Below are 67,107 nucleotides of genomic sequence, written 5' to 3'. Positions count from 1 at the left end.
CAGAGAGCAGTGAGGAGCCCAGGAGCTGGGGAATGGGGAGCTGCAGGTGAAGCAATGGGATTTCGTTCATTTGGGAGAGAAGGTGCATCACCGTGATGTGACTTTTCGTGCAGGCTAAGGAGTGAACGCAAGGGGAGTGCCTTTCTCTTTAATAAATAGCGAAACTGCTCATGCCTTTACTTGAAAACGTAGCTGTGTTTGATGAGCCAGCGCAGCCTCCCGTAGGCAGCCGGATTTCCCAGGGCTGGGTACAGCCAAGGGCAAGTGATCACTGGGGCAGGGCATGTCTGCAGGCTCCGAGGCTTTGTGCTGGGAGAAGCAGGAAGAAATGGCAGGGAAGGAGGGCACCGGCGCCCACAGCAGCGTCAGAACAAGCTGGGAATGTGGCTCAGTGCAAGAGCAAGATCCCAGCTGGGTTCAGCACCTTCTCCACCAGCACGTGGGAGCACGCTGGAGAAGTGCCACCCGCCTGCCTGTCTCCTCCAGGCTGGAGCGGTCCCCTCGGGCTCTTTGCCTAGCCCAGGCTGTGGGATGTAATTGCTTGTTTGGGAAAATTTTGGGGAATTGGAGCTGTAATTGCCCGAAGCATCTGCTGCCCTTTAAGATCAGGTTGGAGCCCAGGCCATGCCACCTTGGCATATGTGTCTGTGCTCCATTGACAAGGATTTATTGCACAACCTCTCATGTAGCTGCCACCAGGAAATTCCCCAGCATAGCAATAGTAGAAAAACATGTTGTTATAATACTGCAGTGTCATTCAGCTGATCAAATGAATAACAAACCCGTGTGGGAGCTGAGGGTGATTTTTATTCCATAATCTTTCCAAAGCAGGATTGTTATTAGAGGCTTCTATTTTTAAGTACTTTTCTCAAGCATCTCCCATGAATTTTACATTCCTTGTGCCTGCTGTTCAGTCCCTCTTCCAGCAAACCCCTCCATCTTTTCCCCACAGCTTCTGGGGTCAGCCTAACCTGATGACTAAATCTTTCAAAGCCTGATGCTGATTCTTATTAATAATTTCTCAAAAAAATGCAGTGTTTTCTGCTATCAGTGTTGGTTTTGGGTAGGTCTTGTCCTGGGCTGAGACCTCTTGTACTAAAGGCTTTAAGGCATAGCTTGTTGTTTAAAGACATGCTGCCCTTAGGACCTGGTCCCAGTCAAGCGATGGCTCTGTCCTAGCAGGATATGATCGTGGAGGAGGATCAAACTGTTAATATTAACAGCCTGCTTCCGTCTGGATTAATGGGGTGGTTGAACATGCTCCAGGGAGTTGCAGTGCCTTGGGTCAGCAAAGCCAGGAAGGTGCGACCATGAATGTGTCCTCCCTAGCATGAGACCCCTAAACTTGAGAAATGAAGCGGGAGCCGGGACCCCAGGAGCGTTACACCTGCCTTTACAGGCAGCTTCTGCCCCTCGTCCCCATCCACGTAGGTGCTGTGCCAACAGACACCGGCCCTCCCCACTGGGGTTCAGCTCTGTGTAACAGGGAAAGGGTCTGAAATGCATAAACATGTGGGAAAAACAACTTTCTTTGCTCACATGGTTTTTATACACCATGGAGCCTGCCCAACACATACAACACCCATGTCTGGGTCTGCCCCAGGGGCTTAGACCTAAACAAACTGTGCTTCTTGATCACTCCATTCAACTTAAATTTGTGCCAGTTGCTGGTGCAATTTGTCCAGGGCTTCCTGCCAGCGCTTGAATAATGCTGAAGAAGAGAAAGTCTGTCTGGCTAGCAGGAGAAGTCCTGGCTTGTCTGCAGGTGGTACCAAGCTTGTGTGTATTCCTGCTGCTCAGCGAGGCATGCCGGCTGCCTCAGGAGGGGAAGAAGGTGCACGAAGAAAAAGGTCTTGCTGCCGAAGAGCCTGTGGGCTGGATCCTCAGCTGGTAAAAACTGGAGTGACTCCATGGAGGGTGTGATGTGTTGGTGAAGGGTCTGGCTGCCTGCCCTAGTCCCAGGCTCCCAGGAGAACCGGGGAAGGGGCTGCTGGAGGGTTGGTCTGGCCCTTGCATCACCCCAGTCCTTGGGCACTGAGGTCCTTCCCACTATGGGTTTGCTACCTATCCAGTGTGGAGATGGGAAATGGGAGGGAGTAGTGTTTGGGATGTTGCTTTGCCATCAGCTGCTTATGCTTGGCATTATGGCATTTATAATTGCTGAGTTCCAGGGTGACGTGAGCGGGGCTTGGATGCGGTTTGGTGGCAGCACGAGGCTGGGGTTCAGGGTGAACACCCCAGTATTTGATTCCACGTGGCTGCTGTGTGTCCTGGTGTCCCCATCCCCACCCCTATGGAAGCAGCCCGACGGCGGCATTCCCTGCGGAGCTCTGCACCGGGCTGTGCCGGGACTTGTTCTGCAGCCGCCCTGACGCCAGGGTGGTGGTGACCAGTTGCAAGTACCTCTCCCTTGAAACCAGGCATTTGGGGTTTTCAAAGGCTCTCTGCACACTCGGATGTCATGGGGCTGAGCCAGTGCATCGCAATGAGTGGTGTCGCATCTTTGGGTTTGCAGCATCAGGGCAGAACAGCCACGGCGAGGAAAATTCAGAGGCACACAGAAAGAATTTGCAGGTCTCCGTGCCGAGATGGAAATTGTGTGCTTGAAGGGTCTTTCTGGCTCTGAGCCCGGCCCTGCCAGGCTGGGAGTAGCACAGGGGTGTGGAGTTGCGGTGGAAGGAAGGACGTCTGCTCTGGGTGGACGTAGGAAGAGCTTGGCCCTTGGCTGGGATGGCTGGAGGACGCAGCTCACATCTGAACTGAGCGTGGCAGGAGCAAAAATCTCTTCTGCAGTGCTGATCCTGGCAGAAAAGCTGCCCTGGTGTGACTCTGTGCTGACCATTCGCTGGGAATACAAGAAATGGTGTAACCATCCCTTCTGCAGGGACAGAGGCAGGGGCTGGCCTGTGGCATCACTTGGCCTCAGTCAGGGCTGGTGGGACAACACTGCCCAGAGGTGACTGTTCTCCTGCTTAGCTCGCTCCTGGAGCAGGAGCCGACCTTCTGGATTTGCTCAGATAACCTGACTCATGCTTGTATCAACAGTACTTCTGTATCACCTGGGCCCAGGGCTGCTGTGCCTAGAGCACAAGGCTGCCTTCAGTTCGCACCAGCACCCCAGGAAAAAGGCTCCTGTAGCCCGTTCTCCCCGGGGAGTGGGGTGCCACCAGCATCCCATTGCTGGGGACAAACCTGTTCTTGTGCAACAGAGTCTGTAGCAAAGGGACCAGAGCCTGGTCCTGTGCTGAGTGTGATGCTCCTCTTGGGTTCCTTTGGACCCTCTTGGAAAGGACAGGATTAGTTCTGCTGAATGGAAGTTAAAAAGCCCTGAAGAACAAAACCAGATGTAGAAGCACTAACGTTTCGATAGATGGGTTTGTAAACGACAAATCGTCGTACTCCGTTCATTGTTTTTTGAGGCTTTTTTGTGGCTTGAAACAACTTATTTTATTCCAACATGTCAGTTAATTAAAAAACTGCTTGCATCCTCAAAGCATTCAGTTTCCACTCGATCTCCAAAAGTTTCCATTTTCCTGAAATAAGGTTTTGGAGGTTTGGGGGGTTTTTTTCTGTGTAAAGGAACCGAACCCCAAATCCTGTCCTTCAATACTAATAAACTTGGAGAGCTCCCGTCAGCCCCCACGCTGCCGGCTCACCAGAGGTTTGCTGCTGCCAGCACTGGAGCAGGGCTGGGGAAGAAGGAGTTAAAAGAGCATTGGAAGAGCAGCCCAGCTGCCTGCAGAGGCTTAGAGCCCACTCTTTCTTCACCAGTGTTTGATGGCTGAGGAAAAGCCAGCTCCGAATTGAAATGCCACTTTCTAGACCGAGGACAAAATTACACCCGACTGCCCTGATTCACCCTCTCGGAGAAAACCAGGACGAGCTGGGCAAGCTGCTCTTTACTTCTGTTGGCAGGTTTGGGGCTTTGCTGTCCGCAGCCTGCCTGGCTGTGCTTCCAGCCTGGTCACTCTGGGAGCTCCCCTCCCAGCCCAGGCCCCCCCGGGTGATGGGCGCTGGTGGGGCAAGGGACGGCTCTGTCCCCTGTGCCCCATCCCTCAGCAGGTGGCTGTGTAGGGGAGGGCTGGCTGCCTCTGCCACGGGAGCACTTAGTCGCACTGGGCGGGACTGGGGAGTACTGGGAGCGCTGCCACGGAGGGGTGGGCTGTGGGATCGGGGCCGGAGGGAGCGCAGGGCTGGATGTGGCTGAGGTAGGTGCCTACCTTCTTCCTAACTCCTCCTTCCCGGGGCTGATCGGCCCGAGTCCCGTGGGTGAGCAGTGCCTGGCTGGGCGAGGGATGCTCTGTGCAGCTCCGTCCCTCTGGGCACGGACAGGAGGGGAGGTGGGACGGCGGGGGGATCGTGGTGGGCTGTTTTAGGGAGACGGGAGGTCGAGCTGCGGCCAGGCTGAGCTTTGCTGTGGCCCAGCCTGGGGAATCGCATCCTCGTGGAGCTGGTGGTGGCAGGGAGCGGCGTGGGCAGCCTGCTCCATGTCCCCGTGGGGTTCGCTCTCCGGCAGCTCTGCCGCATCATTTACTCCTGTCTGGCCCGAAGGGGTTTACGGGGCCTGTGGGCTTTTGTAGTGACTTCTGTGGTCTTTAAAGTGGCTGTTCCTGCCCCCTCTCCCGCAGAGCCCCCTCGCAGCCCAAGCAAGATCTCTGCTGGCTGTGAGCGCTGCAGGCGACCGAGCGCACCTTCCCCCAAAAGGATGGAAAACAAAGTGTTTATGTCATTTGCATTCTACAGCACGATCTTGATTTTAAAAATGTATGTTGTTGCCATCATTACAGGACAAGTGAGACTCAGAAAGAAGGTAAGTTCCAGTTTCCTTTACCTTTTTCTTTCTTTCTGGCTTTTTCCTTGGGTTTCTGTGCCTTTTCTTTCTCTTTTTATTCCTGTAAAGGCCGACAAAGTTTTCCTGAAGCAAGCTGAGTTTTCTTTGCCTTAAGTTGAAAGCAAAACATGTTTCATAGCTGCGGCAGATAAATATCTCACTTCTCTTTGGCTCTTTTTGTTTGTTTCTACCATCTGTAGCTAAATGTTTATAATTTCTGAATCCCAATCTAAATAGTAATTTCAGATCTCAAATGCCATGCAGGTGAGCTGCTTCTGCAAAGAGACTGTTTACAGTTAATTTGCCATGTCTGGAGGAAAAGGGAGGCGGGGAAGGTTTAAGAACAAATCGTTTGCAATGCTCTTTTTTCTTGCAATGTAGCAGAAAGCTTTTGAGGTTCCAGGGGCTGAATGGCTGTGAGAATGCTCCAGGAGAGCAGAAAGTCACGGGGAATAAAAACAATAGCTGGAGGAAGTGGTTCTTGGGCACAGGGGAAAATACGGGGAGGACCGGGAGCTCTAGCTGCCATCAGGAGATGGGGTTAACCAGACCTTTTATTGCCCGCAACCCAAATTGAACTCGTGGCAAAACTCAGCAGTCTGTAAAATCTGTTTTAAAGTATATGAGGAGTTTTCGACTACATCAGTGGAGCAGGAGGAAGAGATTTTTCTTCTCACATAAAACACAAAGATAGATATTCCTGTACTGTAGCATCATTGTAACAGATGATTTGGCTTATCCCCTTGGTTTCTAAATGATGCTCCAGCCCTGGGACAGTCTGGGCTTGTAACATGATTAAAGAAAGTGTCAAGGTCCTTTCCAGGCTGCAAAGTGAAGCTGTCACATGTAACCAGGTCCCTGAGGAACAGCTTCTGAGCATAGGTGGAAAGCTTGTATAAATCATTTTTATTTGTAAGTTTATTAGCATAGGATCCGATTTCCCCCGAGGCTGGTTTCAGTCACACAGTATCACTGCCAAAAAGCCAGCCAGGGAATATCCTTTCTCGGTAGGGTGAACTAATCTGTCAGTGCCGGTTATCTTTCGGCTGCTGCATTCAGCGTCTACAAGCTCTGTGCAAGCAGGGATCTCGTTTGGTGGTTGGCAAAGTCCCCTTTAAATGGGTTTCATGGGGAGAAATGGACTGGGATCAGACCAGAGCTCCCTTGAAGCCCCTGGGTTGGAAACTGCTCAGTGAGCAGAGTTGGGTTTTTCAGAGGATAAGGAAAACCTGTCAGGAGGTGCAGGGTTTAACCCCCGGGACCGTGCACATGGAACTGCAGTTGCTTTTGTGTTTGTGAAGGGTGCTGAGAAACTGGAGCTGAAAGGTCTGGAAGAAATCCCCACTGGTCTCAAAGACTGGGAGTAAAGCATCTACCTGTGAAGATCCTGAGAACATTATGAGCACATATATTATAAAGACTGTCTCTTGCAGGCGTTTGCAAACCCGGAGGACGCACTGCGCAACGGGGGGCTGCAGTACTACCGCGAGGACCCCGACGTGGAGCGGTGCCGCAGGCGAGTACGCAGTGGTGCTGGCATTGCCCCTGCGTCGCAGGGCGATCCCTGGCAGCTGCTGGCAAAGAAGCAGTGGAAAGTTAAAGGGCTCATTAATTAAGTAATTACCTAGATGGGTTGAATGCCTGGAGCTTGGATGTGGGACCCTGCACGCTAGAGCAATTTAATCTTTCATGCGAGCATGGTGTGTGCTGGGGTCTGACTCTTACACAACTAAACTAATTCCTAGGTGCTCAATGTCCCGCAGGTCCCCAAGGGCTTGTCCCGTACCCACACCTGAAGGTTCCTTGTGCCCTGTTCCTACAGGACCCCAAATCCCCCCAGATCCCTGCACAGCTATATTTATGCAACATTTGCTTTAAAAAACATCCAGTGCCACCTAATCGCCAGGGTTCCAGAGGGAGGAGGACGGCAAATGAGCTGTTTCCTTGCTAGGAAAAAGAAAATAATCGTACTAATAATAATCATAATCCTCTTTTGATTAGTCAGAAAAGACAAACTTCCATAAAAATAAATAACCAGAGCTGCAGCAAAGACCTGGGGAAGTCTGGGATCTGACTCGTGCAGTTAAAGCACTCAGGATCAGTCCTTGCTGATCTGTTCACAGCCCTGGGGAAGACAAATTAAACTCAAGGTGTTTTCCCTGAACAAGGGTGATGTTGGGTTTTCTTCTTGGGTGTTATTGGGATGGGAGCAGAGCCCGGGCCGGGCTGCTGGGGTCTGTGCAGGGTAGGGGCACAGCAGGGGAGAGCACGCAGCAGCGGGAGGTTTCCCCCTCGCCTCTTCGAGAGGACCCCGGCTGTGTCTCGGCCCCAGAACGACAATTTGCCTTTTCTGTCCTTTCTCCTCCCTGTTCTTCCATTTGTCCTTCAAGCCCTGCTGAACTTCCAGGTCCTCGGGGGCTTGTTCGGACGGGGCTGCCGTGGGGCAAGGCGGTGGGTGTCCTGCAGCTGCCGTCTCCCGGCATGGCTGACACCAGAAGCAAACCATGCTCATCACCGTGGTCCTAGCCGGGCCGGGGGGGGTTGTGGCAGTACCCGCAGAGGCGATGCTGGTTCAGGAAGGCAAGCAGGGCTCTGGGCTGGGCAGGGAAGGGGCTGTCAGAAGGCAGACACCAGCCCATCCTCGTGTCTGGGAAGAGGCTGGGTCTGACAGGGACCATCTGGCCAGGAGGAGCAGAGGGCTTCCTGCAGCTCCCCGCCCTTGCTCCTGCGTTTGGCAGGGAATATGTCTCCTCCTTGTCGGGGTTCTGATCAGCTCATCCTGACCAAGTCCTCCTGGCATCACTGCTACAATAGCAGGACTCATTTTAGTCTCTTCTCCAGGCCAATTCTTCCGTACTGTCCCAAAATCACACCCAGAGAGTAACTGAAATAGTATTTCCAGAAGGTCCCTTGCCATGTACATCCCCCTCACCTTGCTTGGGGATGTGGCCCTTAAGCTAGTGTCTGCTCCCCATGGAGGTGAAAGAGCAGGCAGGAGAAAGCCCTGAGGATCATGGGGTGCTGAAAACGGTCGTCCAGCCTGACTACAGTGCAATTAAGCAGGTGCTGCTGGCACAGCGCAGGGGATGCTTGGGGTGCTCCTCCCCGGTCCCCTTTGGATGCACTTAAGGAGAGGGGTGAAGCCACGAACCCTCCCATCCTGGGAGTTTCTCCTCTGGAGAAACCGTGGTCTGGAAACCTCTTTGTTATTGTGTAACGTGGCCACATCTGGGGCCGTGCCGTGCTGGAGCTGCACCAGCTTTGAGCTTTTCGCAGCTTCGCAGGGTCTTTGTTTTGCTTTATTTATTTAAAAGCTCTAAGCCTTGAGCTGTCATCTGTCACAGCAAAGGCGTTCCAGTCACGGAGGGCAAGCTTCAGGAGTGCAGCATCCCAAGGGAAAGACACCGTGTGCGAAATCCTGCTGCCTGCGTGTGTAGGGGGGGATCTGACTTTTGGGGGCTGTGTCTGCCCCATCCAACGGAGGAGAGGGCCAGCAGCATCCAGGGATGGGCACTCTGGCTCGAAGGGATGGGAAACAGCAGGGAAGCCTGGTGGGAAGGAGCAACCTTATCTCCCTTTTCAGGGCCCACCGCAATGACATGGAGAACATCTTTCCCTTCCTCTTCCTTGGAGCCATCTACTCCCTGCTGGATCCCAGTCCCGCAGTGGCCAGGATCCACTTCTTCATCTTCTGCGTGGGGCGCATTGTCCACACCATCGCCTACCTGCTGCGGCTGAAGGCTCCAACGCGCTCCGTGGCCTACAGCGTGGCGCAGCTGCCCTGCTTCTCCATGGCTCTGCAGATCCTCCTCGCCACCACCCCATACTGGTAACGCCCAGTGAGACCGACCATCCAAACCCCCTCGTCCTGCGCTCTGCTGGTTTCCCCAGCTGGACTGGATGGTGTGTGTGCAAGTGTGAGTGTGCACGTGTGTGTGTGTGTGTGTGCGGGGTATGTTGCCAGGGAGGCTGCCTGCACCCCAAGGATGAAGTCCCCAGGCTATTGAAATTGGGCAGGGAAGTCATCGGAGAGAAGGGGCACGTCTCCCTCTGGAGCGGGAAGGGGATGCGGAGGCAGATTTCTCTCACTCCTGCTAAGGGTGGGAGGGGGAAAGCACCTGGACTACCCCTCGAAGAAGGGGTTCAGTGAAGGAAAGAAGGTTTTCTGGCCCAATTTCATTTGGAACTGGGAAGGGGAAGATGTGCCCTTTCCCCTTGGTCACAAATACCCTGTGAATCAGGAAGGGAAAATCATGAGGGTCCCACGAAGTCTCTTGGTCAGCAGACGTGGGGTTATAAAACAGCCACCCTCCTCCTGCCCGGCTGCATGGGTCTGTGGGGAGGGGGGGTTCCTTAGGTTCCCCCCCCGCGAGGACAACAGGAGGCAGGTGCCTGCCAGGCAGCGTAACGTGGAAGTCGAAATCTCAGGGGTGACGTTGCGAAGCCACCGAAGCGTTCAGTGCTCCCAGCGCCGCCTTGTCTCACACCACGGGATGCAGCTCCCTGCCAGGGACTCCCGCTGCAGGCAGGAGCCTGCTTGTCCCAGCGAGGACACCCCGCAGCCGGCGTTCGGCAGCTCCTGGCCAGCAATAGCCGTGGCTTTTCCATCTCAGTCTGGCCGTGGCAAGATGCAGAGGGACGTGTCTGGAGCAGCTGGCAGGAATCGCTTACCCTGTAGAGGACTGGACACAGAGCTCTGGGACTTCTGGAAAGACTGAGATGCTCACGCAAAACAGGGGGTCTGCAGTTTGCAGGCAGAGCTTTCTCCCGAGGGTGGTATCTGCATTCACATGCCGCCGATGCCTGAAAACGCTCCCAGGGCAGCAGGCTGAATTTCCCCCACTTTGTTTGTAACCTTTCTCTGGCCGCAGAATGGCCGTTGCTATTTGGGGAATGTGCCGTGACCGCTTTGGGGTGTTTTCTTTCAGCTGTTTCCTGCTGTCCACTGCTGCCAAGCCATGCGCAGCCTGGATTAGCTGGTGTTTGCAGAAAGCTCTGGAAATAAGCAGAGTGGCTTTGAACTGCCCCACAGGAGAATACTGCTGCTCTGCTGCATCGCCTGAAAGCTGTCCTGTTGGAGAGGAGAGGTGGGGACCACGGTATCGTGGGATGACAAACCCTCATGAGCTCCTCTGCCATGCCGCTGTCCCGAAGTGCCAAGGGCTGGTCCAGGCAACAGCAGCACGCAATGGAGCACCCTCCGGAGGACAAGGCAGGAGGAAGCCTCTGCTGTTCAGTGCCTCCTCCCTCTGAACGCAACACAGAGTTTTACTAACATCACAGGGGGAAACCAGAATGAACAGAATATAAATTCCCCTTCCACCTGTCCTAAGCCCTAAAGCTGTTCCCTTAACCCCGCTATCCTCAGAGATGCTCTTACTGGGACCTCACTGAGTGCCTGCACGCACAAAGCCCGGTTTGAATCACCAGCTCAGACTGATGCTCTGAGCCCTTGCCCAGCTGGGGTAGCAGCTTCTGTACCAGTGACTCCCGACCCCGGTGCAGATGTGGCCTTAGGCTAAGCTGTTTGGTGAGGTTTGGAGCAGAGCACGCTGCTCCTCCGCAGGGGATGCAGGGCCCACCGCCTGTGGAAGGTAGGCAGGACTGCAGGTTCAGCAGTTTGCTCTCAGCCACTTCTCATTTATGCAGCCTCCGCAGATGTCTGGGTAGGACATACCCCTCTTAACAAGCCTTTTCTGCCTCACATGGTGCACAAGGTCTCGAACCCCTGTACATATCTCTGCTGCTGCACATGTATCCTGGTGGCAGGAAGCAAATATTCCCAATAAAAACAAATCATTGTGCTCTGATACATCCTTCCTTTGGGAGCAGCAGATGCAGCTGGGTAGCAGCTGGGCCCAGCCCCAGCAGGATGGCTCCCCAGCTGCAAAGCACTTTGCTAAACCCTGCTGCAGAGCCTGGAGTGCCCTGGGACTCCTAAAGAGACATCCCTTTCCTCTGGACTCACCTGCCCTGCAGAGAAAGCTATTTTCCAGGTGTGCATTATTTGTGCTGACCCTTTAAATTTAGCAGGGCGGGGGGGGAGGGGGGTGTTACAAAGCAGCTCTGCTTGGTTTTCCTTCCCAGAGTAGCAGGTTGCTGCAAAGCTTGGTGTTCACCCAAACCTCCTCCATCCCAGCTCCCCCAAAGCAGGCTAGTGGTATGAGATGCTTTGTCCTAGCAAGCCTTCTTCACACCCTGCCTGTGCTCAGCTGGGCGCCTCTTCCCTGCGGAGCTGAGCTGGTGCTTAAATCCTGGAGAGCTGGAGAAGTTCAGGTAAGATGTAGTTGCTCTTATTTCTGTGCTTATGACTTGCAAAGGAGCTGCCTGTATTTTTCAAGCTCAGCAGCTCCCTCTCTTTGCTGGTAGGTTGCTGGGAAGCAAATGCCTCGTTTGCCTGTTTTTTCCCCTATTTTCTTAAACTGTTGATGTTTGGGAGGTGCTGCCCTTTTGGTGTCTCTGTTAGCTGGTTGAAATGGACAAAATGGCTCCACTTGATAGTTTTTTCTTTCCTTCATGCTTTTTGCTTTCAAATAAGAAATGCAGTAGCTTTATAAAACAGCTTCTTTCCCATATATGTTGCTGTGGTTAGAGATATAGCTAGGACTGAGATTTTGGCATAGAAAGGAAGAAAAGGGGCTGCAACCCCCCAAACTCCAGAGCTGTCAGTTCCTTCGGCCTCTTCTAAACTGCCTGTTTGGTGCCTGGGGCTGATGCTCTGCTCAGGGAAACTGAGGTTACACGCAGAGCTCTGCTTTCTTCTTTTTTTATTAAAAAAAATAAACCCTGCTGTACTGGCTGCAGGGAAAAGCTTGGGAATGTGAACTCTCCTGGCTCCAAAAAAACAAACAGAAAAAGCCCACAAGGCAAATTCAGAGAGGCCCAACCATTGCACTTATTTTGAAATGCTGTGGAGGTTTGTGGAGGCAGGACAGAGCCTGGCTCTCGGTGCCTGGTCAGCTCGAGCCCCATCAGGGCTCTCCCAGGACGCAGGCGGTGAGAGCCGCTGGCTCTCCCCTGGGCACAGTCAGGGGTGTTTGCTGTATGCAAGGCAAGTGATGAGCTAGAGCATCCCCTGCCTCTTCCCAAATCATATCCTAAAGGTCCCAGGTTCCTGCTCTGGCATCGGTGCAGGGGAAAGATGTGCCCAGGTTCTCCCACAGCTCCAGGAGAGCAGGGATGGTGGTTGCATCTACCAGTCTCTGGGTTTTTGGGGGGGGGGGGTGTTGTGTGTGCCAGCAATTTGGGTTTTGCACCTGGCTCAAACCTGAAATGGTAACACTGCAAAACCCACCTGGGACTGCAGAACAACAGAGTTTGGTGCTTAAATATTTGAATATGATTCACACTGCCAGTACATGTTTTCCCTCTGCCTTGCTGAGCCCAAGGTGTCTGGAGGTGGGGGAAAAGCAAGCGGAGACCCAGCACAAACCACTTCCCCTCCCACACACTTCCAGCAAGTTCAGCTCCAGGATTCATCCTCCCCCTGAGCTTTGGGCTCACCCCTTCCTTACCTGCCTGCACCGCTTCCTGGGTCCCTTCTGTTTGTCCAGGTCTTTCCCCTGGTGGGGTCTGGGACCAAAATCCCCCCTTGGGCATCTCTCCTGTGACGCAGGTCACTGCCTTCCCTGCCCTCCCAGAATCTCCCATTTCCTCTAGCAGACGTGCGGCTCTTCCATCTCGTGCTGTAGGGTTTTGCCATGGAAATCCCCTTATTCCTCTTGAGAAAGTGGGATTCCCATGACTTGTAGGGAGAGTGAGAAGAGCCAGCTCTATAGGTATGGACGTCCCAGAGGTTAGTCACCCCAGGAAAGTGTTTCCCTGCTCCTCTCTGGCATACGCGAGGGTGAAGTTGGCACAAGGAAAATTTTACCCACCGGGTTATTTCCTACCCGGCTCCGGAGCTGCGCTGTGAGATGTCCCCTGTTTGCGACATGGGTGCCAGCTCCAGGCAGGGAGGAGGGTGCTGGATGAGGGGGGTGGTTCTTGGCCCCGTGTAAGGAGCAGCACGATGGGGGGGGCTTCGCTCCGCACCCCCGACCCCGCTGGGCTACTGCGGGGCTGCGCGGCGCTCCCCTGCGCGGGGCTGCAGCACCCTCGTGTGGCTGCGAGCACCCGCTGCGGGGGGACCCTGCTCCCCCCACCCAGAGCCGCCCGCTGCCCTGGCGCCACGGAGAACCTCTCTCACGGAGCCCCCAGCCCGGGTGCTGGCCGGCCAGGGAGCTGTGGGCAGGTCCTGGAGGGGGGGCTTGAGGTGTTTGGGGTGGAGGGAGGGATGGATGGATGGGTGCTGCTCCTTGGGGAGTGGAGGCTCATGTCTGCTCCTGTGCCCACCAGTGATGCTCTGCTTCACTCCTGGCCATTGTGTGTCTGTGTGCAATAATTCTTACTTGCATGCAATAACTCTTCCTTGGCTTTGTAACACCCACTACAAAGGGAACCTTTGCTTCCTCCCTCTTTCCCAAATTGTTACAGAGTGTTACACCCCCAGCAGATAGCTACCATCCAACTCCTCGAAAGCATCTCTGCTGCCTTAGGTAGCTTCCTTTTGGGGTTCAGAAAGAAGCAGCAGTGAGCAAAATATCAGCTGCAGGGAGGAGATGCGCCTTCCATATGGAGCACAGAGTTTGGGGTGACCATTGCATCCCCTAGGACAGGAGGGGCTCAGCTGTGGGAGATGACATGTTGCTGTCATGTGTACATATGTTTCTGTAGCTTGTAGGTGGTGTCAGCGGGACTTGGAAGATCTCTGGACCTTCCTGTTGCCACCAGAGGGAGAAGGTCTCAGCGCAAGGGTAGCGGGAGAGGAGGATGCTGTAACCGCTAGATGTCTGTACAATTCATTTTGGATGGGGATAACCAGGCTGGCATCCCTGTGAGCTGGAAAATATGAGCTCTGTTTTGTCTTGCTGCCGTGGCAGCCGATGCTGATGACAATATAACATTGTTCTCATTAAAAAATTGCAGGGGCAAACTTCAACTTTTCATCAGTCAGAAAGCTGTGCACAAGTGTTGGACTGTGGGGTTAGAAACAAGGAAAGGGGGTACACGGAGGTCCTCCCATCAGCTGAGATTTGCCGTTTGGGAGTCAGCTGGTTGAAAATCAACTGTTTTGAGGAAGGAAACACAATTTGCAAATAATGGTCTTGCAACCTTCCCCCACGCTTGAAGTTGTGGTGTATGGAGGGAGATCAGCTCTCCTGCAGAAGTCTGTTCTGGTGTGGCAGTGTCCACTACAGAATGCTTCCTAGGAAGAAAAAAATCCACACACACACCCCGTGCTGGAGAAGGAGGAGAGGTAGCACAATACCTTTGAGCTCCTCTTTATTGGCAGCCTTCCCCCAGCACATCCTTCCTCTGTGGAGTGCAGACCCTGCCAGGTGAGCTGCAGCTCTCTGTGCTTGTCTGTCTCCTGGTTTGCAGAGCCCTCAGAAGTAGTCCACCAGCTCCTGGGAGCCAGCAGACCATGAGTTGAGACCTATTGCTCTAGCAATAGGAGTTGGACTGAAGCTGGGACAGTTCAGGCAGGAAATGTGACATATTTCCAGCAGTTAACAGTAATGAGTCACTGGAAGAATCTGCCCTGGGATCTGCAAGGTCTTTTCTTCCAAGGGTCTTTTGACTCAGGGCTGGATGCCCTCCCGAGGGATGCTCTGCCTTGCTCACATGCTGAGGATGTGAGGATGCTGCTTGGGATATTCTCTGCCGGGACAAATGGCCTTAGTGATCCACAGGTCAGTTATTGAATGAGTAAGTGGTTACAAAGCAGTAGTGGAGCGGAACGAGAGGGATGGTTAAGCTGCTGGTGTGTGGGACCGTGGCTGCTGCAGTGGGCCAGTATGGCTTTGTGGGCTGCGTGTCCCACAGATCTGTAAATTGTGTGTGGAGTGCCCTGAGTCCCAGCAGCCAGTTGTGGTTCCGGGAAGCAGCACAGCTCCGGGTGCTGAGGTAAGATCTTTATGTCTGTCCATGGAGTTGCCCACTGCCCCAAGGTGACACAAGGAGCTCTGTGGCCGTGTTGTGAAGGATTCATGCTCCTTTCAAGAACCACCATTGTGTGGCCACTCCCTGGTTTTCCTCTCCTAGAACTGAAAGCAGGGTGGGAAGACACAAAAGCTCATGCAGCTAGTGGGTTTGGGGTGATGTCCAACACAGTGGCTTGCTCCCTTTCTACTGAGTGCTGCACTGAAGTGGCTGTTCCAGCACCAACAGCTGCGATGGAAAAACATTAATCTCGTCCCCCTCTGGGGAAAACTGGGATGTGTTGCTGTAGGGGTCCTTCCTCAACCTTGTGGTCCCACGGGGTCTGTGTCATGAAGGCCATTGATGGGGGACAGAGGTGGTGCTGCTGGGAGGCAGCTGATCCTGTGGGCTCTTCTGGGTGCATGGGAGGGAACTGTGGTCCCCCTGGCTCTGTAGGGGTGATTTGGGATGGTTTGGGGAGGAGGAGGTGACACAGGCGTCCTGTAAGTGATACCGTGGGAGCTGGCTTGAGTGGAGTCTGCTGCAATTCAGGTAAAAAACAAGGGAAACCCAGGGTGTCCCTTCCCTGCTCCTGGAAGTCAGCAGGGCGGTGGTTTTCTGGACAGGCAGTTGAATCTCTGCTGTGTTGCACCGACACAGACCCACCCACCATTAACTCTCTAACCCTCTCTGAATCCACTTTATACCTTTGATCTCCATAATATCTTGGCATGATGGATTTCAGGCTCTAGTTGTGCTGCAGGTTTCTACAACAGCCGTGAGGACACTTTCTGCCTTGTTTTCTAATCCTTTCCTGGTAATTCCTGCCACTCAACTTGCTGCTTTTCAGTCTGAGCATGTGCTGGGCGGTTTCCCTGGGCACATCTTCACACCTCTCAGTATTGCATTACCTCTGCTGCTTTATAACTCAGTACCATGAGCTCCTGGAGCTCTTTTCGGCTTTGGCTGCCCTGGACTACTTGGTATCGCCTCTGCGTGACCACTGTGTCCCCCTGCTTTTGGGTGCTCTGTGCCTACTCTGCACCTGCAGGCCTTTGCACCTTGGGAAGCGTTCTGCAACCTAAGAGCTCATGTTTTATTCCTGCCCTTTTGTTTCTTTAGCTAGTGGTCTGTGCAGAATCTGACCCTTCTCCTTGCTGCCTCTTAGCTCAATTTCTGTAGACCGGAAGGAGAAAATCCCCAGGGAGGCACGTGCTGCTCTGGTCCCTGGGTGCACGCTCCCCAGCTGGGGGCTGGTCAGGGGCTCTCCCTGGGAGCCATCCTGCTCGTGGCATCCCATACTGATCCTGGCTCCTAGCAAATCCGTTGGACTGTGAGGCTCTGCGGAGCCCCCAGCGTGGCTGGGCTGCCCTTCAGGTTCTGCATCTTCTCGCTCTCTCTGCCCATGTCCCCTGTCAGTGCTCAGCCTGCAGTCTACCAGGTTGCACAGGTAACCATCCCTGGCGCACGGGATGGAGCCTGGAAGAGCTGGGTTTGGTGCTGATTCAGGTTCCTAGTGCTTGTGCTGCTCAGCCCTTACCAAGTCTATGCAGTTCACAGAGCAGCATCGGTCTGAGTGCCTGGATGTGGCTGCAGTGACAGCGTAGATGACCGTCGCCTTATTTCTCCAGTGCCTCCAATTCTCTGAGCAGGTCCAGACCTCCACGTTGCCTGGCTCTGTCTCCCAGGGCTATGCACTTTCCAGTGGTCTCTGCTGGGACCATTGATGAGTACTTGTCCCAGGAGGACAGGATGTCTGTAACAGATGCTCATCCCTGACGTCTGTGGAGCATCAATTAGTATTTACAGGCTTCCACCCCCATTTATGATGCTGGATTTGACCTGATAACCTAACAGCAAGGGGTTCTGCTGCCTGCTCCTGGCCCCATCCCATCTCAGCCCTTTCTCTTGCTGCTGGGGGGAAAGGTGGGTGCTGCTCCTGAGGCTGTGGGTATGAACCAGGGCCAACGTTAACATGAGCTGCTGCTTCATGGGGAATTTGTGAGCTGACTGGGACAGACCCTATAAGCTCTGCCACCCCAGTGGGATTTTGAAGGGGGGAAAAAGCAAAGTGAGCCCTCTTCTCTAACCCCTCCCTCAATAGCCCACACTCATTACCCTGGAATGAAATAAGATGGATCTGGCAAGGCCCTGCAATTAGCTGTTGGCCTTTGTTAGGTTGTTTTCTGTGCCCATTGAGGAGCGTTTAAACCATCTCTGAGCACCGCCTTGAGGGTCCCCAAGCTGGAGGAAAGCCCGGCAGCTCTGCAGTGGAAGTGGTGTCCCTCTGTCCTGTCTCTCATGTCTCAAGACGCTCCCCCCATGCTCCTGCCCCTCTCCGGGGGCATGTGGGCTGTTTGCCGTTTGGGAGCCTAGGATGAAATCCAGGTCTCTGTGAGAAGCTGTGAGATGCCACCATCATGCCAGGTGAAGGTGGCCAGATCCTGCCTCTCATCCCCTTGCCCAGGGCAGTCAGTCCCCTTCCCGTGCTGCTCATCCAGGGCAGGTGGGGAAACCACCATGGCCAGCGAGGAAACAGCCACATCCCTGTCACGTGCATGGACACATCTCTACTCAGTAAAATATTTATTCCTCCATTATTTCACAAGAGTTGTTTTTACAAAAACCTTACAAAAATTTCCAAAACAGACATGCAGAAGAAAAAAAAAAAAAATCCACCATGGATCTTGTTACAAGTAATTGAAATGTACAAATAGAAAGGGCGAGAGGGAGCTTAGATTACAATAATCCCTCTGTCCTGCTACCCCTCCGTGGGTGCAATTTGTATCTCATCTCAGTGAGGCTTCAGCGTTGACTGACAAGCTGCGATAAGCTGCTAAGAGCATGGCAAAGGAGGGGCCCTAAGATTAGGAGCAAATGTTTTCAAATATATATATACATATAGATATTTAGTGAAGAAATATTTATTCCCTGCCTTTTTTAGGTTTACAGAGACGGCATCTGCAAACTATTAAATGGGTTTATTTTCATTAATGCTCTCAAAGAGGCAGCGACATTTATATCCCTGTGGTTTTGTCTTGTATAACCGAAAAAAGAGCCCTGTGCTTTCCATGGGAATAGGAACCCCCGGCCCCCTCCTCCTGCCCCAAGTGGCGTTTCTCATGGCGGATGACTTGATTTGCAGCGGATCCATCTGCCCCCGCCCCCCGGCCTTGCATGTCTCTGCTTTTGTCAGGTCTCTGTGCGGTGTCTTGCTGTGGTCTGGGGAGCTGCGTGCCCCCCTTCTGGCATGGTAAACGGGGGACGCCAGCCCTGAAATAGGGGTGGGCGGCACAGGGTGGGTATTTAGGGTGACTTTACTCCCTGGATGAGGTGGGCAGTGTCGCTCAGGCCGTGCCCCCTCCCTGCCCGTCGTGCTTGAGGAGGTGGTGGTGGTGGCTGTTCCCAACCGGGGGCTGCATTGGGTGGAGCAGAGAAAGCCGGGGCTGGGGGCAGGATGGAGGGGCTGGTTCACCCCCAGCCAGAGAAGATGTGCTCCTCCCCTGGTTCTCCCATCAGGTCTCTGGGTGCTGGGTGAGGCCCCTGGGCAGGCACTGCCTGGGGTGAAGCTGAGGGTCCTGGTGTCGCAGCCGCTGGGTACCACATGCGGCTGCAGTGAGCGACACGGTGGGAAAGGGAGAGGATGCTCCTGGGAGTGGTGGGGATTCGGCTGGGCACACGTGTAGTTGGGACACTTTCAGCCTTGGTGTCACACGCTGGAGGATGTTTATCTGGAGGAAGCACCTTAGCAATTGCTGTATTCGTCCTCAGATGCCGCAGTCCCTGGTGGGGCTAAGCTCTTCTAGGCAAGCAAGGCTGGTGCCTCCTCCATCCAGGCAACTCATCTGAGCTGGTGGTGTCCCCACGCTTGGCTGGTGGCTCTTTGCAGTGGGTGAGGAAAGGGTGGTCTGGTTTCCAGAGGGTTTTGTCTGCAGGGTAAAACCTCCATCGCTCCGGCTTATCCCCCGTTGCTGTGGTATTGGCAGGGGAGGGTGGAGGGTGCGTCCTTCTGTGGCTCAGTCCCATGGGTGAAGGACTGGGGTGGCGTAAGCCTAGGGCAAGGTTGCCCATCCTGTGTCCATCCCCCTGCACGTATCACCTTGCAACCTCGTTAGGCTGCACGGCAGGGTGGGATGAGGGGGAAACCATTTCCTTTCTGCAAAACCAAAAAAGCCAACCCCCACAGAGTCACCGGCCCCAGACCCCCACACACATCTGCGGAGCTGCCGACGGGGAGGCTGTGCCTCCGGAAGGCGAAGCCTGCTTTGCCGTTGGCACGAAGCGCTGGGAGCCGCCTACTCAGCTGAAACCCAACAGCTTTTTCCAATTTTCTCTTTCCCTGGGACGGTTCTATGACATGGGGCTCTGCAGAATTGCTGGCAAACCCACCGCGGCAGAGCAGCGGTGCCTGCTTGGAGACCAGCGATGCTCCCCCCAGCTTGCGGGAGAGCTCGCAGGCTCCGAGCGAGTCTGCTGAGATGCTTAAGCCCTCCTCACCCCTCTGGGAAGGGAGAAAGGCTGATGCCATCGGCATAGGCAGCTCCTAAATGTAGGCAGCGTGGTGCAGGGAGCTGGCTGGGACCGGCCACGGCAGGGGCGAGCCGTCGGCTTCCCAAAGTCTCTCCCAAGCACCGCGGCTGGGGACGCACAAAGAGGCGAACGCGCGGGTCAGCTTCGGCACACGCGGTTGAGCGCTGTGAGTCGCAGCCCGGCGGAAAGGGGGGCTTGTGATCCTCCCACTGCCGCATGCTGTCCCTGCGGGAGGAGAAGACCCAATAACTCTTTGGCTCTCTGGGCAAGATACCCAAATTGGTCAAATCCAATAGTCCAAAATCCTTCCATGTTTGGAAGCAAATTCTTGTTCCCTTGGCAAGTCTGTTTGTCCTCGAAGAGCGCGTGGGGGGTATGTGTGTGTATATATAGCCTTTATTATAAGGGTGTGCGGAAAAGCAAGTTTCTAACCAAGTTTGCTCCATATGTGGCTATAATTATGTGCCACTTCGGCCTGGGACTGACTCTACCTTCAAAAGGGAAGAGAAGAGGAGAGGAGAGGTGCTGAGGTGTTGGATGAGTGGCATGTGGGTTGGGCAGGCGGCAGATTCGTCCTGGACAGGCACAGGAGCTCCACGTTGTGTCCTGGGTGGGCTTTGCCCTGGTCAGTTCACGGTCGGCACCTGGTTCTGATGGAGGCTGAACTCTTTGGCTTTGAGGCGCAGGCTGGCGATGCTGTTGGCCATGTTCACCCCTTGGGTGGGCGTCGCGGTCCCGCTGGAGCTGTAGGAGGGCACAGTGCTGCAGGGAGGGAGCAGGGGAGGAATGAGGCATGGCCCATGGAGCAGTCCCTTTGCCCTGCGTGGTCCTGCCAGCTTCCCAGACCAGATTGGCCGTTCTCTTAGACATCTCCCACAAGAGCGGTCAAGGCTTCAGCATTTTTATGTGGCTAGATGCATGTGGGAACCCCTCAAACTATGCACCAGGAGGCCCTGCCTTGAGCTTTTGGATGAGATGGCTGGACATGGAGAGCTGGGAACCAGAAGGGACCCTTGCCACCTCCCGTGCCGAGATGTGGGAAGGGTCAGTGCGAGGCCAAGCGAATCCCTTGCGAGGACCAGGGCTCTACTCCGGCCCTGAAATGCATGGAGGCAGGGAAGCCTGCTCAGCAGCAGGCAGGGGATGCTCAGATGGGGCTGAAACGGGTTCCCAAAGCAAAGCCAGACGAGCTCCTTTCAGCCCTGTAAAACTCCCCACATCCTCAGCAGTGGCACAGGGCTGTGCTCCTGCGGCAGTGGGGTGGTCCCTAGGCAGCCTGTCCTGTGGCCACCTCCTCCCCAGCTCCTCCAGCGCCTGCACCTACCTGTATGGGGAGGTGCTAGTCCAGGAGAGATACTCGGGGGTCAGTGCGGTGGGCCGCGGTGCCATGGGCTGTTCAATGGCTGCTTCTTGGCTGTAGGATTTGAGGAGCGATGCCGATCTGTTGGCCAGCATCGCCCTCTCGTTACGGCGAAACTTGGCCCTCCGGTTCTGAAACCAGACCTGAGTGGGGAGGGAAGGTAGTCAGGGGGGACCTGGTGCGAGCAGGGATGTCCCAAGCATCCATCCTACCGATCACGGTCATGTGCAGGATGAAACGGGAGAGGGGACAGTCCCTGCTCCTGCCTGGGGACAAGGCAGAGGGTGTTGTTTTCTCCCACACAAACCTTTGCTCACCTGGACTCTCGCCTCGCTGAGGTTGACCCTTCTCGCCAGCTCCTCCCGCACGAAGGCATCGGGGTAGTGCGTCCTCTCGAAGACCCTCTCCAGAGCCTGCAGCTGGCTGCTGTTGAAGGTGGTGCGGTTCCTCCTCTGCTTCTTCTTCCTCTTGGCTGCTCCACGGCTCGGGCTCAGGCTCTCACCTGCGGGGAAGCACAGAAGAGACCGTATGAGAACCAGACCCATGTGAGACCCCACAGACCCCACACAGGGACCCAGCTGGGCTCGAGCCCTCCTGGGGGTCTGCGCTGCCCTGCTCCATACCAGCCACGCTCCCTGCAGGCACCTGGGACTCTGTGGGGAGCAGCATACATGCAACCCTGTGGTCTCCAGGAGAATCAAAACCTATTTCAAGACCCGCTGGAGCTTAGGCTTAAACCCAACATTTGCAAAGACCTGTAGTGGTTTCATGTCTGGCTAAAACCACCCAGACCTGATTTTGAACACCATTCTCAGTGGATTTCTGGGGCAGCACTTGACCCAAACTGCTGGGACTGCATCTCGCAGCCTCCCCCTCAATGGGGACACGTCCATAGGGTGTCTTGGGCTTGGCTCTTGTTAAGGGTTTAGGTCAAGCTTTCATGGATGGTGATGGAAATTCAGCACCAAAACATCTGTGAGATGTGGGCCTCAGGTCCCACCTCCAGCACCTCTCAAAGCCCCCGCTGTGGCGTGTCCCCAAGGTGACACAGGACTGCAGCCAAGCATCTGCTCATCCAACCCTGGTCTTCAGAGCTAGGAACGAACGCCACCGTGTCTCGCAGAGCTCAGCCTCCACAGTGTTTATTTCTGGCTTTGCTGGCTCATGGAAACATGAAGCTGAGGGTGTAGTTTGGTTTCTCAGTATTGATCTTGGGCTTTCAGCCAGGCTGAGATTAATCTCCTCTTTGTCACTAATATCATCAGGTTTAGGCAATTTTATGAAGTCTTTTTCTGAGATACCCAGTCAGCTGCCTGCAAAGGGTCCATGGGGAACATGTCTTGCTGTCGCTCTTCCTTATGGAGGTACTGGTTAATTATTCTTTCTGTTAATAAAGCATCTGGATCCAATCTGTACCTACTGGTGGGAAAGTATTTTGGAATTATTTGAAATGTTAATAGTTTTATGACATTCTGATTCATAGCAGGGTTATATTGGGGTTTTCTGCTCTGTATCATTGCAGAGGCCATGATGGCAGGAATTACTGCTCCCTGAATATGTTCAAGAAATAAATACTTGCTAATAAGCTATCTTGATACTTATTAAATAGGTGCAGCATTTTCAGATGATACTTGAGCAAGTAACAAAATCTACTGGAAGGGATATTAACTCTGCTAGTTCAAGACACCACAAAGCTGTTGAGCAGGAGGAAACTATGTGTTCCAAGATCTTTAAGGCCAGAAAAATCTTCTTGGACCTTAATTCTGAATAATTCAAGCCATGCAAACTCCACCAACAAGTTCTTCATCAAGTCCCTAAGGTCCCTTTGTGCCCAAGTATACCACCCTCAAGGGCTGTCCCATCCTGAGATGAGCCATGAGGACCAGAGAAACCCCAATATCTGCTGGCAGGTTGTTCCTGGGACTAACCACCTTCTGCCCAAAGCAGGGTCCAAACTTAGAGCTACTGCAGAGTTTTTTTGCACCCTTCTCTGAAAACCGTGCCGCTGGCTGATGCCACCAACAGCATCCTGGTGCCAAATGCCAGCCATGCCATCGGATGTGGCAGAGGAGGAAGGGTTAAATTTATTTCCATTGCTGGCAGTGGCCTGGAAAGAGCAGATGGCTTCTCTGATGCTTTGCTATAGCAAGGACCAGTGCCAGGACCCAGGAGTGCTGGGTGCCTCCAACACCCCGACCTGTTAAGGTAGGAAGCGTTGGGCTGGGAAGAGATGCAGGGACATGGCAGTTGGACCTGGGCATCACCATCGTTCCCGTCCTCTGGGCGCATGCAGGGATGCTGCATCATTTTGAACATGATGGGGCCAAACTGCTAGGATGTGGGGGAAAGAAGAGTATCCCAGGACTGGCAGGGGAGGAAAAGGATCTGCATCCACCTCCCAGAGCCTCATTGCAGCTGCTGACATTTCTCTGGGTCTTTTATTGTGCTCTAGGTCCATTTGGACCTTGGTTGACCATCCCTTGGGCTGGAAACAGCCTGTGCTCTTCTATCTGCGACATGGCCTTCTTGGTTGGGTAAAGACTTAATGGACGGTGCCATGCCTGAAATACGTGCGGGTTTGAGGCCCTTTCCTTGGCCAGGAAACCGCAGACTGCCCTTCGCCGCCGTTCATGTTTAAAGGCTCACAAATAAAATTCCCCAGATTCCCTCCAGCCCTTGTTCCTGCAGCTTCAAATGTTCTGCCAGTCTCCGCTTTCCAGTTGCCCCTTTTAGTTAAACTCCTTTTTTGGTCCTGTTTTCCTTCAGCGAGCTAACGAGCTGCTGGATTAAAATACATGAAGTCCAGCCATGGTTGTCCCTGAGTTTTCCATGAGCCTGGGACTGACACAGGAACCATCAGGCTGGGACGGAGCTACAGGATGTAACAGGGCGAGAGACATTTCCTTGTGGGTTTATGGCCACCCCATAGGGCTTCTGGGGAAATTAGAAACCGGGGCTTGGTTCAAAAAATGCCCCCCACCAAACCAGCAATGATTTCAACACAACCCTAGTAAATGTATAAATAAAATTTATAAACCCCCTTTGGTTTTGTCCTCAATTTAAAATCTGGCTATAGGACTTTTCCATAAGTGATGGCTTCTCTCACCCACTCTAATTTGGCTGAGAGCAAGGAGGAGGAGGAATGGTTTCTTAAATTAACTCTCAAACGAGCTCTATAGCATCTGACCCCATTTCTGGCTGGTTTCTGTCTCCCCAAACCCGTGGAAGCAAGAGCTAAACAGCCGTGGGAGCTGGGCGGTGTGTCTGGGTGCTGGTGGTTCCTGCGTGGTTGGAGAGCTGCAAGCCCTGGGCTGTGCCTGCGTTGGGGCATTTTGTTCAGCCCCTGTTGCTGGTTTTAATGGAGAGACTTTCTCCTGCACTGCAAAACCCCGTGGGATGCTTCAAGGAGCTTCTCGGAGGATGCTGGTGGCCAAAACGCCTTCCCCACCTACTCACACCTCCCCTAAAACATGCTGCACCCTGGTGTCGCTCAGAGCTCCCCAATGCCCCACAGAAACCTTTGCTTTCCAGCTCAATTCTCTGCTATGTTCTTTTTGCCCCCCATTTTCCACCTCATCTCCGTACTGCAGGGAGGCAGCTCCACTCCTGGGGTGCCTGCCTGGGTCCTCTGCTCTGCTCCAGGATGAGCCTTGGTAACGGATCAACATCTTTTCCCCATCAGTTCAGGCATCGCAGGCTTGTGGGACCAGATAAATGCCACCCTAATTGCTGGCGGCGTGTGTCTGACAGGTTTACAGCGTGCAAAGTCGGGCCGGATTGCTTCTATCAAAGATGCTTTAATAACCCCAAATCAGCTTTCCAAAAATGAGCATCGCTAAGTGCTCTGCGGCATTGGATAAGGAACGGGAAGGGGATGGGTTGCGTCCCCTGAAGACCCCCTGCCATCTCACTGCCACCCATCCACGGGAATCCGATTTAACCAAATTCGCTGACACCTTGATGGAGGAATCAGAAACTGGCTCCCCGCCCCGATGGGCTTCCAGGAATAAGAGTTTGTAATTGCACCAAGTTAAAAACCAACTCGCCACCGTCTCTTTTGCCCCAAAGCAGTGCTTGGGGACGTTACGGAGAAAGCCGAACCCTTGCCTTTGTCAGTTATAATTTGGGGGTTCGTTTGGGGCACAGCTGGCAGCATCGGCTTGATTGTCCAACCCTGAGGTGAGAGGGACTCCTGAGCCATCCCCCCAGCCGCCTTCGCCTTTGGTGTATTTATCTTCCACTGATTACAATTTCGGCTAACGGGAAAAAAAAATGCAGGGGAGGGGGGAAAACATGGGGGATAACATTACCGAATAACGAAAGATGACATGGGGGGGAGGATGGGGAGAGGGAGGCGCAGGGGCTTTGTGCAGAGCAGGATAGGCCCGGCATGCTTCACAAAAAAAGCCTTAAATTGCCCCAGCGTGCTAGAAAAGACACGAGTCTCTTCGCCCGTGATGTGGGTGAGTTTTGGGGTGCTGGATGCAGCCTGGGTAACTTCCAGCCTCCTCTCCGCGATGCCCAACCTCAGGCAATGCTGCTTGAAGGCGGTCTGGAGGGCAGCCCTCTGCCCTGTGGATGCCACGGGGTGCTGGGAGTCACCCCAAAACCCTTCTCCGTGCGGGACCACCGATGCTGGCAAGCCTGGACCGCGTCGTGCCGGAGAGCCGCCCTGCCACCGGGAACTGGGGACCGCCTGGTCCTGCTCCATTAGCGAAGGCAACGGCCCCAGCGCCGCTGGGTCAGAGCCGTGCTGGTTCAGCTGAGCGCCGACCAAGCCCACTTTTCCGGCTCTTGCCTTTTCCCTCTGTGCTTCCGTTAGTTTTCCATAGGAAGGACTCGGCGGGTTTCAGCTGCTGAAGCCTGGGCGCTGGCCTTGCCAAGGGGGGGCCCAACGCTGGCAGGGCCCCCAGCCTCCCGCGCAGCAGCCGCCGAGTGCTGTAAAGAGGTAATTTTCACTAGATTTCCACCGAGGCTTCGGCTTTGACTTACGACCTCCATTAGCGAACGATAAACGACCTCCGTGCAGCTGTGATCCAGACCTAACCAGCATTTAAAATCCCAGCCGCTCACACGCCTAAGCCCTGGGGACCGCAGCGTCCCCGGGCAAGGATACTCCGGCAGGACAGCTCATCCCTCGGGATGACTTTTGCTGGTGGGCTACATTGCCAACTGTGCTCAGTCTCCCGCTGCGGGGCAGCTCCGCTCTGGATGCCAAGTTTGGGGGGTTTCTTTGCAAAATGCTCATCCCAGAGCACCCAGCGCCGTCCCCGCGACCTGGGATGGTCACCTCGGCAGACTGCAAGCCTGTCTCTCCCCCAGACGATGCTGCAAACCCCCCGCGTGCACCACCGTGTCCTGGGACAAGTTCTGCCGGCTCCAGCTCTGCCACTTGGCTTTGGGGTGCAAATACCCCCCTTTTTTGGGGACCATGCCAGGAGGGAGCAAGTTCAACCCTCTCCTGCAAAAAAAAACCAGGCTACATCTCCTCCGATGTGTTTCATTTTCCATTGCGCCACAGACCCCCGAGCCCCGAACAGTTTTCTGCCGTTAAATTATTTCACGCGTTCCATTTATTTGCGAGCAGTTTGCCAAAGACCTTTTAAGCTTTAAATTTTTCACCCCCCACCCCCCAGCCAAATGATCAAATCTGCCCTACCATTTACTTCCTTTCTCTGCCTGGAACAGCATTTTTTTCCCCTTTTTTCTTCTTGGGTATAATTTAAGGGTTGAAATAGCCTGGAGGGAATTAGCTGTAAATTCTTCCTAAGACAAATAAATTCAGCCCTCTGAGTTTCTACGTTTTTCAAACTGTTGAGAGACGTTTTGGGTTTGTTTTACTTGAAATAATGATCATGGCATATCTGACCCTCAGGCTGCGGCCGGCTCTAACCAAATAAATAGCTTTTATTAATTAAGGTTTATCCTTAACAAATAAAACCCCAATTTGATCTCGGCCGGCTGAATTAGCAAAAATAAACAACGGGTTCTCCGGGCACTTGATGTGGATTTAACAAATTAACGCTGGGCCTTCATCAGGGAAGCCGCAGGGTGGTGGAGGCCTTTTACAGCCAAGAAATCCTTTGGAAAAACAATGTCTTTCGTTTCTCCCATGGTCTCTCTCGGTAAACATGTGGACTCCCTTCATCCCTTTATATACTCGGGGGAAGCGAGGAGAGCTCCGGCGATGACGTCCGCCAAAGTTTCATGTGCAATTGTTTAACTTGTTCCTCTAAATCATGCGATGGGGAGGAAGCGTTTCCCTTCGGATCGTGGCAAGCTGTGCGAGAGCGAAGCTCTCCGGTTTGGGAATTGCCCCTCTGCGGTGTCCGCCCGCCCCGGCTCCTTTTTATCCCGTGACCTTCAGCTGAGACCCCCAAAGCTGGGGGGTGATTTGGGGGCGCATGGGCAGCCGGAGCGCAGCTGAACCCCCTTTCCAGCAGCTACTGCCAGCACCGCCCTGCCTTGGGACGCGGCTGGGGACAGCCTGGGAGCCCCCGGGGGGGTTACCTGCCCTCACTGGGGCTTTGTGGTGAGGAGGGATGGCAGGAGGGATGCTCTGCAGCCCGAAGGGGAGCTGGGGGCTTCTCCCCGCTCGCGGGCGCAGGCAGCACAGGGTTTGTCGCAGAAGTGATGGTGGGAGCTGCCTGCCCCGCTATGGGTCTTTGATCACCCCAATCATCTCGGGAAGCCCGGGGGGGGTGAGAAGCTGCCGGGAAGCTGTCCCTCCCCGTGTGCTGGGTCACCCAACTGCGGTCCCTCTCCTGCACCCACCAGTCATCCCAGCCTGGGTGCACGGGATCAACACGGCGTGGCAGCGCAGGGCAAAACCGTATCGGTGTAACTCTGTTTTCTGGGTGGTTTCATCCCACTACCTGGGGGAGAAGCCCCTTGGGGCCACCAGCCCCTGCCCACAGGGTGCCAGTCCCAGCTTTGCTCAGCACGATGCTGTGAGGTCCAAACCCATCCCAGGAACCACCCACGGGCACGGGGGACTGGGTATCCCTGGGGAGCGGGGACTGGAAGCCCCTTCCCGGCCTCCCCCGCTGCCGGGAGCGGGTCTGACCTCCTCATCCCGACCCACTGCTGCTCCCTGCTCCCCCTCCAGCCCAGCTCCAGCCTCGTGAAGACCCCGGGAATGCCGGAGGCTCTGGGGGGGGGGATTGAAGCCGGGGGGGTCCAAATGTGCTGAGTCCGAAGGAAACTTTCTCGGCTCAAGTGGCATACATGAAAAATTTAAGAGAGGGGCAAGTCTCAGCTACTGGAGAAACATTACAGCGAAATGTTTCCGAGGATGTTTCACCTCATTAATTGTGAAAAAACTGAAACGCTGACACGTTTTTACAGGCTGCCAGTTTTGCTGGGGGAAAAGTGTCTCTCTTAAAAAGGAGCAGCAAAAGCCTGGACCAAGAAAGAGGCCAAGGCTGTCCCGGGAGGGCCTTAGCCTGTGCTCACTGACAGGCAGCAGCAGCCTGTTTTATGGTTATAGAGCTGCCGCTGCACCAGTCAGAAACCACCCAGCGCCACCGCTCGCTGCCCCCAGCCGCGCGGACACCCGATTTTTGGGAGGATCCTGCCCCGCGGTGCTGCTACCCCAGGGATGCTCCACGCATAGCCTGCACCCCCCGAGCCCAGGAGGCTTTTCCCCTTGCACCCCCAGAAGCTGAGCTGCTGCTCGGCAGTGATGCTGGGGATGGTGTGCTGTGTCCGAGCACCCATCGTGGCATGTCCAACCGAAAGCCTGAGCAAGCTGGGAAGATCCTGGAGAGCCGGCTGAGCCAGCAGCATCCCTGCATCCCAGCTGGGACGTGTCCAGCCTGTGCTTGTGACCTGACTGTGGCACCAAAGCCTTTTTTTTTGTTCTTCCTCATCTTTAGGGCAGCAAACACGGTGGGAATGTGACGCTTAGCTGGGTTTGGGGACCGGAAGGAACCTGGAAAGGAGGAGCCCCGTGCTGCAGGACACTGCCTCTCTTAGGTCCTCCTGCCCTGGCCAGAGGCTCGTGCGCAGCCCAGCACGGTGCTCACCCAGCTGGGGCCAGGCCCCGGGAATGGGGTTTTGGCATGGCCAGCTCCTGTGTCAGTGAAGTGTTTAATGAATTAATGGCAGCCACGTTCCCTGAAGGAGGAGGCAGGGTCGGTGGGATGCTGTCAAGCCTCAGGAAGGGGCTGGGGAACATCTTTGGCCATGAAGGTCCAGTGGGAGAGGGCTCAGCAGCACGAGAAATTCCCCCCGCTCTCCCCAGCGGCTGGGGGAGATGGTGCCACCACCTGCCTTTCACCTGGGGTGGGAACTGCCTGCCCGGGTAGTCCTTTGGAGAAGGGGACGTGGACGGATCCTCCTGCCAGGCTCATCAGCTCTGAGATGCACCCCAGCATCCTGGCCCCCACCCCAACCCTGCAGCAGGATCCAGATCACAGAGCATGGCACCATCAGCATCCCCCGAAACAACTGCTCCAGAAACAGCCTTTAGAGCCGTGCAACGGCGCTGGTGCACAGTGCGGGGCTCAGCAAAACCTCTTGCTGCACTTTCCCAGCCGCCTGGCTCCCGCGCACCCCGGGAGCCATTGTGCACAGCCGCGGGGCTCAGACTGCCTGGCTGCACCCGCTGACGGGTGGCACCGGCCCAGGGCATCCAGCCCGGGACCTGGGGCGCCGAGCGCATCCCTTGGGCTCACTGATCTGCAAGCAAAAAATTCCCTCCCAGGGCCGGGCCCGTGCAGCGGGTGACCCCAGCCTGGCGAAGGGCTTTCAGGAGCTGCCAAGAGCATCCCGTGCGCTCAGAGGAGGCTGCAACCGCAGCCTGACACAATGGGCTGTCCCGGCTCCAGCACCATCGCCTCCATTGTGTCAGGTCTCTGCAGGGTTGGAACCGCAGAGGAGCCAAGCGGGGGATGAGCCGGGGTGCTGCTCCCTGCCAGGTACCCCAATTTTCCCCCAAGGGATGGTAGGCTGAGGAGAAAAGCCTCCTGGGGAAGGTCTGCCGTCTGCATGAGTTTGCTGGGGACGGTGGCACTGCGGCAGTCGCTGCCGGGCGCCCCGCTTGGCTCTGTGTGGTTGGGGTCTGGCATCTTCCCTGCTCGTGGCAGGGGAACATGCAGCTCAAGGCGTTCACGCCTCCCTGGGGTCCCCCTGTGCCTACATGGGCCTGGGGTCACACCAAGCCTCCAAAAACTCATCCGTGATGGTGCCGGTCTGGGATGTCCCCTGCAAATGCCGAAGAGGGAGAAGGGGGAGGCAGGATGGACATAGGGATGTGGTGCCTGTTGTGCCGCGGCTCCCGGCTTCGCCCAGGGATGCTCCAGGAGGCCGTGTCAGACCAAAGGGCTCCTCGGGCAGATGCTCACGGCCATGGGGCCGGGGTGTCAGGAGCTGCTCAGCCGGGTGAGCCGAAGCCCTCACGGCACAGTCAAGCGCCTCAGGAAAAGGCATCGCGGTGGGTTTGAAACGCCGAGCCAGTCCAAGTACAGAGCAGCAACCAACCAACGGGGGATCAGGAATTTTAATTTTGTTCTCCTGTGAATCTGCCAGCCCCCACGGTGGAGGCCCGGGGACCAACAAAAGGCGCTGGCTCTCCCCCAGCCGCTGGCAGCCGGGAGCCTCCCCAGCGAGGAGGCATTCACCGGGGGGGTTTGCTTTCATCTCCTGGCCAGGAGACCTTCTCGTGGTGGGACGAGACCAGTGCTCGGGCTGTCCTGTGCCTCGCACCGCTGTAGCACCCTGGGATGCCCCTGGGGACGAAGCCCCTGCGCACCCACCCGAGATGCAGCCTCCCCGCTTTGCCAGCGCCGGTTATGCCAAGCGTTAAAACAGCTGAGCGTGGAGAGTGGCAGCGCCAGTGATGGTTAACAGATGTGTGAATGGGCTTCCGCGGCGCGGGGAAATGGCCAGCCCAGACCCCACTGCCAAAATGCTGGGGTTTGGGTCAGCCCCGGGCACCGCAGCGAGGGGGTCCAGGCAGAGGGGACGGCCATGGCGGCTGCCCACAGCCATCGGCGAGGGGGATGTCGGGATGGACGATGCCAGGACGGACGATGCCAGGACGGACGATGCCAGGACGGACGATGCCAGGACGGACAGACCTCATTGTCCTGCATCGGGGCTGAGCATGGCAGATGCTGGTTCTCTCCCCATCCCGCAAATGTTTTCGGCACCATTTGGCGCATCCATGATGCAGCCGCGGAGGTGCCAACATCGCTCACATGCGACCGCCTGACATAACAGGTTACATGGTTTCCCAGCAGGGCACGGGGCATGTGTAATTAATTAACGCTAACGAGACTTGTGCAAGTGCCAGCCCTGAGAGCAGCACCCGCCTGCACTTGCAAAGCTCCACCAAAAACTCAGCTTTAACTGCAAAGTGGTTTTCCCCAGGGGGCTGGGAAGGGGACGGGATGGCGGGTGCCTCAGACCCGTCACAGTGTGGAGAGCTCACTGGGACTTTTGCTTGGTGTTTAAAAAATAAAACTAATCAGCCAGGGCTGCGTAGTGGGAACAGCGTGTAGAGGACTGGCTCCCAGCCAGGGACCCCTGGCATGGTGATCCCAGCCTTCCTTTCCCCACCCCAGCCCAAAAAAAAAAAAAAGTGGTCTCTTGAAATTTAATAAGCAAAAGCCCGTGGCAAGCCAGCCCCAATGGCATCTGGCACTGAAACCCAACCCCAGCCTGCCAGGGTACAGCACAGACCCCGTAGCATCAGGGTCATTGCCAAGAGGGAGGGAAGAGGACGGGCAGGGACCAGGGGGAACGGTGGGAACCCCCACGGTGTCCCCTCCTGTGCCTCCTTCCACTGACCCGACTCCCCTCTCTTTTTTGAGGCCAATTGGGCATTCTTCACACCCAGGTCAAGATGCCACCGAGCACCCATTTTACCAGCGAGCGCCGGCACCTGCTGAGAGCCCGTCCTGCAACCACCGGCTGCTGTCCCTGGCCGGGGGATGCCGGCACATTTGGGGTGTGGGATGGATGCAAGCCCCTGGCCAGGAGCCCATCCCACCACCGCTCCGAGGAGGACCCTCGTGGGCGCACGCATGCACAAACGTCCCAGAAACCCTCGCCAGCGAGCAGCATCGCTGTCCTCCAGTCTGGTTTTCATTTGAGGTCGGTGGCCTCTCGCCAAATTTATTGTAAAACATTCATTTTAATAAGTGGCTCGTATCTTTTTTTTTTTTTTTTTTTAAAAAAAAAAACAGCCCGGTTAACTGTTTCCAGGTTACAGCAGAGCCATGCGCAGGGACGGCAGGGACAGCGGGGACGGCAGGGACAGCAAAGGTGGCAGGCAGGTTGCTGGGGACGGGTGCCAATCGCAGGGGGGACACCAAGGGACACCTCGGAGATGCCAGGGTGGGGGCTGCTGCATCGGGGTCCTGCTTCTGCAATGCCCGGTGGCGTTGAGACCCTCACCCTCATCACCCCAAGCCTTCGTCCCCACTGGGTTACTGGGGAGCCCAAACACCATTTTACCACACTGTGGACCCCAAAACCCAGCCAGGAGTAAAGTGGGGGGGACATTGGCGTCAGTGTTCAGGGTCCCGGAGTGCGAGTCAGCAACCTCCGGGCACTCTAACACTAATCTCATTAAAACTTAACCCCTGATGGGTAACCGGGTCGTGCTGAACATGCGAAGGGCTTCGCGAAGTGGACAGTGCCTGGTAGTTTAGTTTCAACATTTGTTTTAAGTTTTATAAACCTCTAATACTAATAGAAATGCTTCAGTGTTTTTTAATTTAAATGAAAACAGTTATTTTTTTAATTTAAAAATTCCCCTGAGGTATTTACAACCCCCAAATTACAGCCATGTGGCCGGCCCAGCCAAGAAAGTGAAATCGCTGAGAAAGGAGCGTGGCGGCTGCCCTGGCCCAAGCCGAGCCCCGCGTGGCCCTGAGCAGCACTGCGCCGGTGGCCGTCCCCACGTCACCCACGTCCCCTCCACAGCTCCCCGTGGATGCTTTGCACCTTTGCCGGGGATGTGGGATCCCAGTCCATGGGGCAACCAGCCCCCCAGAGCTGCCAGCCACGGCTGTCCCCAGCAGGATGGCATCCTTCTGTCTTTCCTGCCTTCCTTCTGTCCTTCCTTTCTCATCCCTCCCTCTCCCCCCCTCTCCTCTCCCTCTCTCCTTCCCTCTCCTGGACCCACGTCTGACAGCTTCAGGCAGAGGCAGGAGCAGCCCTGCAGCACGGGTGGGTTTGGAGGCAGGAGCTTACCCCGACCCGCACCCTCCTCGGCCGTGCTGCTGCTGGACCAGGCTCTTTGCTCCCCACTACCCGCCCAGCGCTGTGTGCGGGGTCCCCTGCGTGTTCCCCTGCAGCATCACTGCTACTCCTACCCCAACACCCCCCCAGCAATGCAACACCCCCGCTCCCAGCCCCTGCAACGCCCCGCACGGCGCAGGGTGCAATGCAGCCCCCCCCCCCACGCACACACTACAGTGCGCTGTGCAGCTTGGGGCGCAATGCAACCCCCACACGCACGACCTGGGGTACAACGCAATTCCTCTCCGTGACTCAGGGTGCAACGCAACGCTCCCTCCCCCTGCAATGCCCTGCACAGCTCGGGGTGCGACACGCTCCCCACCCAAGCAACGTGCTGCATGACCAGGGGGTACAACGCAACCCCCCCGCATGACTCAGGGTGCAATGCTACCCCCCCCCCCCCCCGCAATGCTCTGTACAGCTCAGGGTGCAACACGCTCCCCCCACCAAGGCCCTGCACGACTCAGGGTGCAGCCCGCAGCCCGGTGCGGCACGACCAGCCGCACCAACGCCTCTGCTCCAGCTCTGTACCTGGGCTGTCCCCCCACAGCCCCCCCCCCCCGCCAAGCTCGGTACCCAGGCTCTGCCCTCTCCCCAACACCCCGCTCTCGCCAGCGCTGCCATGTGCTCCCCGGCGCTCCCCCGGCTCTCCTGCCATGTGCACTCCAGTTTCTTTGCGTGTGAAGCCTGCAGCCTCTCAGATTCAGTGGCTGGAAAGGATGGCGCCTCTCCACATCTGGTTCAATGCGCGAGCCTGGCGCCTGGCTTAGCCACAGTCTCCATTCAGAGACACACAGACTTTAATAGACTCATACAATTCTTCCTGATCTATCACTGCAGCCGCAGCTGAAAAGCTGCTTTATTATACGCACTCCAAAGGGGGATGAGGAGGGAAGGGGAGGGGGCCGGCGGCTGGCGCGGCCGCTCTCTGAAGGCTCCCAGCCTGCCCGGCGTCCCCCCAGGACCTGAGCTGCCCCCCCCCCCCCCCCGCCCCCGCCACCCCCGGTCCTGTCCCAGCTCTCGGGGGCCATGTGCCCCCCCAGCCCCGGGGTGAAGGAGCAGCGCTGCGGCCTCGTTAAGCCTCCTGCTCAATTAACGCCTGCAGCCCCCCCGAGCTGCCGTTTGCACCCCGGCAGCGTGCACGGATGGGGCAGCCCCCCGCAGAGCTGCAGGGGAGGGGGGTGGCAAAGGGGACTCTGTCTGTCCCCCTAACGTCTCTGGGGGGGGTGTGGGGTGTGTCCCGAGCCTGGACAATTTCCCCCACCCCTTCCAACCTCAGCGTCCCGTTTAGCTGGAGCTGCTGGCACGGGCTGCCCGTGGGCGAGGGGCTGCCCCACGGGTGGGTGCCACATCCCCCCCCGCACCCCCAGCGATGCCCCCGGCAGGTCCCAGCGCTGGGACTGGTTTTCCCAGGGGAAGCACAGGGCAGGGAAGTGTCCGGCGAGGGATGCTGAGCACGGACCAGGCGTTTCGTTACGCCACGGGAAGGCTGGAAAACATCACCCGCAGCCATGTGTCCCTCGGGCGAACATGAACGTTGGAAATGCCTTGAGGGTGACGGTGGGATTTTTTTTTTTTTTTAATTCTTGGAAATTTGGCGGCGCCCACTGAAAAACAAGCCGGTTCTGCAGTGCCGTGGCAGCACTGGTAAACAGGCGTCAGAAAACCACCTTGAAACCCCAAAGCAGTCTTTCCTCACCCGGAGGGGTTGTTTTCCCCATCCTCCCTGACCCGGCTGGGCATCGCTGTCCCCAGGCAGGGGATGGCTGCCTTTGCCCACCGCGCTGTCACCCTCTTCCCAATTGCTTTTTCCAGCCAGGAAAAAAACTGATTTGCATTAACCCTGGCCTAAATCCTTGCCTGGTCCCAGCTCAGCCTGGCCACAACCCATTGCCCCGGCATTTTAAAGGATGCTCTGAGCCTTCCGCGTGGCTCAGGCATCCCATCCTGGGAGTATAACTCCTTCCAGCTGCTCTTTGCGCCGCAGGGAGGGGATGGGGTGCCAGCCTGGGGACACCGAGCCTCTGCCAACCCCAAAGCACCCGGGTCCCATCCTGTTTCAAACCCCATCCCTTCGGCTCAATGATTTTACAGCTCTGGGGGGATAATTCCCGGTGGCCGGCGGAAATCAGCTCCGCTCCCTGGGAGAGAGGAGGGTTTCTAATGAGGCAGCCTCAAAGCCCCAAATCATTTCATCAGCCTCCCAGCTACAGACACACGCCCAGGCTCTCTTAAAATGCTGATTCGTTGAAATTCGCCCATCTTGGCTGCGCAGAGTCGAAATTTCATATTTTTCCTGTGAATCAGCCCCGTTCCCTGAAATAACAGCCCAAAAGGAGAGGGGAAATAGTCTTGCACTGAGCTGTTCCTGGTCAAGCTAGACATAACAGCCCTGGGGGGGGACAGACAGGCAAGGTGTCCCCACACCCTGGCACCCTCTTGGGCTGGGCATGACCATGCCATGGGGCGTTTGAGCTGCTGCTGGGGCTTAAAGCACATCAGTGGGTGCTGCTGGGGCTCCCAAGGGAGTGGGGCAAAGCCCCATGTCCCCACCACATACGGGACCCCCCCGCTGTCCTGTTAGACTCTGTTGGGGGGTGGCTTTTGCAGCTCTGCCCCATGCTCCTGCACCCTTTCCCTGCTGGAAAGGGAGGGGTGGGAACGAGCATCCCCCGCAGCAATGCCTGCCGAAAACCCAGCTCACTGGGGTGCCGAGGGGAGAAAAATCCCAACAATGAGAAGCGTGGGGTGGGGAGAATTGATTTTCCTGCCTTCCTGGCCCGGCCAAGGCTGTTCCAGCTCTTGGGCTCCCCAGTAAGAGGGGACCCATCTCCCCAGGCCCTAGATTTGGGGTTTTTTTCTCTTTTCTCTCTGGCAGCAGCTCCCCCAGCACAGACGCAAGTGTGTGCAGGGACCCTGCTGCAGAAAACATGCTGGCTTTTCTTTTCCTGTACCCCTGGGGAGGGCTCAAAGCAAGCAGGGCTGCTTCCTGGGGCTGCAAAAGCCCCCCCCACCAAGCCCCCTGATCTGGGGAGGGGGATGTCCTGGAGCCCAGGTGGGGGTGTTCAGCCCATTTGGGGGCAAATTTTCAAATTGGAGCCCAGGTGTCATCAGTCAGTAAGAGCCTGACTGCAGCCCAGGGTGCAGAGCATCCTCCCAGTGCACAAGGATGAGCAGGATGGTGAGTGGGTGTCACGGTGGGAGGAGTGGGATGCTGCACGGGTGTCACTCTTTGGGGCTGGAGGGGACAGGGAAGCACAGAGCAGTGGTACTCAGGTGGGCCTTGTGCCAGAAGCCCCATTAGACCTGGGGTCTCCCAGCCATGACCCCCCACCCCAGGGTCCCTCCTTCTCTGCACCTGGCAGTGGTTTGTGCTGCTCTGGCTTGTTTCGGCAGGGCTGTGACCTAACTCAGCCTCTCATCCTGCCCATGCCATGGGAAAAGCATCGCTCCCACCCACCCTGTGGTTTTCAGTGGGGCAAGACTCAGGGGCCAGTTTCCCCCCATCCATGGGACAGGGGACCCCAGGCAGCCCACGTGCAGGACAGCAGGTCCCGTGGCAGTGACACAGGGTGAGAGCCACGACAGGAGAGATCCCCAGTTAGGGAGGGGGAAGCCAGGCTGGTGGGTTCATGATGCAGGTTGGGGCTGTACCCTGTCTTCTGTACCAGCCTGGGAGCCCTTTTTTTCCTGACTGGGATACGCTGGGCTCCCTGCAAGCGGCTGGAAACCTTCTGGGCAAGCTGGGACACGTCAGGCTCCCCATCCATCCCTCGCCTGTCGCCAGTCTCGCGCTAAGCGCAAACAAATGTGGAGGGCTGGGAGGCGGGCCGGGGCGGGGAGCTCCCGCCCGGATTAATTGGTGCTTACTCAATACACGCTGATGGATGCTGCACCAGGGACCTGCCAGCACCGGGCACTGGGCAAGTGCTGGTCTTGGGCACAAGGCCCAGCTGTGCTGTCCCCACCCTGGTGATCATCCTGCTCCAGCAGCCCCATGGGCACCGTCCCTGCATGGAGACAACCCCCTTGTCTTGGGGTCTGCAGCTCTCAAAGCCCTCCAGGGAAGGAGATGGCCCCAAGCAGGAGCTGGGGACAGTGAAGGTGATGTCCAGTCACTAAAAGTCACGGCCGTGCAAGGGTGGCTCCTGTCCCAGTGCCACCCAGCCCAGCTGCGCTGGCCTTACAAGGACCGAGAGATCACCTTCCCCCCCCCTTCAGTTGCCACCATTCCCAGCTCTGCCACGCAGGGACCGTCCCGGCCAAGGGCCCTGCAGGAGGCTTGCTGGCCCAGGAGGATGCCACGGACAGGGGCTCCTCTGCCCAGGCACCCTCAGCTGATGCCGTTTTGGGGAACGGTGAGGGACCACGGGTGCTGTAACCTGCACCCCACCCTGGTGTGTCCCAACCTCGTCCCCAGGCTGGGGCAAGCAGGTCCTGGTGCCACCCTGAGCAGCTGGGATCTCTGCTGTTCCCCCCCTTTTGGGGAACAAAACCCTGAGAGCCTCTCCTCAGAGAGCTGTGGCCATGTCCATCAGACACCTCTCAAAGCCTCTCTCCCCCCGCAGAGACTGAGTATGGGTCCCGACACCCCCATCCCTCCTTGAACGGTCACCCATGAACCACAGAAAACCTCCCGGGCAGAGGAGGTCAGGGGATTTCCAGCACCTCTGGGGCTGTGGGAAGGAGATGGGTGCTGGGGAGGGGTTTGATGGGTCTGGGGTCACAGGGCAGGGGGACCTCAGCTGGCTCCCCATGGCCCAACCCTGCCAGCCCCAGGGATCTGTGTTCCCCTGAGCCAGGCACAGAGGGTCGGTCATGAGTTAACGACGCTGGTTTTAATTGCAGCCGAGCCAGTACGTGTGCGGATGTCCCAGGGAAGGCAGATCCCCAAGGGCACATCCTGGCTCTCTTTCAGCAGCATTATGTTACAGGGCTGCCTCCTGTCCCTGCAGCCAGAGGGACCAAGGTGTCCCTGTGCCGTGCTCCCCGTCTGGCGGGGACAAGCGGCATTTGGGAAGGCAGAAAAGCGCAGCTGAAATGTGTGCTGCGAGCCAGGACCAGCATAGCCCCTGGGCTGGGCCACCGTGGGGACACCAGCTGGGATGGCTCTGGCTTGGGGAAGGTGCCCGAGTCCTGGGAGCCACAATCAGCCACCGCTTGACCCCAAAAGCAGTCCCTTCCCCTTTTCCACTCCGTTACCAGGTTCCTGCCCCTCCCTGCCTCACTTCCCCCTTTTCAACTACTCTCGTTTACGTAATTAAAACCAATTTGCTGTAACATCATCTTAATCCCCTCTGCCCCCTTGGGTGCAGCTTCTCCTCTCGCTTCATCACTGCTCTGCTCAGCATCTGCACAGCCCCAGCGTGGGTCCGAGGGTCCAGGCTGCCCCAGGGGTGAGGAAGGGGCCCCAGGAGCTGCTCTGCAACTGGGATGCCCAGGGGCCACCACACCTCCCCATTCCATCACCCAGTCTCACCAGTTGCAGCCGAATGGGCAATGGGTGCCTGCCCCATGTCAGAGGATCCCCTTGGAGGGGCCACAGCCCTTCCTCCAAGCCTGGCTGCGACAAAAATGGCTCTTTCTGAGCTTTCAGTCCCAAAGTGGCTGCCAGAGCCAGCGCCCGACTCCCTCTCCCATCCCCAGGCGGCACCAAAAGTAAGTTCATTGTTTGAAAAGCCATCAGTCAAGGCCTGCTGGCTAAAATTACCCTCCTGCTTTATCATCTTGAGAACATTAAGGGCTGTTGTTAACAGATGTTTCGCGTTACACATTATTTGTTAGTCTAATGAAAGGAGGTGAACAAGCTTTCAAGACCTCAGAAGTTGTGCGGAAGGTTTTCGATGGGAGGCTGCTGCACTGCTCCAGGGGAGGATGGAGATGAAGACAAGGATGGGGACGGGGACGAGCCCTCGTCACCTTGTTGGTCTTTCCTCACTCTTGCCTGGCTTGTGGGATTTCTGCCTCTTAATTTTTGGGTGCCAGGAGAGCAACATGTTGCACAGCTGATATTTGCAACCGCTCCCATGGAGGATGCTCTGGGTGCCCTCAGTGCCAGTTTGGGGCTGGGGCCAAGGCAGGGGCTGAACAGCCCCCTTGGCTGGAAAGGGAGGTGGGGACAGCTCTGGTCCTTGGTGCCAGCGGGAAGGGATGTGCCAGCCCTGCAAGGGATGCAGGCAGCAGCTAACAGTGGGGCTGCTGCTGGAGCAGAGATGTGCCCAGGGCCCTGGACATGGCGCTTCCCCCAGCCACCCTCCCTGGCAGGGAGGGCAGTAGGACAGGGTGGTGGATGAGGGCAGGAAGGGGTTGAATCCCCCTCTGAAAAGAATATAACCCTGCCCTGAGCTTCTCTGGCTCCGCCAGCCTCGGGAACAGAAGCCTCCTCCTGCTGTGACCACCTGGGGAAGGAGAGAGGTTTTCATCGAGGTCGCAGTCTACTGAGCACAGCCTGGGGCTGCCTAAAGCATCCCTGTGGCAGCTCTGCCAGCGCGGCCCCCTGGCCCACAGCGAGCCCTGCCCGGCTCAGGGGGTGCCAGCAGTTTTGCTGCAGGCTCGGGGCTGCTCTTTCTCCAACCCGCCGGCACGATGACCCTGATAACGGCTTCCCGGCCGGAGCACAGAGCTGCATCCTGCAGAGAGACACCCAGGTACTGGGGTCCATTTGCATTGATAATAAACCCGCTGCCACCGACCTTGCTCCAAACTTGCATCTGGCAGAAAAAACCCACTATGGTGAAGAGAAACACGAGAGAAAATGCTGAGAGGCTGTTTTACTTTAGGATGCCAATAAAAGATAATGTTACCAGTAAAAGTTCCTCTGCTGTCATCACGCTGATGCCGAAAGCATCGCAGATGTGTAGCAAAAGGCTGATGCTCGCAAAGGCGGGGCATTTGCCTGGTATTTAGTTTCCCCATCTCAATTTAGGAAATTGCATCCCAGTTTAGGCAGTGGGTAACAGGTTTCACAGGTCAATGTTTGTGTGCACATAGGTTTTCTTCTCTGTTCCCTTGTTCTCTTCTTGCTCACTGCTCTCAGTTTCCATTGCTCAGGTATTTCTCTCTCCAGGTGGGATCAGGGGGGAGAAATGCTTCCACTCCTGGACGGGTCGTTGGAGCATCCCAGATGCTGACAGCGTCTTCATCCCTGCAACCTTGCCAAAACAGGTGCTAATGGGAAATACCCTTGGTCATCCAGCGGTGCTGGGATCAGTGGGCCAAACCCCACAGGGCCTTTGCCGCAGGAGGAATGGGCTTTTAGGATGAAAAATGGATTTGTGGGGACCACCCAGCCCCCTTGCCCCTCTCTCTGGTATTTGCATCACCCCTGGTCCTCACTGAGCCTCTTTGGCGTGCATTAGTAGCTCAGCAGAGTGATAGTTTGCTGTTTTGCAAATAGCCCTGCGAGACAAGCCGGCTGCTGCAGACTGGGCCAGGTTTCCAAAAGCTGTGCTGATCCCAGATGGCATACTGTCCCCTTGCATGGTCCCATCAGCGGGTAAAAACCTCCCCGCAGTCCCAAAGGCAATGTGAGAAGTACAAACAAAACCCAAGGGAAGGGGAGGGAGGATGGAAAATAACGCCAAAAATACCAGATACCATCCCAGAAAGCAGTGCCCAGCCTCACCCAGCCCTCAGCATCCCAAACAGAGGCAGGTTGGGGGGCTCAGAGGGGTTTCTCCGTGGAGGAAGGAGGTTGTGCAGGGAGTGAGATGTGGGTGGGAGAAGGATGCTTCAGACCTGCACGCAATGCGGGAGCTGTGGGAGGAGATAGAGCACCCTGTGTGTGTGGGGGGGTCCCACTGGGAGCCCCTCACTGCAGGTCTGGGCCGCCTCCGGGGTGGGCTGAGCCCCTTTCACCAGCACAGCTTCCCAGGGGGGCTGTGCGCCCCTGGCCAGGCGTGGGTCAGGCCCTCAGGAGGGCTGTCAGTACCCCAGGGGTTTGATTTGGAGCCCTCAGAAAACAAGCCGGGGGCACCAAAGCCTGGCTGGGGGGGGCAGGTTTGGGGGATGCCACCCCCAGGGTCCCCTCGGAGTGGGCACCACAGCCCGGGCTGTGGGGAAATGGCGGGGCTGCACCTCCACCCCACGCTCTGCCTCCCCTCTCCTTGTCCATCCCCGTCTCCCCTCTGCCACCACTGCGCCCCGAGGGGACACCCGGCTCCGGAGGGGACTCTGGGGGCTATCGGGTGCCCCTGGACCGGGGTTTTGCCGCAGGGACGGGGCGAATCCTCCTCGCCTCCGCCCTGGGCACCGAAGCCGGGATGCGCCGGGGCCGGCGGAGCGGCGCGGAGGGATGCGCGCTGCCCGGCGCAGGCGACAGCCGCGGAGCCCCCGGGCAGGCGCGGTTGTCCGGTTAAAAACGCGTCTCCTGCCACGACCGAGCGCCACGAAACCGGGTCGGTCCCCGTGCCCTGTCCCAGCCCCGGCTCTGTCCCCGCCGGCCCTTTGCTGCCGGTGCTACCGGCCCGGAGACGCGCTGCGGTGGGCTCCGGGACAGGACCCGCTGCGTCCCGGTCCCCCCCGGCCCCACCGGGCCGGCTCCGCTCCCCGGGCCCGGAAACCGAGGCGGAGAGCCCCGGGGAAAGGGGAACCCCGGAGGCCGCGCAGCCCGGGACGCACCAGCTGCCCGGGACCGTCCCGTACCCGGCACCCCGGTGGCGGCGGGGAGGCAGCCGGTGCTGGGTCCCTGTCCCCGGTGCGGGGTCCCTCCCCTCGGTGCGGTGTCTCTCTCCACCGGTGCGACGTCCCTGTCCCCGGGTGCGTGGTCCCCCTGCCCCAGCCGTCGGGGGTCGGCAGTCCGCAGCTCGCCCCGACGGGGGGGGTCACCCCTCGCCTCCACCCGCTCCCCTGGTTCCCCCAAACCCCGCCGCGGGAGGACACCGACCCCCTTTGTCCGCGGTGCCCGGCGCTGCGCACGGGTCGCCGGCTCCGCAGCCCGGGCCGGAGCGAGGGGGGGGACAGCGGGGACACCCCATCCCACGGATCCCCCAAAGCGGGGGCGGGGGGGGGCCCATCCCGGGGTGGCGGGACTCACCGTCCTGGGGCGCTGCCTCGCTGCCGCTGCTGCCTCCCGACGGCTCCGGCATGGCCTTGCCGCCACCGGCGGGCGGGGGGCCGGCCGGGGGGGTCCCGTTCATACCGGCCGCTACCTCCTCCAGGTCGAGGAGGTGGCTCACGCTGAAGTTTTTCCGGCTTTGAGGGTTTTCGGGCGGCTCCGGGCCGCGCACGGCGCTGGGGGCGAACGGCTTGTCCATGGCGAAGGCTGGCGCCGAGTCCATGGCTCCCACCCCCAGCCCGCAGCCCACCCCGAGGTGCCGGGCCGCTCCCCGGCCCCCTTCCCCTTTCCCACCCCTCAAAAAAAAAAAAAAAAAAAAGAGAGAGAAAAAATATAATAATTTTTTTTTAAAGTGGGAAAAAAAAAAAAGAAATCACGGCTGCCCTGTGAGTCCGGCTCCCTCCCCAGCCCCTGTTCCGCCTTGTGCTGACGTCTGGGGAAAAAACCACGCTCCCAGCCCAAACTTTCTTCCCCTGCTCTTTGCTCTGGAGCTGTTCAAACAAACGCCCCTGCTCCGAGCCGAGCGGGGCGGCCCCTCGCCCCCCCCCCGGCACGGCGACCTGCCCCCCTGCCAGGGGCCGAGCACCGCCGGCAGCCAAGCCGCGGAAAAAGGGGGGGGGGGGGGCAGAGGAGGAGGGAGACCCGCTTTTCCCCCCCTCTTACCCCATCCACATCATCATCTTCCCCCCCCCCAGCCCTGCTTTAAGTGCTTCTATCAACAAGTGTAAGTGGCTGCGCTCCGTGGGGAGGGATGTAGGGGGGGAGAGGGGCCGGGTTTCCCCAGCCCCAAATGGGGCTGGAGGGAGAGGTGACCCGCAGGTTAGCGGGGGACACGGCCCCCCTCCACCTCCAGCCCCCCCTACCCCCCCGGTCCCCATCAACCCCGGAGCAAGGTCACCTCTCCGGGGAAAAGCCTGGCTCTCTCGCCTTAATGAGATAATTACGTCCTGCACCACGGTTAAAAACTCATAGGCTGTTTCCCTTGGGGTTAGAAAGAAACCTCCCTAATGAAAACCAGCCATCGGGAGAGGAAAAAGGAGTTTTTCCTCTTTAAAAATTATATATATATATTTATATATATACACATATATGCAAGGAGGTGGTGGGAGGGAGGGGGGCAGAGCGAGTGGCTGGGGCTGGTTGCTGGTGTCCGACGAGGGCTGGGCTCGGGGCGATGAGCAGAAATCGAAGAGGTTAACAGTTATTATTTCTTCCCCTTGATTCCAGCATGCTCTCCTGCCCGCTGCTGCAGGCACATATGGACGGGGCTGCGCGCACGCAGGGTTCGACGCGAAATCTCCGAGCGAGATCGGCTGCTGCAGCCCAGCTCTGAGCTCATAAACATCCCTGCTCCAGCGCAGCCGAGGGAGGCAAACCCCTGGCTGAGTTATTTTAACATTTGTCGAAAGCTTTTCTTGCGCTCTCTTCCCCTTCAAGTTGGAGGCGTGCAGATTTTTAAGCCAGCCAGTGCTGCCAAATCTGATCTTCCTGACGGGGAAGCAGCTTCCCAGAGCTCTCCAGCTTGGAAGGGGTGCAGCTGAAGGCAGATTTTGGCTCTCTCCAACTCTGCGGGGGGCTCCCCGAGTGTGCAAACAAGCCAGCACAACCTCCCTTCCCCCCTTCTTTTTTTGGGGGGTCCATTTATTGCCCTATTGGCCCAATTTATTGGCCCTAAGGCCATTTTGGGAGTCAGCTCCGGTGTCCGGTCCTGCCCCCCTCAGCCATGTAAATCAGGGGCTGGTGGCACACCGCTTTCTGCTCCTGCTTCCCCGGGGGCTGCTCCCCATGGACGGGTGTTTTACCTCCACCCAGCACCCAGCTGGATGGGTCCCCGGCGATGCACAGTGCCAGGGCAATGCTGTGCACTGCGGGTATGCACTCAATGCATATATTAGAATATAAATTGGATATATTGCCATCAGCCCTCCTGGCTGCTCTGTGCTCTCGGGAGGGGGAGATGCCTGCATCACCCCTGGGACCGCCGGGCCCTGGGCACCCAGCGCAGCCCCGTACCACCCCTCCTCGGCCAGGTACCCACTTTAACCTGCTTTTTTCCACCATGGCTGTGGGGACAGACCCTTCCCAGGATGGGGATGACACCACGTCTAGGAAAAACTGCTCGAGGACCAACCTGGGGGACCGAGATGGCCCCGTGGAAGACAGCGACCCATCGGCAACGCGCCCCAGCCAGCCGGGGCTGGTGGGGGGGCTGGGGCAGTGAGGACCCCTGTCCTTCCCCTGGGCATTTCCCCCTTGGCCCTGGAGGCTGGGAACATCTTGCCGTGATTATTTTGGGGGGGCTGTGGGGCAGCTGGTCTTGGCCTATGAAGGGGCGAGGGCAGGAGGGGGGATGGAGCAGCCCCAGCCCCATTTATAACCTTCTTCCTCCTCCTTGTTCAGGGCCAGACCTTATTCTTGAACTGTCTGGCTTTTCCAGGGGAGACAGCTTTCCCTCAGTTCACGGCATTAAATAATTAAATGGAGGGAATAATCGTTGGTGAAACCCCCTTGGGTTCGCACTTCCTCGGGCCCTGTGATTGCTGATATTTTTTTGGGTGAAATATGACCTTTTTTATGATCAAAGGGGATCAGAGTTCCAAAGGAAAGTTTAAAAAAAAAAAAAGTAAAAAAAAAAAAAAAAGAGGGCAAGCATTTTCTTTTTTCCCAATCCTAGCGGTCTGGTAAAGTTTCTTTAGACATGCAAAGATTTACACACCTTTCTGCAGGGTGCCTTAAATTACCCTTCGACTCTTTACACATTTCCATGAGCAGAGCAAGAACAGTAAGTCATTGAGAAATTAACTGGCCTTTCAGTAATATCCCCTGTCGGCCTTTCAGAAGGAGAATGTCTAATGACTTTTTTGAAGTAGAGGTCAGGGTTTGCTTTTTTTAAATAAAACAATCTGTATTAATGCAATTTCCTTTTTAGCTGTAGGATTTGCCCTTTTTTTTTCAGCATCTTTTTTTTTTAACTCCACCAGCCACACAAGGCATCTGAAGCGAGACCCGGTTGTTTAAAACCCACCCTCCTGGTGTTTCCTAACTCTCTTGTGCAAACTCTTCTTTTTTTTTTTTTTTTTTTTGGTAAAAAATATGTTTTAAGTGATTAAAACTGAACCTTGGAGCTGCCAAGGTGACTCTCGGCCACGCTCAGAGCAAAGCACGGGTGGTTTGGAGACAAAGCCAAGCAGGTTTGATTTGCCTGACACCGAGCTCCTGGGTTTTGCTGAGCTGGCTGTGTGCTCAGAGTCCGGCTTTGCTGAGCCGGAGCGGTTGGGCTGATGAACCAGAGCGGCACCAAACTGGCAGGGATGCGCAAGGCTCTCAGGGTGAGGATCGGGCCCATCAGAGCCTGCCAGGTTTGCAGTTTGCAGCCCTTGGGATGAATGTGTTTCTGTTTGCCAGCCCTCATCTTCCTCTCTTAAAAAAAAACAACCCAAAAGACAATTTTTTGGTAATCTCGCTTCGTGTCGTCCTAGGGGTTTCCTGATATTTCTCTCACGCTGTGATAACATCTCGCGCTTCCACAGCGCTCGCTGCGGCACAGATCCAGACGTGCTCTGCCAGCCCCAGCCCTCCTCCTCACCCCCGAACCTCGGCAGTGCAGCATCCTTGCAGCACTGTTTGGGCTGATGCTGCTCCTTTCGGTACCCAAGAGCTCGTTCTCCTTCATATTTCCAAAATCTTGCCCTTTGAGTATTATCGTGCAGAGAAACTGGGCTGGCTTGCGCAGATCTCCTACGAGCAGAAGGTTTTCTCTTACTATGGAGCTGCACCTCTGCTCCACTGTGAGGAGGATGTTGCGAGTAAGGAGATAGTAAGGAGCAGTGTAAGGGAGATGGTGGGGACTTGATGGTGCCCAGCCAGGAACCAGCGACCGGCTCTTGGGGTGGGTGGCCGGGGGTCTGTCCCTTTCCCGGCACTGGGGAAGCAGGGCTGCCTGCCCCATCTGCTTAAATGGGAGCCATGCCCAGCCCCGCGTCCTGCCCGGGGAGGGGACCGCAGCATCCCCGTCCAGCCCCCGGCACCCAGGGCATCAAGCTGGGCAGGGCTCGGGGCAGCGCTGCCCGCAGGGGTGACGGCCGGGGGCTCTTGCTGGAGGAGTCCCCCTGCGCCCAGCCCTGCTGCTCCCAGCAGGAATGGCATTTCTCTATCTGCTGAGCAATTCCTCTTTCTCCCTCCAACCCTGCCAGACCCCGAAAGCGCAGCATGCCCTGGGCTAGCTCCTCTGCTCCTCCTCTCCCCTCGAGCTCTCACAGCTCCCCCGTTCTCTCCTAGCTCCTTGTCTCTGCGGTCGGTGGCATTATAAAACACCCCGGCCAGGCCCTTGGTAAAGGTTTTTCTCCCAGCTTTCTTATTCCCTCTGTTTCTGCCTCTTTCTTTTGCTCTTTCTTTCTCTCCCTCTCTTTCTTTCCCTGCCAGGAATCCCAGTCCCAGATGAACCAATACTCCGTGGCTCTGCTATTTCCCTTTTATTCCCCCCCTCCTTCAACAACGAGATGGGAAAAGAGTGAACTAAAAAAAAAAAAAAAAAAGAAAGAAAGAAAGAAAGAAAAAAATCAAAGCTGCACATATTGGATCCAGATGTGCTTACAGCCCTTTCCAGCAATTTAATTAAATTCCCCCAGACAGCCAGGAGGATTTCTTAATGATCAAATTTCCCTGGCTTTCCTCCTAAAATGCCCCTCTTTCTTCGGCTGGCTGTTGCTCTGTCTCCCTGATGGATAGCCAACTCGCATTCTTCCTAGTCCGCCCCGCCAAGGCGATGGGGAGGAAGGGGGCAGATCCCGATGCTGTTATTTTAGCCGGGCACTCAAACAGTCCAGCCAACCGCGCCAGCAACGTCCCTATCTGCAAAATGAATTTTTTTTCCCAAGAAATGCGGGGACAGGGAGTCACCTCCCCAGAGGCCATGGGTCGTGGCATGGTCACGGCAGGACCAGGGCAGGGATGCTCCGGGGAAGGAGTCCCATGTGCCCCGAGTCCCCGCTGGCCTCACCGTGCTGATGGCCAGGGAGGGGCTTCAGCCCTTGGGTCTCTGGGCTTGACACCTCCCAGGGCTGGTTTTGAGCTGGGTTTGGCTCCACACTGCACCCCCAAAGCCTCCTGTCCAGCCGGGGGGGTCATTGGGGTGGGGGCAAAGCCTCTGCAGGGCTCGTGGGGGCATGACCAGGCTGGCAGGGCCTTTTGGGGCAGCCTGGGGTCCTCTTTCACCCCCGGGGCCAACACAGCTGGGGACGGAGGTGGCAATGGGGTGACCCACACTTGCCAGCCCTCCTTTCCCAGCCAATGGTGGGCAACGCAGGGGGGATTCTCCCCAGAGCGGTGTCTGATGGAAGGCTGGACAATGCACGGTCCCCACCGGTGCCACGCAGCTGGGGACAGTGACTGCGCCCAGTGCTGCCACCCAGACTGCGGAGGGGCCGGGGTCGTGCCGGACCATGGAGGGTTTGGGCTTTACTGGGACTGCGGAGGGGCCAGGGTGTACCCACCCGCCAGTGGCATCGAGGAGGCACTCGGGAGTGGAACGAGGGTCTCGGCCGCTCGGCCCACCCGACGTGGGGTCCCACTGGCCAGGCTGTGCTGTGCACAAAGCATCCTCCGTGCAAAGGGAGAAATCCTCGCTCCCCGTTACTCTTCCTGCCACTTTTCCCCTCCGGTCCCTGCCCAGGGTGCTTGGACGGGGTTATTTCCACCCCCCACTCAGGACAGCATGGGGATGATGCTCCCCAAACCCTATCCACAGGGGCTGCAAGGGGGGTCCACACCAGCAGCCCGATGAGGCGCCACCACACGGCACCAATTCCCCGTGGCACCAGAGCCACCAGCCACTCTGCAAAGGGCTCGGGGACCCCCTGCTCCGCCACAAAGGTGGGCTTGGGGCTGTGGGCACCAGGGTCCCCCACCCTGGCACCCCACTTTGTGTGGGGAAGGGAAGGGTGAGAAACAGGGGGGGAGCGTGACGGCATGTCAGAAAAATGCCCAGCCGGCACGGCCTCCTCGCCCCCTCTGCCCCCGGGCCACGGCTGCCTGCTGAAATCTGGAAGCGCTCCACCAGAATAAAATAAATACGTAAATAGGAAACCCAAGGCGGCTTCAGTTATTGCCGGCTCTCCGGAGCTCCCTGCGTCTGGAAATTCCACCAGAATAATAATAAAAATAATGATGATGATAATAATACCAATAAATCCTGGGCTAACGCTTCCCCCAGCAGCTCTTGCGGCAGGAGAGGGTCCAGGCGCACTGTGGGCAGCAGCCCCCGAGCCCCCTGAGCCCCCCGAGCCCCCCAAACCCCCTGAGCCCCAGGGAGGCGGCAGCCACTCGGTGCCACCCCTGTGCCACTCCCGTCAGCCCCTCCTGGGTGGGTGTGAGTAGCCCCGGTGGTGGGTGCTCCCAGGAGGGCAGGGTGCTGGTTGGGGAATTGGGCTGGTGCATGGGGTTGCACAACCACATCACACACACACCCCACACCCCCCCACACACCCACCCCCACTCCCACACACCCACTCCCACAGGTGGCAGAGCTGGACCTGGAGCCATCACAGGCCCCGGGAGGGGATACAGCTTTGCGTGTGCATGTGCGTGCACACCTTGCCTGCGAACTAGCTTGTACTCTTGTGCGCGTGCCTCTGTGGGTGTGTGCCGTGCGCGTGCAAGCAGCTGTGCACATCTGGGGTGTTTGGAGGGGTTGTGCTGGCACATCTTGGGCGGTCGTGTCTGTGCACGGGAGGGTGCACAGGGCAGCTCGCACGCCTTGCGTGTGCACACGAGGGGTGACCGTGGATGTTGGGTGCATGCGTGCGGGCGCGCTTCCGTGGGTGTGCAAACACCCCGTGCACACCTGTGCCCGGTGTGCGCACACGGGGGCGGGGCGTGCACCCCGTGTGCGCGGATGGGCGTGCACCGTGGGTGTGGGCGAGGGTGTGCCGCACCCTGGGAGCAGCGCGGGGGCGTGCACGGAAGGGTGGGGTGTGCCCCGGGGTGTGCCCCGGGGTGTGCACAGGGGTGTGCCCAGGGGTGTGCCAGGGGTGTGCCCCGGATGTGCCAGGGGTGTGCCCCGGGGTGTGCACAGGGGTGTGCCAGGGGTGTGCCCCGGGTGTGCCGGGGGTGTGCCCAGGGGTGTGCCCAGGGGTGCGCCCCGGGTGTGCCCCCGGTGTGCCCAGGCCGTACCCGCACACACCGCCCGCCGCGATCGGCCCCGCCCACCCGCCGCGCGCGCCCCCGCCCCCGCGCGCCGCTCCCGGCCGTGTGCTGCCCCCTGCCGGCCGCACCGCAGCCACGCCCCCAGTTAGGCTCCGCCCCCCGCGATGCCCCGCCCGGCACAATCGGCGGCTTCCGCTTCCGGCGGCGGGGCCGGGGCAGGTGAGGGGTGCGGGGGGTCTCGTTCCTGGGGCGGCCCCGTGAGGGGAGGGTGGCCGTGGGGCCTCTGGGTTCCTCGCTGTGGAAATGGGGCCCCTGCGGGCACTCCAGGGCTCGTCCCGGGCCTCTGGGGACTCGGCGCGGGGGCGTTAGGGGTCTCTGGGGCCTTCTCAGTGGGGTCCCAGGGGCTCCTGGAGCTGCCCCCGCCCCCCCCATGGTGCTGGGGGGTTTATGGACCTCTGCGCTTGCTCCCGTGGGGCGCAGTGAGATTTAGAAGCCTCTCGGCAAGCCCCCGGCGTGGCCGCCCTGTGTGCTGGGGGGGGGGTGGTGGCCCCTGGGCTGGCTCCTGTGGGTCGCAGGGGGTTGTGGAGCCCCCGGCCTTGTGGGGGCTGCTGCAGCCCTGCTCTCCCCACAAAGAGCAGGCAGGGGTCTGCTGGTCACAGGCACCCCAGAGCGCTCGGAGCTGCTCTCCGCTCTGGCTGCTCTCCTTCTGGGACCTCCAGCATGTGAGGGCTTGTGGCCGAGCCTCTGCAAACGGGGTTTGCCCTGAGCCTGGGCTCCGCCTGGCGTGTTTTCTTCCTGCGCCCAGATAATTGCAATTTTCAGCTCTGTGTGCAGGAGATAATTTGAATACACCTCCGTGGTGTGTGGGAGGAGATCCCTGTGCTGGTCTTTGTTGCCTTTTAGAAATGCGTAAGGAGGGAGGAAGGCTGTGGGGTTTTTTCTAAATGCAAAACTGCTAGAAAGGCTTGTTTGTTTTAAAAGGAGGGAAAAGTCCTTTGGAAACCAGGCAGTGCCAGGGTCTGCCTGCTGGAGTCCTGCGTCGGGGAGGACACCACTGCCATGCTGGAGGCCCCTGGACAGTCTGTGCACAGAGCAGAGCACGATGCCTTTTCTGCACGGCTTCCGCAGGATCATTTTCGAGTATCAGCCCCTGGTAGATGAGATCTTGGGGTTGCTGGCGATACAGGATGCGGAACAGCAAAGCGCCCTTGAGAGGTAATGTGACAGGGCTGTGAGCAGAGCTCTGGGGCTTAACGCCCATGTGGTGTTTTAGGGGGCAATGGCTGGAGCTCAGTGGTGTGGCCAAGGTCAGACAGCAGCTTGTCTCATGGACCCTCCTCTTGCTGCTCTTCTTTGGGAACGAGGGGATGGAGCAGAGCAAACACAGGGGCTACGTGTTCTCCCCAGGAACAGCCCTTTCTGCCTTACCCACAGCAATAAAACCTAAACTGAGGTTCAGCTGTGACCCCATAGCCAACAGGTGAGAGACCCAGTGGTTATGAGACAAAAGGAGAGACCAGGGCTTTTTATTTTTCTTTTTCCTTCCTGATGCTACTTTGACCCTTGCAAACACACCTGAGAGGAGCTCTGCTCAGGTGAATAACTGATTGTTTCTGTGTGTCTCAAGCCCTGCCTGTCTGGGCAGTGACAGGAGCCAGCTCTCGGCTGTGAGACGAGTCTTGGAGAGGGAGACCCACTCCCCGTTTTATCAGGAAGCTGTGAGCTATGCCCTGCTGAAGGTCACTGAGCTGGGGCTCGTCCCCGCTGCAGAAATCCTCCTGGAGTTTGGAGCTGACCTCAGCTTTGAAGGTAAGACTGGTGAGGAGGGGGCTGGGCCTGGGTCTGTTCCTTGTGCTGGCCAGGAGGAACCAGGTGGTAAGAAGCTGCCCTGGGAGGCAGTGATAGCTGGGGCAGAAAGAGGGGGTGCTGCCAGCTCAGACCCCCACTCTGCTGGAACAGCATGGATGTGCTTTGTGGCAGCCCTTGTCCAGACCCAGCTGCAGGGAGGGGCTGGGGGGTGGCCTGTGGATTGGGAGGTGGTTTGAACCTCTGAGGACTTTGGCCGGAGGTGGAGCCATTCCAAAGCAGGACCTCGGGTGTCTGTGACAGCCCTGTTTTCACGGGCTTCGCTGTGGTCTCAGGGCCCTCCCCAGCTGCCCCCTTTCTCTTTTGGCAGGTTTCAGGGCCGTTCTGGGGAAGCCCTTAGTTATCTCTGACTTTTTGTCTTCAGATCCAGTCACCTACTACACCCCTCTGCACATCGCGGTGCTCCGCAACCAGCCGGATATGGTGGAGCTCCTGGTGCACCACGGGGCTGACATCAACCGCAGAGACCGGGTATGAGCTTAGCAGCCTGGGCATGGCCGAGCTGAGCCCCCTTGAGACTTAACTGCAAGGGACTGGTGTGTGGGGACAGCCCTCCCTGCTTCCCACCTCCCTCGTGCCTCACTGCATGCCGCTTGGCAACGTCCTGTGCCCGTTGTCCATCGTGCTTTGATGCTGTGGCAGAAGTTCGAGTTGCCTCTGTGGTGGAGCGATGGGTGGGAGGGGGCTGGGGTAGACAAACTTCTGTTTGGTTACACCGAGGAAGGTTCACTTTGATTTTGGGGATGCGTTCAAATATGCTCTTATGTTGGCCATGATGAAGCCCCAGCAGCAGCTCTCCAGAGGCACTCACAAATAGTCCTTAGTATTGAGCTGTGTTTTTTCTTCCTCTTGCTCTGTGCAGATCCATGAGAGCAGTCCCCTCGATCTGGCCAGCGAGGAGCCCGAGCGGCTGCCGTGCCTCCAGCGGCTGCTTCAGCTGGGGGCCGATGTCAACGCAGCTGACAAAAATGGTCTGTGTGCCCCGTCCGGCTTGCCCAGCCCCAGTGCTCCCAGCGGTCGGCCCTCATGGGTGGGCTAGAGCTGGGCACGGGATCCGAGTCCTTCTGTCTTCCTGCTCCAAGTGCTCTCCAGTTGTAAACTAACTGGTTTGGAAGTTGAGTGCAGGCTGCAGCACCTCCCTGGTGCTCTGTGCTTTCTCCTTGTATCTTGGCTGTGTCAGGTGCAGACAGGGACTGAAACTGGCTCTGTGTAGCGCATGGGAGGTGGGATGGGGCTGTGCCTCCACAGCCCTGTGGTGCCCACGCACACTAAACCCCACTCTGCCATGGCACACGTGCCCTCTGGGGCTCCGCCGGCCCTGCACGTGAGGCCTGTCACCCTCATGGGGACAGCGTGTGCCTGCTGGAAGGGGAAGGGCTATTTCTCCCCGTGTTTGGCTGTCTAGTTGATGGGTGGATTATTTTCCTTCCTGCTTTTTGGAGTGTCACCCTATTTTCATCTGACTGATGGCTCCATTGCAGGAAAGACAGCACTGTTGCATGCCCTGGCCAGCAGTGACGGGGTCCAGATCCACAATACGGAGAGCATCCGTCTCCTGTTGGAAGGAGGTGAGGGCAACCTTCTCCCCTCCATGCACAATTCCTCTAGGCGTAGTGCTGGCTGATTCTTTGTACAGCACCAGGCGCTGCCCTCCCAACTCCTTTATGTTCCCACCTGAGCAAGAGTAAAGCCTGGCAGTGCCAGGTTAGTGTTGTCCTGGCCTCATCGTCTGCAGTGCCAGTTACGTTCTCTGTTCCTTCCTCTAGGTGCAGATGTCAGAGCCACCACCAAAGATGGTGACACTGTCTTCACCTATGTCATCTTCCTGCTGGGAGAAATGGTGTGCAGCAACACTGAGGAGGCACAGGTGATCAATCGCTTCTGCTTTCGTGTCACACAGCTGCTGCTGGCTCACGGTGCCAACCCCAGCGAGTGTCCAGCCCCCGAGTCCCTCACCCACCTCTGCTTCAAAAACTTCAAACGCCACTTCCCACTGCTGCGTTTCTTGCTGGAGTCAGGTGCTACCTACAACTGCTCCCTCCACGGTCCCTCGTGCTGGTCAGGCTTCCACATCGTCTTTGAGTGCCTCTGCTCGCACCTCAGTGTCTCTGAAGACGACAGCTTCTCTACAGACCTCATCCAGAAGGGTCAGACTGTGCTGGAGCTCATGATGGCCAGTTCACAAGCCATCCAGCTGCCCAGCAACTTCGAGGTCAACACCAGCAGCTGTAGGTACCACGGGGAAAAGATCAGGACTCTCTTCTGCTCTCTGAAGCAGCTGGAGCGCTCCCCACAGGCATTGAAACATCTCTGCAGAGTGTTTATCCGGCAGCGCCTTAAACCGTGGCCAGTAGATGTCAAAATCAAGGCTCTACCTCTTCCAGACAGGCTGAAGTGGTACCTCCTCATTGATCACGCTGCTGCCGGGCACGAGGACCTCTGAGCCTGACTATCCCTCTCCGTCTCCCCCCTCCACGGTCATGGTGTGCCTACAGCCGCCAAATCTCTGCTCTGGGCCAGTTTTCTCTGCAGCAAGAGGTGTTGCTGTCCCCGTGCCCATGGCTTGGCCAGTGCTGCCTGCTGTGTCCCCCTCTGCTGTGTTTGGGGGGTGTAGTTTTTTGTGCATGGCACCGCACACACGTCAAGAGGTCTCGTCACTCTGGGGCATGTCACGGGGAGATGGGCAGAGCCCTGTGGCTCTCTGGGGGTGAAACAGAGCCCCTGGAAGAGCGTCAGGGAGCCAGACTCTTGGGCAGAGGGCTGGTTTGTGTGGATTTTAAGAAAAGTCCTGGCAGGCAGGACCAGTGGAGCAGTTGGGGTGGCGTGACCAGAGAGGCAGCCTGTCCTTGCTCTTTCCAGCCCTGTTGGGCCCAGCGTGGGTGAAGCAGTGCCTTAGGCAAGCGGCAGAGTCCCGAGATGCCTTGGGGTGCCGGGAAAAGAGGTGTTCCCTGTGCCAGGAGAGTGCTGGCATCTGTGTCCTGGGCTCCTGCCTCCGCTCCTGCTGGTGGGAGCAGCCGTGGTGGAGGCAGGTCTAACATGTCCATGTGGATGTCGATGCCTTCCTTGCTCACCCGGGCTCCTGAAACCAGGAGCGTGGCAGCGGTGAGGGAAGCGGGGCTGGCAGCTGTGGCCGGCTGCTCGGCACCCTGAGTTTCTGCTGGGAGCACCCCATCTTCCTGGCACAGGACGTCTTGGAGGTGCTGGGCTCCAAAACAGACAAATGGGTGTTTCTTGACTTTGTGGTGTATTCCCTGTGCAAGGATGAGGAATGGCTAACTGCTGAGTGCCTTGTGCCTCTGCTCCTTGGCTCTTTCCCTTGCTGACTGCTCCCAGGACCTTGGTGTCCAGTGCCACTTTCCCAGGAACAGGGAATTTCAGCAGAACTTGGGGTTTTCTTTCCAAGCTGCTACTGGAAACTCCAAAATGGAGCTGCATGAGGATGTCCTGTGTCCCAGCCTTGCCACAGCTGTCTGGCTCCCCCTTCTAGGCATCTGCTTCCTCATGATGTGCCAAAGACTGACCACAGAGCTGAGCCCCCCCCCCACTATTTTTTGGTTTTGTTTGTCATGGGGGACAGATGCAGAAGAGGATGAAGAGGGGAAGAAAAAAAAAAACTCTATTCTGAGCAGGTACAGTGTATAGCTGGTGGATCTGGGATCCACAGGCATTTGGCTGCAGGAGGGTTGTGACCTCCCCCGTTGCCCTCCTGCAGTGTCTGTGTGTTACCTTCTCCCATCCCATGGAACTGGAGCTGTGCATGTTGACAAATTGATGTTAAAAATAAATAATATTGTGATCAAATACTCCCCTGGTGTCTGGAATGGGCAACGAGTAATTAAACGAGGCCTTTTGTAATAACAACAGGAGGATCGTTTCTTCTGCAGGAGACGGGGCAGAGGAGAGGGCTCTGCGGGGATGGGGGGGAATCATGTGTGAGCCCCGCTGGAGAGAGGGGCTGCAGCTGGGGTCTGCATGTGGGCTCGCCCACCTAGCAAGCAGTCGTGCCAGTGTTGGCCAGGTTGGGTTAGGGTGGCACGAGCCAGTGGCCAGGCTTGAGCAAAACAATGTGGGTATGGTCAAGGAGGAGCTAGGAGTGTTCAAAGCTGGGTGATGGTGTGGGGTGTTTGGGGAGCAGCATTCGAGCGGAAGGTGCTGGGCATCACCGTGAGCCTGTGGTAACGGGCTGGGGGGGGTGCAGGGGCAGCTCAGAGTGGGTTCCCCATTAATACCCACTGCACACCAGCTCTCTCCGAGGGTTTGCAGGGCTTTTCTGGGCTACCCCTATCCCTGGAGGAGGATGTGGGGGAGCCAGGATTACATCCACCTCTTCTCTTGTGGCACATGTGGCAGACCTGCTGATGGGTTTAAAGCAGAGGCCCCCCACAAAGCAGAACCTGGTGTTGCCTCCCCAAACCACCACAGGGAAATGGCGGAGATTTCTCCCATTGGCCTTTCCCAGCTTGTGGCTGTGAGCAGCACCAAGTTCAAGAGTGGGAAAGGGTCAAACACCCAAGCAAGGAAGGGGGAGCCCAGACCTGTGTGACTGTGGTCAGTAAGCTGCTGGTGCCCACGAAGCATGCCTCTTGCAGAGGAGACCCTCTTGCTCCCCTACAGAGCCCCCGAAGGTGGCATCAAGCCAACATTGCAGCCAACAAAGCCCACGTGCAGAAGTGCAACAGCAGGAAAATGTATTTGGCAAACACCTCTTTTCACAAACAGCAGCAACGTGGAAGACAAAGCCCCATCCTCACCACCAGCCCCAGAGAGAGGGAGTCACGACACCCTCGCTGCTCTCTGCCACCCCGTGGTGAAGGCACAGTCCTCATCCCTCCCGGCCCCAGCAGGAACCACTGTGCTGGCCCATGCTCCAAGCCGGCCCCGGAGAGACCTTCTCCTGCTGCCAGCTGCCCTCATCTCATGGCAAAGGTGTAGACGTGGTAGATCTCATCAGGGAAGTTCTCCTGGCGCTCCTCGGCCAAGAAGTGCAGCCCAGCCCGGCGGATGATCTTACGGACAACGTCCAGGTCCCGGCAGACGCTGCTGTCCACATCGTCCATGATCACACCCTCCTGAGCCATGTTGTCCTTGATGACTATGATGCCATTGGGCCGCAGGCCGGCACGGCACCGCTTCAGGAAGTCGGAGAGGTGGTTGTCGGTGAGGTGTCCTGGAGGGACAGAGCGAGTGTTAGAGAGCACGGGGTGACCGCAGCAGGACCCCTGGGCAGGACGTGATAGGAGGGGAGGAGACCAGGAGACTGCGGTTGGGATCCTTCCTGATCCAGGTGAAAGCTTGAGTTTGGGGGTGTCCAACTTGTGTCCCACAGGCTCTCTCCAACTCCATCCAACCCACATCTCTGCCCTCCCAGGGCTTGGGGAAGAGACTCCACAGTGCAACACCTCTGTAGTGCCCACGGAGGGCAGGTCCCCAACCCAGCCTCCCACCCACGCTGTGATGCTTGTCCTTAACGCAGACCTCAAGCTCTCCTGCCTAAAGCTCTCCCCAGTGCATGGTGCACCTGCCCCTCAGGGGAAGCTGGATGGAGGACAGGCTGGTGAGACCCCCCGCAAGCCAAGCAACCCTCACCAATGACCCACTGGATCCAGATGACATCGTAGGAGTTTGGCTCGGGGGTGAAGTCCTGGAGGCCACAGCAGAAGTAGTTACGCACCCGCCTGCCCTCGTCTCCCAGGTAGCTCTTGGCCTTGGTGAGGAAGTCTTCCGTCACGTCCACCATGTCCACCGTCTTGAAGAGGGGCAGCAGCAGCCGCTTGGTGATCCGGCCGATGCCCGCCCCGCAGTCCAGAGCGCGGGTTGTCCCCGTCCGGTTGGGACCATCCTGGAACAACAACCACAAAGGGTTGAATCCCACTGTGAGGTACCCACAGAGGAGAAATGGGGCAACCGAGAAGGGCGGGGCTGGGGTATGGGGGAACACACTGCAGGGCAAAGCTCTGAGCACACGTGCAATGGAGGATCCCACGGGGCATCTCAGAGGGAAGAGCCCAGTTCTGTGCTAGGAGAAGGATGGGGCTTTGGGAGCATGACAGACCAGGCCACCTACCCGCAGAAACCTCTGCAGGAATTTCCTGGAGCTGTTGATATCGATGCTGGAGATGTGGCCATAGCCCCCCAGCATGCCGTCCACCGTGGCAGGCACGTCCTTCCAGTACTTCTCTGCCTTGGAGTAAAACTCAAACTCGTTCTCCACCACCTCGCTCGTCATGCTGGCTGAAGGGCACACGCCTGCGCAGGACTTGCTGCTCCTCCGAGACAGAGGAGAAAGCGCCATCAGGTCTGAAAGAGCCGTGGGCACAAGGCCACCCCGAACCAGGGAGGCAGGCATCAGCTCTATGAGGACCTCCATTTCTATTTATCACCCCTTCCCCCTCCCCAGGGCTATTTCAAACCCTAAAAACCTCTAGCTGAGAGCAAGAAGGAACAAAGATCTAAATCCTGATATTTTCTGGAGACCAACAAGCCCAAAACCACTTCTGGGGCAGGGATGCCTCAGCCAGATCAGGCATCCCAGAGCCTTGCTCAGCAATACACCCCATTATATATATATTTATTTATTTTAAAGGCTGACCCACCCTTTTCATCTATTCAGTCTCTTTTTTCCCTGTCTTAACATTTTACAGATTACATGTTTATCTGTGGCAACAGCCCCATCAGTCACCTCCAATTACATCTGGATTTGCTAAAAGTTATCCTAAGCACCTACCTGAGGATTGTAAATCTCAGCCATGACCGTAAGTTAGATATTTGCAATATAATAAAGTCAAGGTATAATCAGCAATACAAGCTATAAATCCCCCCCAGACATCTCATAATTCAAACCACTGTGGATTTGATTAACTGCACTGGGGATTAGAAACTAGATTTAAGGTGGCCAAAGGGTAAATTCAAGGACTTCAAACACCTTTACAAATAAAGAAATATACAGTGTTCGTGGCTTGAATTTGCTGGCAAATATCCCATTAGACACAAAACCTTTCTATGGCAGCTTAGGCAGTTTCAGTAGCCCCACGTGGTCTTGAACAGCCCGGGGATGGAGCAGGGGGACGCAGCATCTCACCTCACAGATCACCGGTTGAAATCCAGTTTGGCTTGGTGAGGCCGGGAGCCGGTCTGCGCTGTGATCTAGGGGAAGAAAAGATAGGATTTCAGTCTCAAACCACCCCCCTGGTCCTGCAGGCATGAGCGAGGCTGACCGCAGCCCCAGAGAGCCGGACGTAAGAGCCACCCCAACCCTGCAGGCACCCTCCCGGGGCAGTTGGGGGGCAGGAGGCTGAGCCATGGGGCAGCGGGTGCATGGAGGGTTTTGGCCCCACTTCAGGCAGCGCTGCTGTCTGATCTCATGGGTTGGGACCCCGGTTCACCCTCCTGGCAGTGTCACCCCTTCCTCGCCCCCGGGTTCAGCTGGACAACCCCCGGTGATGTTTTTCAGGGTGTCACAGGCCATTGGCACAGGTTGAGAGCACCCGGCAGGATGACCCTACCCAGCAGTGTGGACCCCGGTGCCAGCATCTCCCCGCTGCCCTGAGAGCCCCCCCAACATGGCAGCTCCCAGCTGTCGGGTGGGCAGGTGAAGGCAGGTACTCGCCCCACCGCTGGCAGAAGGTCACACTGGCCCCCCCCCGCTTTCGGGGTGTGTGGGGGGGTCACCCCAGTGTGGGGCCCATTCCCCGATCCCTGGGGGGCGGCAGGGAAAGGGGGTACGCGGGCTGAGGGGTCCCCAGGACGGGCGGGGAAGGGGTGCACCGCCACGGGGGGCACTGGGGTCCCACGCCGGAGGCTGGGGGGGTTACACCAGCCCTGCCCGTGGGGGTGCGAGGGGGCGGTTCCTAGCCCAAGGCCTAAACCAGCCATTTCCCTGGTAACCCCCCCATCGGGGCTGGGGACCCTCCGCGCTCCAGGGCTGCGACGTGGGCCTTCCCCGGGGAGCCCCGCAGGCCGCTGGGCTGCAGCCCTGCCCGCCGGGAGGGGCCGGCCCCGGCAGCTCCCCCTGCCCCTCCTGGCCTCCCCCGCCGCTGTGGGCACGGGGCGGCGGAGCGGCGCCGGGGACGAGGGGGTGCCCCGTCCCGCCCGGTCCCGCCCGCTCCCTCGGGCCGGGCGGCCGCGACCCCCAACTCCCCCCTGGTTACCTCAGGCAGCGGCCGCGTTCTGTCCTCCCCCCCTCCCCCGCCGTGACGGGCAGCCGCGAGAACCAACCAGACGGCGGCGCTCTCGATGACGTCAGTGTGAGGTCACCGCGGGGGCGGGCCCTCCCCGCTCTCCTACCGGCTGTCCGCGGGGGGGCGCCCCGGGAAGGGGGGGGGGCGGGCGGTGTGCGTGTCCGCTGTGGGACGGACTGGGGGGAACTGGGACAGACCGGGGGGAGCCGCGGGGCGGTCCGGAGCAGCAGCGGGCGGTGGCCGAGGACGGTGTGGGGGCCCGTCCTGCCCCGGTGAGGGGTCCGGCGCTCCCGACGTGTGCCCGCACCGTGTCACGAGCGGCCCCGGGGCTGCCCGCGGGCTCCCGCGGGGCTTCGTGCCTCTCCCCGCCCGGGGGTTGCGCCCCCGGCCCCCTGCCACGGCCCCCAGCCTGGCACCGCGGGGCTGTCGGGGGGGCAGATGGGCGCAGGAGCCCGTCGGCCGTTGCACGGCGGGATGCCGCCGGGACGGCGGGGCCCGGAGCTGCCGGTGAGGGCGGCGGGGCCCGGGGGAAGGGCGGCGGGGTCGGGGTGACCAGAACAAGGACGGCCCGGGTTTGGTAACCGAGAGGGTGTCAGGGTCGGGCTGCCCGCCTGCCCCCCGCCCGGCCCCGCTGCTGTCCCGGCCCCGTCCCGCCGTTGTCCTTGTCCCGTCCCGTCCCCGCCCCGGTCCCGTCCCGTCCCGCCGTTGTCCTTGTCCTGTCCCGTCCCCGTCCCGCCGCGGCCGCGCGGGGGCGCTGTTGTCCCGCCGTTGCGCCGCCACCACGGCGGGAACTTCGCCGCGTCCTGCGGGGGGGGCGGGGGGAGCCGGACCCGCACATACCCCTGCACCCAGCCCTGCACCCACCCGGCACGGACACCCACCTGCCCTGCACCCCGCACCGGTCACCTGCCCCCCGCCCGCCCGGCCTTTACCCCTCGCTTACCCATCGCCCGCCCCGCGCCCCGGCGGGGGCACCGGTCCCGCCGCTCCCAGGTGATGGCCCCGACTGTCCCCTGCCCTGCCCTGCCCCGTCCTGCCGGGCCAACATGGGGGGCTGAGGCCTGACAGGCTCATCACAGCTGTGGTCCCCTCCGCCTTGCACCCTCGGGATGCTGTCGAGACCGTCCCCTTTGGGGGAGCTGCCTCCCGCCCACCCTGCCCCGTGATGGTCTCCGGTGGAGGAGCAGCAGCCCACCCCATCACCTCCCGTCTGTGCCCCCACCCCAGCTGGACAGGGTTGACCCCACACTCCCGTGGATGGGGCCCTGCAGTGCCCGAGGCTTTTGGAAGGGGATGGCTGTGGGGACAGTGACACAAGTGGGTTGGCCGCAGCCGTGTCCCTGAGGAAAGGAGGCCGCCGCTGTGGTTTCTCTGATGTCTAACACGGTGTGAGTCCTTCCCTCGGCAGGGCACCAGCCCCTCCCTCACCTTTCCCCAGACATCGACTTGCACAAAACCTGTAGGAACAAAATCTGCTTGAAATCACCCAAAGCAGTCGGAAGGTAGCGGCAACGGAGATAACACTGCACAGGCACAGAGGGAGTGGGGCCCATTGCCACCAGGCCAGCACCCACTTACACCCCAAAATGTCCTAATGGCCCCAGCAAGGACTTGCTGTCCCCAAAACAGAGCTGCTCACCCCACGGCCATCCAAAAATCCATGGCACAACCAGGATGCGGTCTCAGCGCTGGAGCCCCTTGCCATCCTTCCACGGTGCCTATGCGAAAAACAAAGGGAGACCTCCACCTTTGGGCAAGCAGCTGTCACCCCAGGACAGCTTTCGGGCACCCACGTCCCCTGAGTCCCTGAGAAAGGACCCAAGCATGCTGGGGACGGCAGCGACCCGAGGTGAGGGCTGATGGCCGGGGACCAGGAGCGCCTGTTTAGTCGGCTGCGGAGTTGGGGATGCAGCGAGAGCACCTCTAAGCACAGAAAGCGCTGCTTTTGCCCCATTTTGCTTTCCAGATTTTTGAGGCTCTCTGTCACCAGAGAGGGGACACTGAGCACAGGGCAGCAGCGCCCAGCTGCTCCTGGGATGGGGTGGTGTTTGGGGAGGTGCATGGGGGGGGAGCTGGCGCTGAGTGTCCCCCAGCACTGGCACCGTAATGGCCAAAACCCACCAGTTTTCCCCTCGCTGAAGTCAGCAGCGGACATTGCATCACTCTGGTCATCAGCTGCATTTTCAAGCAGGTCACGGGGCATCCGCATCCCATCCATGCCACCTATTTCCCACGGGACCCTGCAGTATTTGCTCCCCCTGCTTCCCCAAAAAAACCCCATTTTTCTCCTTTTTTTCACCATGCTGCACTGGGGCTCCTGCAGACCCTTTCCATTACGCCCCAGCCTCCCCCTCCATCCTTCCCCACCGCCAAAGCCCCTTCCAGTGGCAGGGAGGGGACAGTGATCCCATCACCCCCCCCGGGGCTGGGGCTCCGCATCGGCCCCTCAGGTTTCCATGAAACCTGCAGCAGTTGCCTTGAACCAGGGGCCGATCTCACTTGCAAACGTTCCCTTTGATTTTATATTATTATTATTAAGGCCACAGAGTATGGCTGAAAATGATTAAAATTAAGAGAGGAAAAAGAAATCAGTTGAGTGTCCCTTGGCTCGCCACGCTCCTGAGCCCAGCAAAGGGCTGGGGCTGGGGACAAGGGTCCCACCATCAAGGATGCCCAATTGAGTCCCACTCTGCTGGAGACAGGTCCAACCTTGGGGCCAGTTTGTGCAAAGCCAGTTTGTGCAAAGCCAAGTCTGCAAAAAACGTGGCAGCAGCAACGGTTCCGGCTGCGCTGCAGAGCCGCCCGCTCCCCTCCTCGGCTCAGCTGCCTCCCCGTGGTCGCTGCTGCCGGGAAATGCTTTTCCTCTGACCGGTTTCAATCTTGTCACTCGGTAATTCCTTGTGCGACGAGACAGAAAACACCCCCCAGACCCCCTTCTCCAGCCCATTTGTTTCCCTGCGCACTCTCCTCCTGCTCCCGCTCACTCGCTGCCTTTCAAGGTAATCACCGGTGCCGCAATCGCTCTTCAGGAATATTTTTTTTTTCTTTTCCCCAGGTGCTTAATCACCCTTATTACCCTTTTCTGATTAATTAATTCTAATTAATTTTGCACTATCATTTTTGAGAAGAGGTGACCAGGACGGCACATGTTGTTGCAGGTGATTTGCACGGCAGGTCCTGCAGCACCGGCACAGCCCTCTCCTCGGCGGCTTTTAACCTGGGTCCGGGCTGGCGCCTGCTGCCCCGTTTGCTGCCTTTAATGGCAATTAATAGAGCAACGAACCCTCCGAGGCCCTGGGAAGAGCCCCGAGGTACTTCGCTGGGAACCACGCAGGATGGTCCCACCTCCTTTACTCTGCAGAGGCAGCGGGGTTTGACTTCGGCTAAACCTGCCCCTGCGTCCACGTTTGCCCGGCTCCTTCAGCTGCCTCTGCCGCACCATGGCCAAGGCTTGGGAAGTCAGAATAAATTAGGTCAGGGCTCCTCCCCGCTCCCCGAGAGCCACCAAGGCGCTCAGAGGGTGGCAGAGACACGGGTCCCTTTGCACCGGCCACACTCTGTCACCTCTCACCTTCCAGCACTGGTGCCAGCCCTTCGCCGGGTACCAGCACAGGCTTCACCCCCACGTCGCCCTGGGGCCTTCGGAGCCAAAACCCAACGCAGTTTGGGTGATGCCGCCCTTGCAGTAAATACGCGTGTCCTGGGGACAGAGGCCAGCGTCCTTTTGCTGTTTGTCCCAAACGCAACCCCTGGTCCGTATCTCATCCCCAGCACCCAGCAAGGAGAGGGGACGCGGGCTGGGAGGCTGTGGCCGCACTCATGCCTGGGAGGCTTGTCAGGGCTTCCCCTGTCCCTGTCACCTGCCACCGGTCGCTGTCCCCAAACGGAGCTGGCGAGTGATTCTGCTGGCCAGGCGGTCACCCAGCACAGCTCGGAGCCGGGCACCATCCATCCCACCTTGCTCCCTCGGCCACTGGCTCTCAGCGGGAGGCTGAAGCATCACCACTGACACTGCTGAACCCCCCCAGCAGCCCCCCAGCAGTGTAATATATGCTATATACTATAAACTGTATGCTATATATTAGCTAGTAGATAATAGTGTGTGTGTATATACATATAAATTCTCTCTATACACTATGTATAATATTGTGAGTATAATAACTGTATATGTGTGTGTATATATATACATACATATATATAGTGCAAATGGAGCACTTATGCTTATATCTATATACTTACATATATGTATACAGCATATATATATCATATATATACACACACGTATATTTACACACCAGATAGATATAGGTATATGCATACATATATGCACATGGATATATGCACATACAAATATATATACACCAATGCAAAAAAAATATATATATATACACACCAATACATAAAACATATTTTTATATATGCATGTGTGGTGTACATAGTATGGTGGGGGGGTGGGGGGAAGAAGGAGAGAGAGAGTATGTACAGGTGTAGTGCACAGTGAAGCTGCCCTGGCTCCGTGTCCAGTACAGGGCAGCAGGGAGGAAGAGAAGGAAGAGGAGGAAGACATGGAGAGAAGTGCACAGCAGGGAGAAAAAAGGGAGAATACAAACTGCTCCGAGTTACAAAAGCTCCCCTCTTTGATTAATTGTACTTTCTGTTTGATAAATGTTACTCATGAGTATAAAATATGCAAAGCACTTAGCAAGTTCACACTGTTTAAAGAACTCAACTAACTAAATTAAAATTCGATGATACGAACGGAGCCGCGGAAGAGCAGTGTGGCAGCGCGCTGTTCGGGGAGCCAGCCCGAGCAGGGAGCCAGCGCCACGGCCGCACGTACCACCCGTGCATCCCTCACCGGCGAACTGAACCACGGCGGCACCCAGCCCATGGGACAGCACCTTCGGCCCGGCTGCAGCAGGTGGTTTCGGCGAGGCTGTGGGTGAGAATTTCTCATGTGGGTCCCTGCAGGGTGGTGAGGGGCTGCCAGGGACCAGCCCGGAGCATCCTCACCCCTCTGCTCTGTGGCACTGCCTGCAGGCAAGGGTGACCCCGGCGCAGGGCTAGCTGCCAGCTTGGATGGGAGAGCTGAATAATTTGCTCTAATTCCCAACCACTGCAGGTGGCGGAAGCCAAGCACCCAGCCCCAGGGACCAGGGGGGATCCGGTGGGCACCCAAACCCTCAGACCAGGGGTTTTGCAGCACCGCTGAGCCGTGAGGCAGCACCCCAGCATCCCACCCTGCGCCCCCCCCCCCCGCTTTGAACCCATCACACCCTGGTGAGTGTGACACCTCCCTCCATGCTCGCGGTGCTGTATCCTTCTAGACTTTTGAAGAAAATCAGCTCAGTCCTTTCTGGCTTTCCTGAAATGGCAGCGGAGGGGAGCCCTCCTGCCATGGGAAGGATGGGGAACTGGTTCCCCACATGGGGGGTCTGCAGCTCTGCCAGCTCCCACCTCTGCCCCAGCTCATGGGCTGGGGGATGCAGTGAGCACTGGGAGGATGCAGGGTGTGCACTGGGAGGATACAGTGAGCACTGGGAGGATGCAGGGTGTGCACTGGGAGGATGCAGGGTGTGCACTGGGAGGATGCAGGGTGTGCACGCTCAGCACTCTCCCTGACTCCCAGCGCATGGCATGTGCCCAGTTCACACCGGACATGCTGCTCAGGCTCCTGCACTCGGCTCCTGTCCCGGGTGAGCAGGGCTTGCTGGAGGCAGCTCTGAGCAGCAGCTGCCAGGCAGGTAGCAACTCCCTCCTGCCTGGATTTCAGAGGAGAAAGGAGGAGGAAAACCTGGCCTGGATCCGGCCTGACTGAGTGCCTGCCTCTCTGGAAAGATTTAAGAGCCCCGCTGGCGAGGGTTAAGCATGTCCCCAGAGCTGCCCCCTGAGCCCCTGGGTGTCCCACTGGGTCCCATTTTTTTTTGCCAAAGTTAGTCTTCACTGGGCCGATAAATCCTTCTGCAGGGCATGACCCTGCACCCGCTCAGCCCTGACAGGGAGAGAGTAAAATGACCCAAACTTTGCAAAACCTCCTGGGAGTTTTTGCCGGGGAGGGATGAGCTGGCATGGCACGGTGAGCAGTGAGCCCGGCACGGCCCCGGAGCCCCCGGCACATCCCATTGCGGCACGGCCAACGCCGACCTCCACGGTACCATGCCGGCTCAGCTTATCCTTGCAGTTTGAGCAATGATTTAGCCCCTATGAACCCACCCGGCTGTAAATCCTGGCACAGACAAGTCCCAAACATTCATTTCAGGCAACGCAGTTTGTGTCATCTCAGCATTAGCATTTACACTCTTATTAATTAATACTTGTTAAACTGAGACTAAAAATAAAGCGCTCGGCTCCTCGTCTCAGCTAACGCCTCTTTGCCCTCGCCCGGCAGCATGGCTGGGCTGTGGCAGGCTCAGCACCCAGCTGCTCCCTTCTCCATAGCCAGAAAGGAGGAAAAAAAGGAGGGTTGTGTTGAAGCAGGAATTCTGCTAAAGCAAAATTCACCCCTTTCTGCACAGCCTGGGGACAAACCCACCGGCTCAGCTATTGCTAAGGGTGTGCGGCAGCGTGAGGCTCGCCCTCGCCTCTGCTCCTGCCTGGGACGAGCTGTGGGGATGGCAGCGCACACGGGGTTTAACCTTTATTTTCTGTTCCACCTTCTGAACTTGTTTTTCTCTTGCTTTTTTTTTTTTTTTTTTCCCTTCCTGGGCTGAGCGTGGCTCAGTTGCACTTCCCATTCAGAGCTGATTTCATTTCCCAGGCGGGACACCCCGGGAGAGCTCATGTCCGGGAAGGAAATGGTTAAGCGCGGTGGGCGCAGGTGGGCTTTTGTGCCTGCACACTGGCAGGGCTGCCACCGCTGCCTTCAATTACATCCGAAGGGCAGCAACTGCTGCTGCAAAAGTCCCTTTTCCCTCCACGGGGCTGCTGCTGCCCGTCAGCGTCCCTGGTTGGATGCAAAGCCAGTGGCTGCACTTGTGCGTTAGTGCTGCTGCTGGAGGAGGGGCTGCGGAGGAGAGAAGGGCCTGAAATAGGGGTCAGAAAGGCTTTTGGGGAGCCCCAGGGGTGAAACCGGCTGGGGAATGGTGCTCCCCACCACACTCCAGCCAAACATTAAACCTGCGAGGCTCCGTGTTTCCTCCCTTCCCAATTGCCCGAGCTCCTGAGCCCCCTTCAGACCTCAGCTAAGCAAAGAAAGCAAAGTCTCAGCACAGGCTGCTTCCCATATAGATTACATACATTGCACATGGATCTATAGCACACAGACCTAGCGTGCACGCAGAGCCAGCGTGGTGCCGGCTGGACGAGGCTGCGCCGACTGCGGCTCCCCAATGCTATTGCTGGGGAAGGCAGCCTGGTCTGCAATACTTAATAACATTAATAATATTTAATGATAATAATAATAATAATATTTAATAGTAATTTGTTAGTTAACCTTTATTAATGGAAATTCAAAGCCTGCAAATTTACGTGACTCTGGAAAAGCCCCGGGTTACCAATTTGTGTGACTTCAAACACCAAATCTTGCAAGACTTGGCCATGCCCTTGGCTTGGGTGCTCTTCCCAGACCCACTCAGCTTTCATTTTCTTGGAAATCTCAAACTCCAGTGGAGCAGACAGACCAGGATCCCACCCTCCTTGCTGTGTCGGGGCAGCCCAGCGTCCAGCCAGGGGGTGGAGGGGCTCTCACAGGGGGTGGAGGAGCCCTCCCAGCCCAGGCCATGGGACGGAGAAGCCGATGCCCAGGTCCCCTCTGAGCTGGGGTCGGTACCGGAGCCGGCAGCGCCGGCGGCACTTGGCGATGCAGCACGGCTCGCGTGCATTGGGAGTGAATGTTAATGGTGCCAAGCTCCTGGGAGAAATGATCAAATTCTCCGTCTAAAGCAGGGAGGAGAGGAAGGGGAGGGGAAGGAAGGGAAAATAACTCCACAGA

The 67,107-nt window shown here is 57.7% G+C and overlaps 4 protein-coding genes across 14 annotated transcripts; 2 read left to right on the top strand and 2 right to left on the bottom strand.

The window, feature by feature from the left end:
* Nucleotides 1-3,703: 3,703 nt before the first annotated feature.
* On the top strand, nucleotides 3,704-10,635 carry PTGES (prostaglandin E synthase). Of its 5 annotated transcripts, none has more exons than XM_054848208.1 (4): nucleotides 3,704-3,887; nucleotides 4,629-4,810; nucleotides 6,265-6,347; nucleotides 8,415-10,635. In XM_054848208.1, exons 1-4 carry the CDS (start codon nucleotides 3,809-3,811, stop codon nucleotides 8,662-8,664), a joined length of 594 nt encoding a protein of 197 aa, XP_054704183.1. In that variant the 5' UTR covers nucleotides 3,704-3,808; the 3' UTR covers nucleotides 8,665-10,635. The 5 variants fall into 5 exon arrangements, with proteins under 5 accessions (XP_054704183.1, XP_054704188.1, XP_054704184.1 ...); XM_054848213.1 differs by having other exon boundaries at nucleotides 3,796-3,915; XM_054848209.1 differs by lacking the exon at nucleotides 3,704-3,887 and adding an exon at nucleotides 3,969-4,208.
* Nucleotides 10,636-13,812: 3,177 nt separating this feature from the next.
* PRRX2 (paired related homeobox 2) lies at nucleotides 13,813-42,221 on the bottom strand. Its single transcript, XM_054848207.1, has 4 exons — nucleotides 41,971-42,221; nucleotides 21,002-21,186; nucleotides 20,649-20,827; nucleotides 13,813-20,086 (listed from the first exon to the last, which is right to left on the bottom strand). Exons 1-4 carry the CDS (start codon nucleotides 42,212-42,214, stop codon nucleotides 19,951-19,953), a joined length of 744 nt encoding a protein of 247 aa, XP_054704182.1. The 5' UTR covers nucleotides 42,215-42,221; the 3' UTR covers nucleotides 13,813-19,950.
* A 7,080-nt stretch (nucleotides 42,222-49,301) lies between these two features.
* On the top strand, nucleotides 49,302-54,801 carry ASB6 (ankyrin repeat and SOCS box containing 6). The gene is made up of 7 exons (XM_054848587.1): nucleotides 49,302-49,353; nucleotides 50,116-50,349; nucleotides 50,762-50,943; nucleotides 51,365-51,471; nucleotides 51,863-51,971; nucleotides 52,482-52,568; nucleotides 52,767-54,801. Exons 2-7 carry the CDS (start codon nucleotides 50,237-50,239, stop codon nucleotides 53,441-53,443), a joined length of 1,275 nt encoding a protein of 424 aa, XP_054704562.1. The 5' UTR covers nucleotides 49,302-49,353; nucleotides 50,116-50,236; the 3' UTR covers nucleotides 53,444-54,801.
* An 870-nt stretch (nucleotides 54,802-55,671) lies between these two features.
* NTMT1 (N-terminal Xaa-Pro-Lys N-methyltransferase 1) lies at nucleotides 55,672-59,246 on the bottom strand. 7 transcript variants are annotated; one of them, XM_054848591.1, is made up of 5 exons: nucleotides 59,148-59,244; nucleotides 57,994-58,143; nucleotides 57,065-57,297; nucleotides 56,587-56,839; nucleotides 55,672-56,167 (listed from the first exon to the last, which is right to left on the bottom strand). In XM_054848591.1, the coding sequence occupies exons 3-5, from the start codon at nucleotides 57,290-57,292 to the stop codon at nucleotides 55,911-55,913; spliced, it is 738 nt and encodes a 245-aa protein (XP_054704566.1). In that variant the 5' UTR covers nucleotides 57,293-57,297; nucleotides 57,994-58,143; nucleotides 59,148-59,244; the 3' UTR covers nucleotides 55,672-55,910. The 7 variants fall into 7 exon arrangements, with proteins under 7 accessions (XP_054704566.1, XP_054704568.1, XP_054704567.1 ...); XM_054848593.1 differs by having other exon boundaries at nucleotides 57,065-57,260; XM_054848592.1 differs by having other exon boundaries at nucleotides 57,065-57,260; nucleotides 58,079-58,143; nucleotides 59,148-59,232.
* Nucleotides 59,247-67,107: the final 7,861 nt, after the last annotated feature.

The sequence above is a fragment of the Grus americana genome, chromosome 20 (genome assembly GCF_028858705.1).
Source record: "Grus americana isolate bGruAme1 chromosome 20, bGruAme1.mat, whole genome shotgun sequence".
Lineage (NCBI taxonomy): Eukaryota > Metazoa > Chordata > Aves > Gruiformes > Gruidae > Grus > Grus americana.
This window is presented reverse-complemented; position numbering and strand designations above follow the sequence as displayed.

Excerpts from the sequence above, each read along its gene's own strand:
- PTGES (XM_054848208.1), top strand. The coding sequence starts at position 3,809 with ATGCCACTTTCTAGACCGAGGACAAAATTACACCCGACTGCCCTGATT. Across the intron at positions 3,888-4,628 it reads AGAAAACCAGGACGAGCTGG|AGCCCCCTCGCAGCCCAAGC; the intron begins GCAAGCTGCTCT and ends CCTCTCCCGCAG. Across the intron at positions 6,348-8,414 it reads GACGTGGAGCGGTGCCGCAG|GGCCCACCGCAATGACATGG; the intron begins GCGAGTACGCAG and ends CTCCCTTTTCAG.
- PRRX2 (XM_054848207.1), bottom strand. The coding sequence starts at position 42,214 with ATGGACTCGGCGCCAGCCTTCGCCATGGACAAGCCGTTCGCCCCCAGC. Across the intron at positions 20,828-21,001 it reads TCAGCGAGGCGAGAGTCCAG|GTCTGGTTTCAGAACCGGAG; the intron begins GTGAGCAAAGGT and ends CTCCCCACTCAG. Across the intron at positions 20,087-20,648 it reads ACTAGCACCTCCCCATACAG|CACTGTGCCCTCCTACAGCT; the intron begins GTAGGTGCAGGC and ends CCCTCCCTGCAG.
- ASB6 (XM_054848587.1), top strand. The coding sequence starts at position 50,237 with ATGCCTTTTCTGCACGGCTTCCGCAGGATCATTTTCGAGTATCAGCCC. Across the intron at positions 50,944-51,364 it reads AGCTGACCTCAGCTTTGAAG|ATCCAGTCACCTACTACACC; the intron begins GTAAGACTGGTG and ends TTTTGTCTTCAG. Across the intron at positions 52,569-52,766 it reads CCGTCTCCTGTTGGAAGGAG|GTGCAGATGTCAGAGCCACC; the intron begins GTGAGGGCAACC and ends TCCTTCCTCTAG.
- NTMT1 (XM_054848588.1), bottom strand. The coding sequence starts at position 57,367 with ATGGAGGTCCTCATAGAGCTGATGCCTGCCTCCCTGGTTCGGGGTGGC. Across the intron at positions 56,840-57,064 it reads TCCTGCAGAGGTTTCTGCGG|GATGGTCCCAACCGGACGGG; the intron begins GTAGGTGGCCTG and ends TTGTTGTTCCAG. Across the intron at positions 56,168-56,586 it reads CTGGATCCAGTGGGTCATTG|GACACCTCACCGACAACCAC; the intron begins GTGAGGGTTGCT and ends CTGTCCCTCCAG.